We start from the raw sequence: 71118 nt of genomic DNA, 5'->3' as shown, positions 1-71118 counted from the left end.
TAGAAGTCAACATGTGTGCGAGGAGGTCTGCATCTGGCAAATGCTCAATCGGCCCTTTTAGATTTGCACATGAGCATGGGTAGTTTTAAATGACGTGGAAAACATCACGTGCTTCAGTAGAACGGCACAAATTGTGCTTTTTGTAAAGGGTGATTACAGGACATCTGCACGTCTAGACAGAATGATATGTTCTGGCTGTGACTTTGAAAAATGCCCTGACAACGGGGATGGATCCATTTCACTTTGGCCGGTCGTGCAAAGTCAAGGGTACGAGTCATGTCACTGAAACGTTATTTATCATTGTCAGACGGAGAAGATAACGTTTCCCATACTCTCACAACTCACACATGTTACTCTGCTTCGTTCTCCAATCAGTGTGCCTTGGAGTTTCTTTTCTCGTGAAAGCCGTTTTTGAAACGGAAGTCACAGGGTTATCTGTATCTCATGCTGATAATAATGTTTATCCCAACATGTACAAGGTTGTTCTGTACATGGACAAGGTTAGTAGAAATAAAAAAGACAGTAGCTCTGATTAGTTTATCTCTCTTTCTCCCTTTCTCCCTAGCTCTTTCTGTATCTGTATCCCACACAACTCACACATGTCACTATGCCTCGTTCTGCGAGGTGCTTTTTTTGTAAGAGTCGTTTTTGAAAACGAAAGTGACGGGATTATCGGTAACTCATGCTGATTATTCCTGCAAGGTTGATCTGTACATGGACAAGGTTAGATGAAGTAACAAAGGCAGTACTTCCCATGAGTTGATTTCTCTCACTCTCTTTCTCTGTCTCTTCATTTCTGTAAGAAGAGAGCGAACGCCGTTTTTGAAAGCGGAAGTCACAGGGTTATCTGTAACTGATGCTGATAAAAGTTTATCCCAACATGTACAAGGTTGTTCTGTACATGGACAAAGTTAGTAGAAAAGGCAGTAGCTCTAATTCTCTTTCTCCCTAGCTCTTTATGTATCTGTATCTCTCATAAACTCACACATGTTACCATGCCTCGTTCTCCGAGTTGATTTTTTTGTAAGAGTCGTTTTTGAAAACGGAAGTCACTGGATTATCGGTAACTCATGCTGATTATCCCTGCAAGGTTGATCTGTACATGGACAAGGTTAGATGAAGTAACAAAGGCAGTAGCTCCCATGGGTTGATTTCTCTCACTCTCTTTCCCTGTCTCTTCATTTCTGTAAAAAGAGAGCAAAAGCCGTTTTTGAAAATGGAAGTCATAGGGTTATCTGTAATTGATGCTGATACAAGTTTATCCCAACATGTACATGTACAAGGTTGTTCTGTACGTAATTCTCTTTCTCCCTAGCTCTTTCTGTATCTGTATCTCTCATAAACTCACACATGTCACTATGCCTCGTTCTCCGAGTTGCCTTTTTTGTAAGAGTCGTTTTTGAAAACAGAAGTCACGGGATTATCGGTAACTCAAGCTGATTATTCCTGCAAGGTTGCTTCGTACATGGACAAGGTTAGATGAAGTAACAAAGGCAGTAGTTCCAAAGAGTTGATCTTTTTTTTTCCCTGTCTCTTCATTTCTGTAAGAAGAGAGCGAACGTCGTTTTTGAAAGCGGAAGTCACAGGGTTATCTGTAACTGATGCTGATAAAAGTTTATCCCAAAATGTGCAAGGTTGTTCTGTACATGGACAAGGTTAGTAGAAATAAAAAAGACAGTAGCTCTGATTAGTTTATCTCTCTTTCTCCCTTTCTCCCTAGCTCTTTCTGTATCTGTATCTCTCACAACTCACACATGTCACTATGCCTCGTTCTCCGAGTTGATTTTTTTGTAAAAGTCGTTTTTGAAAACGGAAGTCACAGGATTATCTGTAACTCATGCTGATTATCCCTGCAAGGTTGCTTCGTACGTGGACAAGGTTAGTTGAAGTAACAAAGGCAGTAGTTCCCATGAGTTGATCTCTCTTTTTCCCTGTCTCTTCATTTCTGTAAGAAGAGAGCGAACGCCGTTTTTGAAAGCGGAAGTCACAGGTTTATCTGTAACTGATGCTGATAAAAGTTTATCCCAACATGTACAAGGTTGTTCTGTACATGGAAAAGGTTAGTAGAAGTAGTAGTTCTGATTAGTTGATATCTTTTTTTCTCTCTCCCTAGCTCTTTCTGTACATGTATCTGTATAGCCGGTATAACCGCCCTTCGGCATAGCACACCAGCTTCTGTATCTGTATAGCCGATATAACCGCCCTTCGGCATAACACACCAGCTTCTGTATCTGTATAGCCGGTATAACAACCCTTCGGCGTAACACAGCAGCTTCTGTATCTGTATAGCTGGTATAACCGCCCTTCGGCGTAACACACCAGCTTCTGTATCTGTATAGCCGGTATAACCGCCCTTGGGCGTAACACACCAGCTTCTGTATCTGTATAGCCGGTATAACCGCCCTTCGGCGTAACACACCAGCTTCTGTATCTGTATAGCCAGTATAACCACCCTTGGGCGTAACACACCAACTTCTGTATCTGTATAGCCGGTATAACCGCCCTTCGGCGTAACGCACTAGCTTCTTTCTCTCTTTGTCTCTGTCTCTCTCTTTGTCTCAAAAGAGAGTACATGAAGAAAATCACCCTTCATGAATTGCTGGAGCATACGCTATATATTCTGGATTTATCTTCAAGACCTGAACCGTGTCAACTGTACATATGCCAAAGACTTGTTCAAATTAGACAACATTTTCTTGGGACACAATAAAGCACCAGAGGTTCTTTTCCCGTGGCGTCATTTTACGTAACAGTTTCACAATCATATCACCCGGGGGGCATTCAACACCTGTTATAACGGACCACCCTCCTGTCTACCACGGCGTAAACGCCAATGAATCGTTTTACCACGGCTGGAGTATTATTACAGTCTCTCCGAGTCTCTATGTGTTTCTGTCTGCTGACCCTGGTGGTAAGTTGACAGCTCTGTGAATGCCATCTCCTCACTGACGCGCTAATGCCCGCCAGCCTAAATGTCAGTTCTATAACCCCGTCACGCTGTTCCATTGAGTGCAATATGAACAGCGATAAAGAGTCGTTTTAGGCAGTGGTATATTGACTTGGAAAGCGACTTCTCACATGGGAGCTGTCTACTAAAAGCTGGTGATATACTGGGTAAGTGACCAATGTCGTCTGGGGGAATAAATCAAGTGTGGAAGAAGATTGGTGGTGAAAAATCGCCTGTCAACGATATAGCTGCAGGAGGGTAGCGGGCAAAGGCAGCAGGACTACTCTCCAAGCAGAGGTTGTGGGGGAATGATCATTAGCTTTTTATATATGGCCGTTTATTGTAGGTACCTCCACCAACCTCTGTCGCAAGTTGCAGCCTCAGAGGACAAGGGGAGTAGAGAGAGAGAGAGAGAGAGAGAAAGTGAGAGAGAGAGAGAGAGAGATCAAAGCTGTGTCAAATGCGTTTTCCTACCACGGTTATCCCACAATGTCATTATGCTCTTTTGCAAACCTAGCCATTGTATCGTAAGATGAGGACAATAAAGCTAATGGAGCGTGGAATTATCAAAATGAAATATTTGAGGCTGTTAGACTCTAAGTGGGTGATAACGACGAAGCTTGTCTCAACATAACCATAAATAAATGTGGCACACCAATCTCTAAAGTCTAAAACAAAGCCGTGCGAAGTTCTCCAGTGATGCCAATGGTTAAACATATTGTTTTTGCTACGTTTCTTCTTCTTCTTCTCCAAACAGTGACCTCTGACCTCACTGAACCAGACTGTCTCTCACCTTGGTGACTGGTGTTGGGTTACATCATGTTGAAGTTTTATAGCAGGAGAGATTTAGACTCCTGTCATCATATATGTGAATGTGTTTGAGTAAGAATTGACAGAGCAGACCACATGCGATGGTAAACATTATGCATTTGCTTTGCAAATGTTACTTTTCTATTTTCAGTTTATTGGGATACTAATTTTCCATGGCTCCCACACCAATTGCATACAGGTACAGAAACAAACATTTACAATCACATTTATCAATAGAGATCGGAGTGGGGTGCTAGCTCTTGTACATGTAGAAGATGCGGCAGTGTAACCATTTATAAAGGAAAGTTAGCACGTACAGTTATTATCATGAAAGTTCATCTGTGTTGGTAGTTACATGTTTAAAGTCCAACACAAAAATTCTCTCATCTAGAGCTTTCGACCAGTCACTCTATCTGGTCTTCCTCGGTAGACTGACCCAGTGAAGCTTGTCACGTGGCTTCTTTGAAGTGTGACGTCAACACTGGGTCAAAGGTATCTGGTAGACGATGTCGGCCCCCGTCGCGGTTCAATGAAGGGTGATGGGCCCTGATGTATATGGCTTCCTTCACCCCTCTCAAGATCCATACGTACAGTTATTCATATGGACCTCTGGTACCTTGATAAGGTCGTCTACAAGATCCAGACGACGACTTTGTTTCCAGTTCTCTGATTTAACAGTCGCCTGTACTGGTATCGCGACTACATCAGATTATATGAGCGGACAAGAAAGACTTCACTGCTTAAATCATACAGCAGTTATACTTGCACATACTCCTATTGCCGGTGGCTATAGAATGAACGTGAACTTCATTGTGCCTATCCTTTACCCCTTATCGTTTGAGGGCGGGGCACAAAGCGGAAACTCATGTCTTAGAAGTGTTCTCGATACAGAAGAGTTGCTGATGGATTCGCTATCGGAAGAGATGATGAAACGATATCGGTGCAGCTTTCATGAGCCCTCGGCGTTTCATACGGGAGACGACCGGCAGGGGAATACAGATGATGCAGAAATCAGCGACCATAAACGTGTTTTCAACAAAAACAATCATCAAGTCTGTCAGCAGCAGCGTAGATACATAAAGATTACTGCACACAAATGCACCCATGTAGTAATCAGAACGGGACTGTTTTATTACACGCCATATCTCTTCTTGTTTGATCAGGCAGTGTGCCCGCTTGGTCTGTATAATTTGTGCACGGTTACGGTACGTGTGTGGGCGATACGCGCACTTGTTTCCGACCTGCCGGCGAGGTCGTGGCTGAGTTGAAGACCACGTGGCCTGAAGTTTTGACCATTCATCTTTCACAAAGTTTTAAGTGCAGCTAGCCAAAGAGGTGAGGGGAGGTGAGAGCCAGAGAGTGTTTTGAAGAAGTAAAAACAACATCTGAAAGCTAAGTTCCACTCTTCCTGACTACATGACGGCTTATTGAACTGGTTCATTTGTAGAATCTGATGCTCTCATTATGAGGATGAAAGAAACAGGCTTTACCAAAAACCTACCCAGATTTTCACGATCTAAAAGACATTTCTACTAAGATTGTAAAACCCACCTTTCAATATATAAATACAGCCACTGCCTCTAAAGAATAAATCAAACCACCTAGTAATGAAACATCAACTAGATGTGCAGACTAGGCATTGTTTCTCTTTGTTTTATGTTATCTTATATTTGTGTTCACTCGCAATTAGCCTTCAGGGCATGAGTTTGCAAGTACAGTTTGATTGAAGAAGAAGTCAAAACCCACAGACTTTTCTGATCTGTACAGGTATTGACTGTCTAACTTTCCTTCTACTTAATTAGGAAAGGTTCCTACCACAAACGAGAGACTGAAAGTGATCCCACATATCCTCCAACTAACATAACAAGGACCATTGAGGAGTCTTAGTAATTTCCGAAGGCTTTGTGATCAGACAAGCCCTGCACGCCGCACGCAGATTGAAGATAAGTGTCCGACGTTGGCGGATGGCGCGGTCTTCCTACTTTTCCCCGATCCTTTCAAAGCCCGGCGGTCGGTTTGTTTGCCGCCGGGGATGACGGTTGATCAAGGCCTGCACCAGGCATGCCAAACGTGTCATCGGGAAACGCTGTCTTTGATGAAAGGGATGAAAGCGGCGGGTTTTTATGCGTCTCTCTTATTAGGGACCTGAAAGGGCCCAATTGAACACCCGCGTTAAGAGGCTTTCCAATATACGTCTGAGTTATGACAGGCATGATATGAGCGCATTTGTACACCGGCAATGACTGGGGAAAGACAAGCACGCGGAAGCCGTATGGCAGGAATGTAATTTGTAGTTCACAATGCAGCTCATGCGGGCATTCCAGCAGTACTGTGGAACATACGAAAGTGAACAGTCATCATTTGAAGCCCTTAGAAACTTTCAAAAGTGATACTCACTTGCATCTTGATATTTTCTAACATCCTGTCACTGTAAATATGAACAGTCGTAGCTATTGGAAGCCTTTAGAAAATTTCAAAAGAAAACTCGCATCTTGATATTTTCTAAAATCCTGTCACTGTAAATATGAACAGTCGTTATTTGAAATCTTTAGAAACTTTCATAAGTAATACTCACTTGCGACTTGATTTGTCTGAAATCCTGTCACTGTTACTATGCACAGCCATTATTTGAAGCCTTTAGAAAATTTCAAAAGTAATACTCACTTGCCTCTTGATTTTTAAAAATCCTATCACTTTAAACATGGACAGTCGTTATTTGAAGCATTTAGAAACTTACAAAAGTACTTGCATCTTGTTTATTTTAATCCTTTCACTGTAAACATGAAGCCTTTAGATACTTTCAAAAGAAATACTCACTTGCGCAATTGCATCGTGATTTTTTTCTCTACATCCTGTATAGATCGTTACTGGCGGTTTGACCTGACCACGCCAAGTCCATGTCAGGCCTTAGTACCACAATATTCCCGCTAAACCGCCTATTTCGCCGCGGATATTGGATTCACACCCCTTGTAATAAGGGTCTGAGGCAGGATTGAAGGGCCTGATCCTTCAGCGACCGACAGGCGGCGGATACGTGCGGATATTTTGTAGAGCGTTGCTCGCGTCTTTTTCATCTAGTCTGACCGGCTAATTGAATGGTTGATTTAAGCAGTTACCAAGTTCAAAATTATCATTTTAAAGTCATTCTATACGTACAGCCAGAGAGTGGTTTCAAGACATAAAAACAACTGAAAGCCAAGTTCCACTCTTCCTGACTACATGATGGGTTATTGAACTGGTTCATTTGTAGATGCTCTCATTATGAGGATGGAAGAATCAGGCTTTACCAAAACCTACCCAAGCTTTCACGATCTTCCAAAGAGACTTCCAGAAACTGCATTTCTAATAAGATTGCAAAACCCGCTTTTCAATAGCCAACTGCCTCTAAAGGATAAATCAAATCCCCCAGTGATGAAGCATCAACTAGACCTACAGGATAGACATTGTTTCTCATTGTTTTCTGTTATCGTATAAGTGTATTCACTCGCAGTTAGCCGTATTTTAATGTCAAAGTGTTCCTTTATATATATTCCAACATTTCATGACTAGACATGGGGACAGCACACTCAAGCTATATCAACTCATTCTATGCCACCACAAACGCAGAGGACGAATACAGGACAAGACAATACTCATTTTCACTTGGCTTTAGTGAGGTAAGCCGTGTATAGTGCCTTTCCCAAGGGCACAAGATCGGTGTCATGTCAGGACTCGAAGTCTACTTAGAGGACCAATGACGGTCACATCTTAACGAATACACAGACTTGTTCAGCAGAAAAGTTTACCTCAACCCGTACCCATATATATTGGTTGAAATCATCGGAATTCCTCACTCTAGAATGAGTTGAATCCCCATAGACTGCAGCACGAGTTCATAATGTGCAGTTTATTGCTCCAGGGCTAATTACAATCAACAAGGAAGCGATGGAATGATGACAGATAATGCGTGCAGTGTGGTAAAACAATAACAGGTTTCCAGACGATGGCGGTGATGTTTGTTTAAAGTAATCCAATGCAATTTGTTTTCAGGGCGGCAAATATATTTTGGATGAGAAAATCTGTCTGATATTGATTTTATATCACACAGATTTTCCATTTTAAACACATCTTAGTTAATCATTGTTGAACATTGTTTGGAGCGTTTAAAATAGCCCCAAAACAAGCTAAAGGAGGAACATTAAACATGAAAGGGGCGCTAGTGTCAGGGTCGCTGGAAGACAGACGAAAAATGTCCAGACTATGCGTGATGTACAAAATGACTAACAAACTGGTGGACGTACCTACCGCTAAGTATCTGATACCAGCCCAGAAAAGAACAAGAACAGTCATGCCTTCAAAAATCAGAGTTATCAACCAAGAATTGAGGTGTTCAAAAACCAAGAACTATCGTAGAGTGGAACTCATTGCCACCAAGCACAGTTGGGGCATCATCCGATAGCTTGAAAGCTTTAAAGTAAACAATTATTGCAATCAAATGTGCAAATATTTGGTGTAACAAGTCGTTCAGTGTGATATAGCTAGTGCATTTGAAGCTGGACCAGGTGTATTACCATACCCCGGCTATACCGATACAGATACAGATACAGAAACTTAGAATCCTCACACGACCCCAAACGTTGAGCCTAAGGTCACTGCCCCCCTCCCCCCGAAGCTGCTGTCATGTCGGAGCTTCTCATCAGAGACGTGAAGACGGATGCCCGGTAACAGGAACCTCGCACGGCTTACTCAGCTTCATTACGGCGCTGACAGAGTTACTAACTGGCTTGTTTCTCCACAACCCAATAACGACTGCAAATGCGCTTTGCAATGATATCTCGCCAAAAACAGTTACTTATGATATTAAGCAACTGAATATGATTTTGGAAACGGTCAGACGTTTCAGAGAGCATCCACTGCCTTTCGTCGGTGACAATAGAAATCAAATCAAATTGATATCAATCAATAGTTCTTACTTATAAACCTGCCTTTCTCCTGCAAGTCTCTAGTGTCACTGACGAAAAAGGTAGTGGATTCTACCTGAAACGTCTGACCGTTTCCAAAATCATATTCAGTTGCTTGAGTAACTGTTTTTTGGCGTATCTTATTACCTGGATGTCTAACCTTCACCGACGTATCTCAAAGACAGTCTTCTTTCAACCGTGTATCATCCATAAGGCTAATTATAAGTATCTACAAGGGTCAACCCTTCAGACAGCCACGACTTCAAACAGACACGAAGAATATGGATGATATGCAAAATGACTAATAAACAGGTGGATGTACCAACCACTATGTATCTTATACCAGCCCTGAAAAGAATAAGAAACAGTCATGCCTTCAAATATCAGAGTTATCAACCAAGAATTGAGGTGTTCAAAAACTCGTATTTCCCAAAAACCGAAAAGAGTGGAACTCGTTGCCACTAAGCCCAGTTGGGGCATTATCACTGGAAAGCTTTAAACAACACCTGCAATTAAATGTGCAAAGATCGAGTGTAAAAAGTCGTTCTGTGTGATATAGCTAGCTGCCGCCGCGCCGCGTGCCTGCGAAGCTGGTGCGTTCTGACTCCACCTGTCAGAAGTGCGGAATACATTATCCCGGCGTTTGACACGATACGATTTAAGCTCAACTGGATATTATTAACTATCTGTGAGAGATTAGTATTTTCCATAATCAGACTAAGCAGGGGATTGAAGTTTTGGTTATCACGCCGAACGAATACAAATTTCTGACTGAATAATTGTTACAGTATTCTTCAAAGTGAAATAATTTGGTTCTAACTGCCATGTAGAACATATTGATTTTTGTAGAATCATCACAAGCAGGGACAAGCAAATTATAGCAAAAAAGCATTGAGACATTTAGATTTATGTGGCTTGCAGCTATTACATTTTCTCTTCCTCTCTTTGTATGTTTTTTAAGATTCTGCATCAGTTATAAACTATATTGAGATAAAGATTTAAATATATTTGCGGAGCATGTTATGCTGTGGTAGAAAATCATTTTCTGTTCACCATCATCAAGTTTATTAGGAAAATTCTACTTTATTAGGAAGTTTCTACTTTCCTGTTGTTTGAAAAAGAGGATTTTTTTAAAAAGTATCTTCAATTTGTTTGAAACATTGGCATTTGCTTCAAAATATCTTCAATCTGTTTTTTAAAAATTGACATTTGTTTCAAAAGTATCTTCCATTTGTTTGAAACATTGGCAATTGTTTCAAGATTGTCTTTACTTTGTTTGACAAATAGGCATTTATTCCGGAATTGCCTTCTGCCACCTCGCCACAGAGACACCCAGCAGTTCTAGACAATTGGTCCATGTTTTTTCCCGTGTGAACCCTTCTGTCTGTTTGGAGGAGACAGAGCGTATTCCAGTCACGGCGTCCCCACCCACCAGCCTGATAGAAGGATTATCCAAGATGAGAAAGAGTTGACGCCATCGCAGAGGATTTACACCTTTTTGCAAAGCTATTACGTTTACGTTTAGGTGGTAACTACCTACGCTGCTTGCGGTGGGGCTTTGTAGTCGACACTTACGTGTTGAAGGCGGAATTACCCCTTTTTGCCCGAAGGAAACGAACTGAGACTTGATTCACAAGTGTACGAATGAAGGCGCATAGTCCGTTATCTTGCAGGCAATATAGGCAATGGCTCGATGCATCACTGAGTCTGTTAAGCCATGGAGTAGCTCGGAATATACCCTCAGGGCATATGGTAAACAAGATGTGGCTTTAACATTCACACTAAGCACCTAAATGAAGGCAGTGAAATGTAGTGCTTGTCCCTCTTTTCGATCATATTACTGAAACCATACAAAGGTCTAGACTTCACGTCGCTGCTTATATCAAAATATGTTTCACTGATTGGATCTCATTTTTTTCCCATTTACCCGTTTAAACCTAACCAGACAAGCTTGCTGTACAACATGTTTTTATTTTCTCATATTTTCACATGAGATGTTGGACTAATATGTTCCTAGGAAAACCAAGTGTCACCATGGCGTCAGTCTGCACTTAAAAGTGTGTCGCATGGTGGCGCTGTCGGCATTTAAACCCACGAGGATATAACCGTACTCAAACACAGCCTGAACGGCAAACAAGACAACGTGACATTTGGAAATTAGCGAGACGTACACTGACCTTGAATGTTTGTTCACGGGGCGATACCAATTTTGCAGGGGTGGCCTTCGTGCGATTATCCTGCCGATTTTTTTTATGTGTAAGAATAATGAACCCGGAACTCTTAAATCTTAGTTTACGACTGTATCATCGGCACTAAACCTTTGGGAAGTCTGTGAAGGAAGTTGTTCTGTAGGTTCATATTGATTTTTGGACTACGTCAAGCGTCATCACGTCAGGGATTTCCATAACGCTGAGGAAAAGATCACGGCTACGGTGCGTCTAGCGGGATTTCTTTGTTCATTTGTCATCTAAGTGGTACATCTATCAAACTCGCTAAATGCAGCATTCGCAAGGCGAGAAATCTACCTGCTAAAAATAACCGGGTACTTGCAATTATTTTCAATGGAAAGTGCGATGATTTTCGGACTTTTTAGTCGAAAAAATCCTTGTGATTTCCGGAGTTTCTGATTTTAAAAAATCCTTATACAAGAGACAACTTACTGTTGGTTGTAGTTTTATAGCAATAGATTCCCAACGCTCTGGGGCAAGGATTAAGGAAAAAGCTGACCAAAATACCAGATCAGGAATAACGAGCAGGTATTCCTGGTAATGTGCTCACGACTGAATGGTGTAAACCTTTAGGGAGATATCGCACTATAAATTATCCACCCAAGGTATACAGTGAGTACCTTTCTCCCTTTCTGACATCTACGAATGAAGAGACTCGCATTAATAGAGATAAAAATGTTAATTAAGATACGGGAACCTAGTTCTGTGTTATGTCAAGACTAGGTCTTTATGTATGCTTTTATTGCTTGATTTTACATGTGATTTTGCAGGAAGTAATATACCGGCATTGAAATGCACCACCCTTTCAATTAAGTAGTGCCGTCCTTCATAGAAACTTGTCTTCTCAATCGGTTAGTTTGTAAATCTGTAGGTCCCCCCTCTTGAGTAATGGCAGCGCCCGACGCTGACGCCGAGTGTATGCTGATGTCCCGTTCCCAGTTCTCCCCCGCCGCTAGCCTGGAGAATCACGTACACCTGCTAGCCAAAACTGTATTCTCTCTACATACAGAAACCATAGGTGTCCACCCTGCAGAATCAGTAGTATCTTCCCTCTGTCGTTTATTGCAGATTCATGAGCTGCAGCTGTAGAGATGCCCGGCAGAAGCGCCCATGTAAATGAACCTATCACGACTGCAGGGGCCACCGTAGTGAGTACACAGTGAGTGCTGACAGCTCATTATCGTTAGGTGTGTACGGACGGGCAGGTACCGGGAGCAGGCATGCCGGATACAGCCGGGGAGAACAGGTACACTCCCGTTTGTACTATCCGTGTGCCACTGATGTAAGCACTGTGGTCAGTTTTACAGCGTAAGAGTGATGAAAGACATTCGATGCGAGGCCGTAACAATCCGGAACAATATTCCTCAACAACTAAGCATCGGCCTTGTCCCCCGTCCCACACACAGCACGGCGCGGTGGTGGGAAGGATTGATGGATTAGTTCGTCAGGACAGAAGACAGAAGATCCGGAGAGACGGGCGGGTGAACCACGGACCGGGGCGCACACGCATGCCTTCCCGCGGCAGGGAGAGACATGGCACCCGAAAGACTGATGCCCCCTCCCCGGTTCCTCCTCATCCTCCTCATCTCTACACTACCCGCCGACGGAGGCTTTCCAGACAAGATCATCCTAGGTACGTCAACGTCTTGTTTACGTCTCATTTCTAACCTAGGGCACGAGTTCATTCCGAAATGCACCTGCGTATAAAAAAAAGCGCATCTCAAGATGGCGTCCCGTAAGATCAGCCACTCACTGAATATGTAGCGTACCATGCTTTATCGAATCAGCGGATGTGTCTATCCGCAAGACAGTGATTCCCAGGTGTTCGGCACAACAGCTCCGGGCTTCCTCTGACGTCACCCAATTCTCTGAAGTATGTAAGGCATTCGCGGAAAAAGAGAGTCTCATTTTCTGCAGATATTGATCAGTGCCTGGGATCTCTTTGATCAGCTGTGCCTTACATCAACATTAGCACGGCCAGCAGATCCGGAAGCCGATTCTCAGGCCCTTCTATTCTTAGGCGGGAGAAATACGAGGACCTTAATGACTTGTAGCAAGGTTTCCAATCAGGACAGATGGTTGGCGAGGGAATAAAATTGTCCCATTAATGAAAGCACTAACTGCGTGTCCGTGTCACTTCATTTATGGAGTCGATTCTCGCGGAGCAGGATTGTTCTGTTCTGTCCTTGGTGCTGAAGTAATGACTGCTCTATGGCAGGCGGAATAACAAGTACATAGAAGAGTGGTTTCGGAAAACAAAGCAGCGGGCTAGCTCTTCTGAAAATGTACCGGAGTAGAGCTCCATCAATAACAGTATCCCTGATTACATGTTGCTGCCAATGATATCATAGGTAGAACACATGTCCGGCGGGACGTTTTTGGAACAACGAGTTAACACTATAGCCCGCAGTGTGTAATAAGTACACTGGATCCCGGAAGTAATTGTTTTTGAATTTTAAGTTTAGCATTTTAAAATTCAATGCATGAAAACACCATAAATGCCCTCTATCATTTTGGCTACATCCCTTCCAACCACTAGTCGAAGGCCTCCAAAGTACTAGTAATCAATGCAAAAAGAGTATTTAAATTAAGAGCTTAAAAATAAAAGAAAATAGGCACTATATGTAAACTTTAATGATAAACCTGTCAAAAATGTATATGTATTAACTCGGGTGCACGTATCTGTTCTGTTACATAAAGTCCATGTTTTTATTCACCATGATCATATATACCATAACTATGGTCTACCAGTTTTAATGTCAACCCGGGTGGCCGATTTTACTGGATGTACATGACTACGCGACAAGCCTCACTGGTAGATTCAAGTGCACTCTTGAGTGTGCATACGTACCGCCGTACTAGAAATTGTAAAGAAATCTGTAGATTTCTGTAGAAGATAGTTTGGGAATCGAAAATAGGACCCAATTAGTTCAGTTGAGGTGTTAAGAAAATGCATCACATTTTGGATAATCTACATAATGGTGAATTCATAGCAAATAAGATGCTGATCTTTCCTTTGTTTTCTACTTCGGTATCTTCCTGTAGGGCCGATCGTGTCCAAAGGTTCTTAGGAAGAGATGAGCTACAGATGTAGCTATATACTATTAATATGTCTTGCTGATCTCTACTCTGTTTCTTCCTCTGATATTTTAGCACGGGGCCGATCGTGCCCAAAGGTTCTGAGGAAGAGATGAGCTACGGATGTAGCAATATAACATGTCTTTCTGATCTGTTTTCTCCTCTCGCATCTTCCCACAGGGGCTATCGTGCCCAAAGGTTCTGAGGAAGAGATGAGCGCCTTCAAGTACGGTCTGGACAGCTTCAACGGGGAGAAGAACACGGGGATGAGCATCCGGCGCTTCTTCGTCCCCGACACGTACCCGGGCGCGCGGGGATGGCCGCCCTTCCGCCTGCAGGACAAAACCACGTTCGTGGACACGGCGGACAGCTTCCAGCTGGTCAAAGCAGGTCAGGGCCTTCTCATGTTCTCACGTTCAAGCTAGTTTTAGAGTTTTAGATAGACGATAAGAAACGTTAACATACCATATTCAAAACAGACTCACAGTAAAACAAGGAAATTTTCTATTTAACGCTAAATCTATATATCTTTGTATCATTATATCTTAGCTGGTTTTAGATAGACAACGAGAAAAAGATAACATACCATATTGAATCTTTATTCTGCATGTTCATGCCCATGGGGCTAAATGCATACATTGGACCTTTGTTTTTCAATGGTTTACTTGCATTTGTATCATCGGTGTCCCAAAGATGGCAGCCTAAAGGCTGAAATGATATCGGAACATTACGACAGGTTAACAACGTATTATAGCACAGCATAGTTAGCATAAAACGTTATTTTAGGCATTACAATCGTTAATATAACATTAGAAGGAATTTATCAACATACATGTAAAATCAGCAATCGTGACGTTCAAGCCAGTTTTAGATTGACAATGAGAAAAATTAGCATACCATATTGAATCTTTAATTTCATGTTCGTGCCCATGTTGCTATAAATGCATAAATTGGAGTATGATGTATTACATGTATATCATACTGAGTAACATAATACATAGGATGGAAGGATGAAAGAATAACGTAAAAGTCGTAGGAGCTACTAGAGAATACATTCTATCTAATCTAGGCCTTGAAGATTTCTTCTCTCTTTTTAAAGCAACTGGAGATGAATTCACATAATTTTTCTAATGTTTGTGTCAAAACAGACTTACAGTACAACAAGGAAATTTTCTATTTAACGCTAAACCGAATATATTTTTGTAGTCATTAACTATTTTAACATACATATGGTAATCTTCAACCTAAAATCGTTAAAGCGAGGAGAACTCTCGGCGTCTCTTAGGGGCACGTGAGAGATTGTCTGTGTTCGTGTCTGACTGTTTCGGGGTTTACAATCGATAGTTTGATCGGATGAATTATTGCTTCATTTGACCCCCCCCCCCCCTCCAGCCATTCGCAAACTGCTAGGTCAGATAAACTGGTGATGGTATACCTTATTTAGTAAGTAAAGCAACTATAGCAATTCTTCTGCAGTCTCTTAGTGTCACTGACGAAAGGTAGTGGATACTACCTGAAACGTCTGACCGTTTCCAAAATCATATCAAGTTGCTTGAGTAACTGTTTTTTGGCGTATCTTATTACCTGGATGTCTAACCTTCACCGCCGACATATTCAATGTAGCCAGGTCTCCATTAACACGCAAACAAAATTGGTGCAGCCAATAACCAAGTCAATTCCATGATTACAGTTCCAAGGACAATATTCTGGCACTGTATCTAAACTGGCATTGTTTTGGCAATCTATCAAACAAAAGTTGATTTACAGATAAGAATTCCATTTACATCAATCAACTTGTGTAACGCAACCTTTCCATTACTATGCACCATCTAGCGGTAGATGGCATATCTCAGTCATGTAAAACATTAACCACCATATATGGGCGTACATTACATAATTGAACATATCCGAAAATAAAGGTTGGTCAACAAATGAATAGCAAAGTTCTTTGATCACAGCCATTACTTTATATTATATATAGAAACACTTTACATTTGGAACCGCATATGTCCCTATGATGTAACATTGCCTAGTATGTATGTCACAATTACACTACGTTCCGAAATGCATTGTTAACAGTAAAAACTAGCTTAAGTGCACTGTGAACCATGTAACACATTTAGTGCACTATGCACTATGTAACATCTAGTGTCAGTGCACAGCAAACCAGTCAGAATTGCCCTGATGAAGATGACAGACGGTCATCGAAACGTCGGCTCGTGAAAAATAAATGGTTGTGATCAAAGAACTTTGCTATTCATAATGGAACATAGTTCTGCTCAGTTTTCCTTCTTGTTTTATCGCAAGGAAATAAATAGCATGACCGATTGTGGTGCTATAATTATGTCATGTATGCCCATATATGGTGGTTGCATGACATAATTATACCATCATCATCGGTCATGCTATTTACATCTTACTTACTTGCGATAATACAAGATGGAAGACTGAACAGAGCACCCAAACACAGCCGGTAACATGGAAGATCCCGATGTTATGCTGGGGTCACATTTCCAAAACGGGGCCCGGCCGGGCAGTCTTATGGAACGAAAAGTATTATATAAAAGACAACAAAGCACAAAAGTTGAAAAAGCTAATAATGGGTATTATCTGTGTATATTATTGATATCAATTGAAATTTTTTTCGTTAAGCTAAACAGCCCGGCCGGGCCCCGGTTGGGAAATGTGACCTCAACATTACACAGATCCCTGTCATACAGATCCAGACATTTGAGCACCGTTCACAAATAACCATCGAAAACCCTGAGGGACTTTATCCCTAACATATGCATCTGCCATTATTAGTTACTCTCCAAGCAGAGGTTGTGGGGGAATGATCGTTAGCTTTTTACATATGGCCTTTTTTTTTGTCGCAACCCCGTCGGTGGCCGCAGACCTTCTCTGGCTAATGGATACTGCCTGGCCAATTTGATGCTGTCTTTTTACCACCGAGAGGGATCTGCTTGGAGATTACTTATTAGTATGTACGGTTCACAAAAAATAACCATCCAAACCCTGAGGGACTTTATCCCTATAACATATGCATCTGCCATTATGAGTATGTATGTCAGTTTACAACCTGGGCGGGGCCGATCGCTTTCACCGGGGGAATACTCTGTTTAGCATGACGGACGACATCTCTAACACATCTAGGGCAGTCTCACTTGTTTAATTAAAGAATGCTCCCTGCTTGGACCGGCGTTTGGTCCCACTGGCAATGGTAGATTGATATCAGCTAAAACGAAGTGCGAATGACCTATAAAACAAATGATTTATATCTATGACGACATATTGAAACAATACACCTAATGCCAAGCGACAAGGTCAAAGCTTTGGATTTATTATGAGTTGACGGCTATTATTCAACATAGACAGAAAATAGCCATTAAACGTAATATGTATGTCACCTTTCTGACGAAGGCACTACCCGCTCTGTTTCACGCATTTGATGCTAAAAAAAAACAATTTCTTACCTTCACCAAGAAGGTAGCATCAAGGCTTACTTCTGTTTATTTAGAAAACCAATGCAAATTAGAGTTAGAAAACCAATGCAAATTTCCCGTGGTTACGTCACTATGTAAGGAAACTAAAAAGATTGCCATCCTCGTTTTACATTCGATGTTATTTGCATACGGAAAATAACAATATACCAAAGGTCACAACAGGGCATCTGCCCGAGGAGTTTGAAATCAAATAAAATCATACATCAAAGTAGTTTCCATCTTATACAAAATTCTTGCCTCCATGCCTTCAAGAGAGCCTCTATTATCTTTTGCATGTAGAATACCCTGTACATTAACGATCGTTCTCAATTACTGGGGCAGGCAGAAACATGGACCTTTCTGCTGTATTAGGTTTCCCCTCCCCAGAGGTGTTCTAATCTGGTTCGGATTGACCTTTCAAGCCCCGGTCTCCTAATGATATCCCATGGACATAACGTCTGATTGCCTCGGCAGGAATTTCCAGACCTGACCAGAAGCATTGTATTCATTAAAACCTGCTGAGCAATATGTATTTTGTGTACCTACTGCACATGCTACTGATAATTGATAATTAGATATAGAAATGTCCTGCAGGTCACTTTCGTGTTTGTGTTTTGATAGCGCTCTTAGATATATACCAATTCTCTGTCCACCATCTTGATTCAGAACCCATTGCTGGGCCTGCTTTTTAATATTAGATAAATGTTATTACATGTAATTTTTTCAGTTATCTACGATGTAAATTTGTCTACAAATGTCTCAAGAAGAGAGAAGATGCATGTAAATCGTAGGAATAGACAAATAAATAGTATAATTTCCCTCTTCCTGTTTTGTAGCTAACCTGGTTTGCAGCATTTAGCCCCAACGGGACATGGATACGCAAACATACTTCATTCTCTAATAAGAGCTTTTTACTGACAAAGACGTTCTTTGTGTTGTATGAGTGGCAGAAAACCATCCTAAATTACAGTTTGTCGTATATGCTAATTCATTAATACCGGTACCCATTTTGCACCACCAGTACCTCTTCAGTAATCTCCACCAGACTCCTTTGCACGCTGAATAAATTGTAAAAATCGGCCTAAAAAGGGGATGTCATTTGCCAGAGGATCCAATTGGCCGGGAAACTCCTCTGGCCAATTATATCCCCTTGTTAGGCCGATTTCTACTATTTATTCAGCCTTCAAAGGAGTCTGGTGGAGACTACCTCTTCAAAACACGGAAACTCCGTGTGGACCAGATACCCGACAAGGCGTGAAAGACATGTAAAAAGCATGGAGAGTTGCCACCACGCTGTGCACACGTATTTTATCCAGCTGGCACGAAGTTCCACTCATATACATCCGCCGCTACGTTCCAAAGCAATTTATCGCCAGGAAACATGCAACATAGTAAATGCTTACTTCAACCGAGTCGGAATGCGAAAGTAATTTGTCATGCCATCTAGTTGTAATGTTATAGGGATAATTGTATCAAATACCAATGTAGGTACATGATGAAGACTGTCCGTATCTATATTTGTATAGCCGGTATAACCGCCCTTCGACGGAACACACCAGCTTCGCAGGCACGCGGCGCGGCGGCAGCTGGCTATATCACACTGTCACGCCTAACCGTTACACAACTAACTCTTTGCGACAGCGTGTTCCACTCCGCACTTCCGCTCAATGCGAGCTTCTTGCGATATTTGCATACGCCAGGCGGCCGCTGTTTCATCAAAGTTTACATTATGCTTTCAGTTCGGCAACTATTGGTCGAGGCGAACTCACACCAGCGGCGAATTTTCCCCATATTTACGTCCACATGTAGAAATTGCTCATCGTTATCTTTCACAAGGTCGAGGATTACAGTCTGTTTTGTAACGTGTAGCGTCAGAAGTGGGCGTTTTAATGCCTTGTCTGTCAACCTTTATCAGACTACATGTACGTGCAACGTTAGAGATACGGAAATGAATCTGACGTGAGATTCGGGGTGCGGGGCAGAATACAATCATAGCGGTGGACGCTAATTGCGTCTACCATAGAAGCTAATCTCGCCTTGTCTACTCAAGTCCACGTAGCTAGTCTTCTAAAGATAGAATGATTTAGAATACGAATACGCAGAAGATAGATAATACATTTCGATTATATCAATGTGAGAATATATATATATTTATAACATTACAAGTGGGCATTGTAAGAAATATATATATATTTCTTACAATGCCCACTTGTAATGTTATAGGGACAATGCATTTCGATATATTAATGCGAGCATCTATATAAAAATATATATTTCTTACAATGCCCTCTTTTAGTATTGAGCAATTAATGCCTTCTTTTATTATTGAGCAACTGTGGTGTTGTTCCGTTCACAGACATGCATCTTTAATGTTCCTCTAGTTGGAGAAAATTACGGACATACATCATACTCAAACCGCCCTGTGTTAATGTTTTATTGTGACCAATTCATACCGTGCATAACATAGCATTATAAGCGCGGCGAGCTACAGGAGCCGTATAGTCATTACGTCGTCCATTTGATGCATGCAACTCAGCAAGACGGCTAAACAGTTCATCCTTTATTGACCCAGCCGCCTTCCAGAGGCGGGGGTTTGGGGAACGCTGGAGAATTCCGTCATTATAAACAGAGGAACCACCCGCGGAGGCGGAACCCATGGCGTTACATTCGGCGTGGCAAGGAAGCTGCGCTAACTAGCTATCTCCACACACCATATGGCGCCTCTTACTGCAGCCGCTGCCGGCAATTGTCTCCTTATTACAGTTACCTAGGAGGTCGGCGGAGCTGCCAGCTACTCTTAGCTACGTGACATCACCAAATAACATATATTAACCCGCACTCTGGGACAGATATCATCAAACTTTCCTCTCCAAATCTCTGGCATGTAATCTTGTTGCTGTTGTTATGTGTCTGATTTGTTGCCGGGTCGGTTAATATGGGCACTCCCAGTGGGGATCGCGGAGCAATTTTCTTTATTAATAAGATTGCGCCCACCGCCGCCGTTGTTCAATCGACCGTTGTAGGTGCCGGGATTTGGGAAACACATGATGCAATGATGCCACACACGGGGAACACTGGCGCGGCCGGCGCTGGAATATTAATCCGGGAACACAGCACGACAGACAAGGCGACAGGGGTGATTAGGAAGAGGGATGCGAGATTCCCCAGCTTTCTACCTTATTACCAACAAATCAAGAGAGGATTGCGGGACAGCATGATTGATCTGCATGAATAACGCCGTTTCCGATGGCAGAGTCTCTTTTCGATCAGCGGGGGATGCTTTTTAGTTTTCTATCTCTGATTGCCTGGCGGTGAAACATATATTCTCTTCTCTCATGCTGATGCTTATCTTCCTCGATAAAAGTCTAATAACGTGTTGAACATGGCCTGTTGCCGGGAAGATAATCTGTATGTTATGAGTATTCACACAATATATATTCACCACTTATCAGTGAGACAATGCACGCAGACATGTCACGGCTCTGTAGTTTGTTTTGATCACGATGTTCTTACATGTGCCTTGAGCTATGAGAACCATATAGCAAAGTGTGGTCAACGTAGCTTACGTAGACTGCGCTTTAGACATTTTCTACCCTTTCTGTCTTATAACAAATCCTGCAATCAAATGTGCAAAGATTGAGTGTAACAAGCCGTTCGGTGTGATATAGGTAGCTGCCGCCGCGCCGCGTGCCTGCGAAGCTGGTGTGTTACGCCGAAGGGTGGTTATACCGGCTATATAGATACAGATACAGAAACAAATCGCAAGACAAGATCAAAACCCCTGGAGTAATACTGCTTGCCGACCGATACAATATTAGTTGTGGAAGATCTAAGGTTATGTAAGCGTCGTGGGCTAATTATGATATGCTCTGATAGTAAGGGATTAACATAAAAAAACATCACAGATACGTGAAGGCTTTTGATGTTCTTTATCTCGAGCGCAAGTGATATTTCGCCTCCATATAAAGCTTGACATTTCGCTAAGTGTATCGAATATCGATAATGAGAGATGCGTCCAAGGGCGATCCGTGCACTCATTAAGCGCCTTTAGACTTGCATATAACCACCTTCGTAACAATTGCATGGATAATAGAAGGTAGCATTTGGCATTCTGCGGACGTGAGTTACAGTCTGTGCTGCGCAGGTTCTGCTATAAGTCTGAGTTAGAACGTAATGAATCAACATTTTTGGCATTTTACATAACAGGTAAAATCTGGCAGCCCATTAGAAGGCTCCCAGTAGTAGTTGAATGATGAATGGATAACGAAGCGCTAAGGTGTACAAATGCGCGGCACACGCGGCGGAAACGCTGACGAAAGAGTTATCTGTGCGCCGTCAGTCGCCGGTATCTGCCTACCATCTCCTCTCTGGGCGAGGAAATGAAATATCGACAGCCCCGGGAGAGTTACCTCGCCGTTACCCCGCACTCAATGATGCGGTATGCTGCGGCTGGTGTCATTAATCCAACAACTTCTTCTCCACACATGTAGTGGGGATCACCTTGGGAAGGGGGAGGGGCAGATATGGATGGGTATAGGGGCGTACTTAACACACCATCTCTGGCGTATTACATCTATGTCTGTTGCCGAGAAATAACCATTGTACGGATGACAGCGCGGGTGTATTAACGGACAATGATTCCCGACCTTCTCGTCACCAGGAGCACAATCATCGGCCGATCTCGCTATTACTGCCGAGGCTGTTCATACATCTTACACGTCGGAATTTGTGGTGGAATAAAGCCTGCAAAGCCAGATTCAAGGTTGCAGCTGCAAGCTTTGCTTGCTCATTGACCTTCAATTCCGCAGCATATGACGTACTGGTGCCCGTCCGTGCGTGCGTTGTTTTGGTTGAACCACGTAACAACCGTAAATCGTCCTGACAGCTTTGCAGCTCATAGCGACGATTGCATCATCTGCCGGCATGGCTATTAAGATATGAAGGCCAACGCGAGGCTGCTAAAGAGCGTCTGGCAAATTACGACCCTTTAAGACATCTTAGTAACGTTAATAGCACCATTACAGAAGGAGTCATAAAATATAAGTCCATGGCTCGTTATCTCACCATAGGGGAATAATAGCCCGAGCTTCTCGTTATGGCTTTCTGGGCAGGGAAATGTATTGCTCAGCTGATGGTTTTTCTGCCAGAATGTGAAATAAAGGATGCGGCCGGTTCGTTGTGTCACGTCCAATGTTTCCCAAGTCGCTTCGTCCGCAGGCTTGAAAAGATCGTACCAAAGACAGGCAACGCTGGGTTTAATTGGACTCCCCAACGTTCTGAGGTATCCCGTCAAAGTAATAATACTGATAGAATAGGTACCTTAACCGCGACGGGGGCGGACATGGTCTACAGATACCTTTGATCCAGTGTTGACGTCACACTTCAAAGAAGCCACGTGACAGGCCTCACTGGGTCAGTCTACTAAAGAAGACCAGAGTGATAGAACTTTTCGTGTTGGATCAAACGTTTTAACTTTAAACATGATAGAATAGGTATTCGGCCACGGCACCAAGTACACATCAACTAATTATAATGATAGGCTCCTGAAAATCACACGTATGCATCTTCTCACTGCATCTCACTACACTCTACATTGATATATATCTTGCCGTAACTTAACTAGTTGCCTCCGGGACGGGAGATATGTTTTTACGGCCTCTCATCATTGTCAAGTCACCCCCTGCTGCTTGCATGTACACATCCATGAATCGGACAGTAGATTCGGTAGAGAGTTTAACGTTTACAACTCATTGAACCCTGACAAATCCAGCCCTCAGAATGCTCGCAAAAGTTTGATCCACCTTTCAGGAACTCGAGAGTACGTGGAGAAGCTCGAGAAAGTCCAAGAATGATCTTTACCTCACATTTTACGCAGATTACATGAGTTCTGCCTGAAGAATATGACTTTTTTGACACACAGCATTTTGACATATAGCAGGGTGAATAGTTGGAACGGGAAAATTATGGCACTGGGAAATGGTGTGTTAATGGAGGCATGGATGTAATTTTGTCTTGGGAGAAATTGTCCGCCTCGCAAGGATTCACAAGTGAGGGGTCTTTAATCACATTTGTAAATGGGTCGTTGATCTCACCAACACATTGTTGGAGGAAATTCGTACGTACGCTGCTGAAGTAGATCACAGTTGGAATGGAAGCAAAAGTCGTTTACAGACTATGAGGAGAGGTCCGTAACAATATGTTCGCGTTACTATATATTGCTATATGAAGAGATTATGTCCAATATCCAATATTTAAGGCTTTGCTAAACGCTCAAATTGGTCGTTAAATGTGGATCATAAAGCTGCAATTGGTCAGCCCGGATACACGAATAGTGTCGTTACTGGCACCGAGCCCAGAGTAGAGAGAGTTTCCGGCGTACATCAAAGTGAACTGCTCTGCCTGAGGCGGAAGCACATGTCCTTTTTGCCTAGTTTTGTCTCAGTATCTACCAAAGCTCCGTTGCCGGTACGCAAGATCCTTCTTCGTCTTATGTTTAGCCACACGGGGTGCTCTGAAAAATGTACCTGTCTCTCCAGCTCACATCTCCCAGTGATTCTTTATCAGAGCCGTGCAACGTTCCCGGATATCGCGGTCCCACCAGGAGCCTGTACCTTAATGGGTCTTCCTCAGCCACTCGCTTACCGGATTTGGGATGGATTTCCAGCCCGTGAGGTTCTCGCTCTTCCTTACAGGGCCCCACTTAATTACCGTTTTCTTACACCTCTGGGAATTTGAAGATTTATACATATGTGTTCTATACTTCTGGCTATTTCCCCTGGATTTTCCTGGCTTCCGCCTCCGTCTTGTTTTTCGCTATCTGCACGTAATGTGTGGATGACAGGTAGACTTTTGAATTCCCTGGCTCCTGGATAAGTTTGCTTTACAAATGACAACACTGTAGGAATGTGGCAATTACAGGTAAAGAGGTAGATCAAGGAATTCGGAATAGAGGAACAGGATGATGGGAACTTCTTTCAGTTAAGAAATAGCGCTCAGATTTTAGAATACGATTCCTGTTGCTTGAAATTCTGGTACAAGTAGCTTCACAAAATAATGTTCGTTTGAACATTTCATGTTTCTGGTCATGTAAGTTTATTTGTATGTAACGGGAGGAGGGGGTGTTCAGGAATTTTGTTTAACAAGTAGGACATCCTTGAGCACTTGAGACCATGAGGATTTCCTCTGGACCGATTCTGAGTGCTTTTCAGCTGATGGTCGTAACCCTACAGACCCCACTACCTACTTTTGTGGTGACAACCAGGTGTTCAGGAATTTTTTTTAACAAGTAGGACATTCATGGATTTTCTCTGGACCGATTCTGAGTGCTTTTCAGCTGATGGTCGTAACCCTACAGACCCCACCGCCTACTATTGTGACCACAATCAGGCTACGGTGCTCTCTCACGACCTCCTGACCCGAAATGGTGTTACTGACCACTGAAGCACCGCAAGTGCCTATTGTCCGACCTGGCCGCTCGCCAGAGTCCGGGATATCCCCGGCAGTGTGAGCTTGATGAGGAATTCACCGAACGACACGGATCGATGTACCGTGTCCATGTAGTGTACAGCTCTACTGGCCGCAATGGTCAATATATCACCACGTTCTGCATAGTCAACAGCCGCTATCGTGTGCAGGCATGTACCTATACGCGTGTTCGGCTGTGATATTGGCCGTCATTATTCGAGTTACTATCTCAGGAAATCTTTCAAACCACATTCTATTAATCACCATAACAGTAACTGTTGTATTTCATGGTGTGATTATTCTTTTTCCCCTATATGCATAAATCGTGGTCTGGAAATCAATGCATAAACAGAATCAAAGACAGAATTAGAAGGTAGATCCTCTCTAAAATATGAAAACATACTAAAGAACGTGAAAATCGTATCTAGTGTGCTTAGAACAAATTTAAAGTAGATCCTTTTTAACAATGTTGAAACATACTAGAGAAACTTAAAATCTCTATTGTGCTTACAACAAACATACAACACACAAGATGAATGTTTAAAAACTCATAGTTCAACCCATTGTCTGAATTACGGGACCCAGGGGGCAGAGGGTAGAAGTGTAAATCACACTTGACCTACAAGGCGATGGCAGGCCTCTCTATCTTCCAGCTAGGTTCTGGCCGCTGTAATGATTTAATTCCCAGGTTGGAAAAGCACCAGGTGTCCTTTCGCCTGGACCACCCTGTGTTCAATTACTGCCTGACCTGGAAACACTATCGCGGTCCGAGCATAGATGAGAGAACCTCCCGACCACTAGCCGAACGCCCACCAACCATGGTTAGGTTGGAGCAAAGTCGGCTGAGTTGGCTGGTGTTCGACGATTTTGCTAATATTTCGCTTCACTATCTAGGCGAATATTTCAAAATGCTTGAAATTAGATAGAGCCGGCTTATATATTAATTACGATGTAAAACAAGGAACTGTTTTCTGTCTGCCACGTAGTATTTTTGCTACTTCCTACATTATTATTTTAAACTTAAAAAAAAAAACATACCATGGTACTGGAAAGCTGACTTTAAAAATCCAGTTTTGCTGCTTGAAATTGCATTGGATGCCTTTGATAATTGACACAATACTATTTGCCTTCGTCAGAAGGCTATGAAATCATTTTGTTATAGCGTGGTAGACTATGCGACATAGGTCTTGAAGACATGGTCCGATCCGATGTCCATGATTTTTGGCAGGCAGGTTACCGTTGCGAAGACCTAGGACAAGTTTAAAAATGGGCCTCGTGGGGGTCCCTACATCACTTCTGTTTGTTGTTTTTCTTGCTGCTCATGGATTTTTAAAACTTCTTGTCCCTCCAGTGTGCTCGAGTTTCGGCAGAGGCGGTGACGGAGTGTACGCCATTTTCGGCATGAACGACGTGTCCTGCATGAACACGATGCAGTCCTACTGCACCAGCCTGAGGGTGAGTCATCATTCAGATTTATCATGTTTGGAAGACATGTTGTTTTTGCACAGTTTCCTCTTCTTCATTCGTTCCTTTGACCTGGTCAACCAGACTGTCTCTCACCATGGTAACTGGTGTTGGGTTACATAATGTTGCAATTTTATAGTAGGAGGGATTTAGACTAGCCTGGAATCCATCCGTGAACGCTGTGTCTCCGCTCCGTTCCTCCACTCTGTAAAGGCAAAAGTATGCGAAGGTAAACAATGTGCAATGTTACCTTTCTAGTACATAATAACGGGTTCATATAGAGCAAATTACACAGAAATAGCAATGCATCTGTAAAACATATTTAAATGCAGTTGAAACAGGTCGGCGCATATATCCCACAGGTACCCTACGTGACCACCAGCTACCCGGCCCTGCCCAACACCACCGGCTTCGTCCTCAGCATCAGGCCCAACATCGTTCCCGCCGTCTATGACGTCATCCGCAAACGATACAAGTGGAGGATGTTCACATACCTGTACGACGACGCCGAAGGTAGGTCATATTGACAGAGCGATGTTTTTTTTTCAACTTTATTCTCTTAGACAGCTAAGAGCTTTACAATCAAGTAACATACAGGAACATGAACTAAATGTGTTAATAGGTCTCCAGCTCACACAGCATGATAATTATAAGTTTCAAATAGATTCATAAAATTTTGAAATACATCATCTTCTGTTAGCTTTCTGTTGTGGTCTTTCCATTTCAACCTTGATGTACACATTGCTGTATATTGCATGACAGAACGATGTTAACTGTACATGTAGTCGCATGAAATGAGGATATACATGTAACGTCCTTGCCTCAAGTAAAGGCATAGACATGCCATACATATGCAAAGGAACATAATATGGTACTGAAAATTATTCATACATAACGTTACATACATACATACATAAATACACGCACACATACGTACATAATACAAGGATACGAATTTGGTGCCCAGAGTTTATTACGATAGTGTCCGGAGTTTGTAATGTTTGGTTGGTTGTACAGTCCAGTGGTTGTCTTCCTTTGCGAAACTCGTGCGTATAGAATCGTTAGCACCATATTTGCGATGCACACTTTCTTTCCACATTGCAAACGGGCCAACACCCTGTCGTCCTAGTATGATTTGATTAATGGCATTGATCGTAGCAAGATATCCATTTCACTGGATCAGGACATCGATAAATCCAGCTAACTCTGCTAAATCCGCGACGACCAGGACAGTTCTATACAAGTGCACTTCTTTATTCTCCATGGTAAACCTTTAAAACCACATTAACCACGCGGGTCAGTCAGGTAATCCTACTGCACCACATTACACAGCCCAGAGCTATAGATTTCGCCCCAACTTTCCGACCTAAACGTTAACATGCAAGCTAATTTGTTTCCCGACCTTCCAAAATTACCCTGTATGATACCCAAAAGGACATGGCTTGATCTGTCTTCTGAAATGGCGCCTAATGGTCTGAGATGAGAAGATACCTCGTTAATAGCTTTTTCTCCGAATTACACAGAGGAATCCTACACCGTAATGGAAACGTAACCTCGGGGAGGGAGAGAAGCCGTACTTCCAGCAAAACGTCGCGCTGGTGATTTGTTGGGATCAGCAGCTTGCTGCAATTTGAAACACTCCATCGCACCCCGAAATTTCCTTATAGACTTGTCAGGGCAAAGGCCGAGCTCATGCAGCCGAGAGTAGATTGACTTCCCGCACTTAGCCAATACTGATGTTACTCGCCTTAATCCTTAAAGTCGAACTCCCAATGATGAAGCACTTAGCAAGAAGTATCTTTTTGATCTTAAGCCTTCATACCTCACTCGCCCTTTGAGCAGCGTAAAGCGATGTCTTTGTTATTCGACCTCACGGACCTGAGCCATATCTTTGCTAAAAAGTCGTTTCACGCTAATGTCAGGCACACACTGAGCGCACATTTTGTGTAACTGTAGTACTTTTCAAACGGGCAGATGATTGCCTTTTGGACATACCTTTAAAGCTTTATGCCGCAAAGTAAGGTCGGTTATGTGGTCAACCTCATACCTGCATTATCTAGTACGTTTTAGAATTGCTGCCAGTGGTTCAAGGTCTATCCATTAGATGCCTTTGGTCAGATATTGCTGAAGAGTTAATTGCAAGTGGTCTGCAGACTTGCACACCATAAAAGTATACTTTGCTCATTGTCGCCCATACTACTTAAGTAACGAGTTAACATTGCACTTCAAAACTTTAAAGTATTCTAGATGTACTGTGGCCCATGAACAATCGCTGGCTGATTTATGTTTGTAATCTTCTTATAGTGTTCTGGGAAATTCCTCTCGACCTAATTCCTAACGACATGATGTCAGTAAGGAGGTTTACGATTGGAGAATAGCTGTCGGCGGGGAGTCTTTCTTTTTGAAATGGCGCCTTAGGATATTATCTAAAAGGATTTAAACATGGACAAGTTAGATGCGTTTGACGAAAGTTACCCTAAGTTTTCCACTAAGTCAATTTAAATCGAAGATTACTTTTTCGACCACCTCCCAGTAGTTGTGACCTACTTCAGATGGCCTGCAGGGGACGACATCACATTGTACCGTGCGATAACCGTAAGAGGCAGAGCCCGGGGTTGCAGTAAATTACCTGCCATATGGTTAAGAGATAAGGGATGTATAGGGATGGCTTAGAGTTTATTAAAAGATACTGCTTACTGGGACATGTTCCTCGAGACTATCCATCAACCTTCAGGGCTGGCATTCTCCCGACTCCTATCACTAACTTCTTCGCGTATAGATGTGTATTTTCTGCGGTAATGAAATTTGCTGTCAGAGTCTCAGCCGAAAATGAGTGCAACAGGTCTGCGTTTGGGAAAGAAATATTTAAGAAAGTGCTGAAGCTGTCTCGGTTGGCTGCTGCACAGGCAGATGCGAGTTCCTCAATTTCTCCCTGTTGCTAGAAGAGATCTGTTTTATTAGTGAAAGAAACTAAACTGTCTAGACATATATATGTTGAGATATATGATGAGTGGTACCACGGCTTCTTTGCTTTTGACTTGCTTTGGGATAGGTCTACCTATAGTTTGAGTACCTTTTGGGTACAAGTGTGGTAAAAACTACATAAATACTGCACTGCACTTAATTACCACCAGACGGCCAAACATGAATTCTTTAAAGTGCCAATTGGGAAGAAGATCATATTCCCTAGGGCCAGTTGAGATATTATCTGCAAATGCAGATAAATAAATCTATCTAGTTGTATGTGTCCTGCTATGCTTCCCTTCTCTTCTCTTCTCTTCTCTTTTCTTCTGGGATGGGATGGGAGGTTTGACTCATGCTATCCATAGTTTTTTAAACGTCTTGTAAACGCCTTTTTTCCATTGTAAAAGTGGCTGCGAGAATATGAGTTGTACCTAACTTGAGTTCGCAGTCACTTAGTCCATATCTTTTTATTTGTATTCATCACTGTGTTTCTGAATTAAAAAAATCCATCCTTTCCTATTGGCACACAGTAGGCGTTTACCTGGACACACGGTCCGGCGTGTCTTTGACCTAGAGTAAGATGGAGCAGCTGGATCCTCTAAATGAAATAACGCGGTTCATCTCCAGGGAAGGCAGAGGGCATTCTTGCTTTGGACCTTTAATGAAGTTACCGGACACCACATGTTACCGGAAGATCTAATAGTATGCACGGTCGGTGGTATTGCCGCAAAATTGGGAACCGATCCAGCCAGCTGCCTGTAAACGCCTGAATTGCATTGAAAAGTTTTAAAAGCTTTTATATATGGCGATGTATTTACCACTTATAATGTTTCACGCGCTGTTGTAGACATTGTGCTTACCTAGTTGAACCCATTCGCCTGACAAGACACTGGTCCAGCCAGCTGCCTGTAAACGCCTGTGTTGCACTGAAAAGTTTACCTAGGATACCTACCTAAGCTTTAGATAGATGATCATTTTAATATGTTGCACCTCTGAAGAACTTGCCATACATTGTACCTGTGACAATTGTTGTGAAAAAAACAACTTTGATTTGATTTTGTCTGAATTCAGACTGTGACGTATAACCCCTTCCCTCAAAGAAAAGTCGTAGCCGATCGTTTTCAGTTGTCGCTGCTATCTCATCAGTAACGAAGAAATATATATTCTGTATATTGTTTCAAAGTTGTTTCAAACATTCCAATTGTTTTCAAATTCCGTAGCGCCATCTGTGCATTTTCTGGAGGAGCGAAGACGTTCCATTAACCATGGCGGACATCATTATAATTACATTTCCCCATTAAACCCACTCTGCACCCTACGATAGATCATTCACGGACTGTGATTACCTGTGAGCTTAGCGCCCAAATTTGATTAACTTTGAGTCGCTTGGCGGAGCAGAAGACGGGGGAAGCGGCGCGAGGCATGGCAATAGCTGTAGCATGACGTATTGTGAACGTCGCCGGGATGGCGTCATTCCCTCTTCTGGTGTTCGTCAGTGGATGTGACAGATCAGGGGAGAGACTTATATAAGTGAGAACTTCATGCACTTGTGTCATTAGCCTCTGTGCACTTGAAGAAGCCACACAGGCGAAACTGATCGTATGACAGGCTGAATAAAAGTTCTAAACGGGAACTATGTGGCTCCAGATGTCTTACTGAGGGACGACTGTGTGTGCGAGATGTCAGTTAGCTTAAGGAATGAATCCCTTCTACTATATAGACAGGGGAGAGACTTGATCGTCCTATAGCAAGGCATCTTTTGCGTGGATAACTCGATCGAATTTAGCTCAATGAATATCCACTCTTCCACTGTTTGTGACAGAGACTCCTATGCACAGTGTATTTACAGGTCCACTGTACCAGAGAAAATACCCTAGCTGTCTTCGACAAGTACAATGAAGAGGCCTTTTCCAGTAGCGTGTATGTTGGATGAGTGGCAACAGTCAGGATTCGAACTCCAAACCTCTTGGTTCAGAGGCAGGATCGCTGAAACATAAATGGGTGCCTCAATGACGCATTGCGTCAAATATCAGTCAGAAGCCTTTGCCTGCGATGTTCTGGGTTTTGATGGTGACAATTTGATTGAATACCTGGATAAACCGTTGTCTCATAACTCAAAACAAACCGTTACTTCATGTTACGGGACGAGTATTACTGATGATACGACAATTTGTCAATGCACGAATGCACCACACTCTGCTGCGATCATTTTCTGCTGAAGCGTGAAAACCAGATAATCTGCCCCAAACTATATGTTTTAAGTGAAACGACAAAAACGGCCACAGTTGTATTGATAATCGTTGCTACAGTCTGCAACCATCCGTAGCGATCACCCAGTTGCAGGCCACACATCTGTATTCACGACCACGCGTCTACAGCTGTCTACTTCACTAAACCTTAAGAAAGAAAATGTTTCACATGGAGAATCATATTCGCTTCGTTAGCTTACACTGAGCACTTACTGCTATTACATCTACATCGACTGACTTGCGTAACTATCGTGTGCATCGATCACATGGTTGATGTAATTTGTTTCTGACGACTTAACAAAAAGTAGTTTAGGTAATGACATCGATGTTCGGATCGATCAAGCTACAAGAGAATGGGCTTCGGAAAATTACAGCTTGAAAACAAATTATAACAGACAAAATGATTATCTAAAATGAGTATGATTTTTGCCTATGTGTATGTGCTTGCCTACCAGATTGTCATCAAAATCTTCATTCATTTTCGAAAGGCTCCTTTAACATTTAATTTCTGTATCTGTATCTGTATCTGTATAGCCGGTATAACCGCCCTTCGGCGTAACACACCAGCTTCACAGGCACGCGGCGCGGCGGCAACTAGCTATATCACACAGAGCGACTCGTTACACACAATCTTCGTACATTTAATTTGTTTTTTTCATCGAAACTATATTTAGCACACAGGAAGTAGTTATTACGTTGCTATAATATGCTATATTAGATATTATATAATGCTAGATTTTCAGTACCATATCTTGCACATCTGTGACAAAACGAAGAAGGCTTTAATACGGGCATACGGCAGCATAAGGGCGTGCACATATGGGGTAAATTAGCCGTTTGTAGTACGGTGAGTGACAAGATCAGGAACATTTACCTTCCCTCCCTCCCCATCAGGCCTGGCGTCTCTCCAACAGATGCTGAACTACGCCAGAGCAGAGAAGGTAAAGGTGAAAGTCAGGAAGTTGGGAGGACCGAACAACACGGTGGCCACGCTCACGGACATGAACAACTCAACGGGAGAGAGGAACATCATCATAGATCTCGACAGACCATCTACAGAGGCTGTTTTAAAAATGGTAAACATCTAGTTGATAGAATATTCTTTAATCAGTGACTGTTTTTGAAAGGTAGAAACACGTACCTCCAAATTTTTCGACTGTACATCTTGATCACGGAGTGACCTAGTCTCGCGAGAACACGTGATCAAGATGTACAGTCGACATAGAAAATTTGGAGGTACGTGTTTCTACCTTTTAAAATAGTTACTGATTGAAGAATATTCTACTAACTGTTGATTTTACGTGACTGATGAAACCCCTTCAACGGTAAATATCTAGTATTTACTGTTGAGTAAGAAAGTAAAGTAAAGAAAAGAACATGAAAAGAAATCACGGCAGACAACCAATGACGTACGTTGCTTGACTTCCGTAATGATGATGATGATGATGACATTTCCTCGCTTGGTATGTTACAGCGTTTGGCATTCTAAAAATGCCACAAGTATTGTCATCTGACATTTTTGTAATGTCCTTAACATTTGCGTTTTGGAAGAATTCTTTACAATAACACCTTTCCCCAGCTGAACAAATGGAGCGATGCACAGCGGACACTACATTTTATTACTGACTAAACGCCGCCAAAATATCTGATCACACATCTTTCTGTTTCTGAAAATGCCAACCTTAATGTATGACCACTCATCGCATATGGTGCACTCCCTTATCGTAAATAGATCTCCCCAAATGCTTTTTATCCTACGCTTCACGAATATTTTGTAGGGTTTTTACTCCGTGGGGAAACTGAAGATTATAGTACGAAAGCGTCTGTTTCGTGTTATCTATCAGTGATAAGATTAGTCAAAAGTGAGTCATCGTTGAGGCGTTTTACGTAATCTCATTTATATTGTCATTCGATGGTTCAGGAAACTGGGACCTGTCAAAATTCAAACCAGCGTCACATTCCTGGTCAGCACATTCACCTCAACAACTGTAAAACTCAGAAGAATATCTCTCCGTTACAAAGAAAGAAAAGAAAGGTCTCCCTTGCCCTTATGCAGAGCGTAGGGTGGTGCCCATATCCATTTCCGTAGCCCTTGGGCGACACACAGTTTTGCAATGCACTACAGCAGGGGGCTGGTCCGCTGGTAGTGGTGTGTGTTTGACCTTCCCACACTCTTTCTCATATGTGCTGAGTGCTAAGCAGAGAAAGAAGTGTGTACCATTTTTAAAGTCTTTGGTATGACCCGGCCGGGGTTTGAACTCACGACCTCCCGGTTACAAAGGGAGAGTTATTGCACCGGTATATCGTTACACCTAATCGATTATATGCGTTACAAACATATTTGCGTTTACTACAATTCTAACAATTCTATATCTGTGTTTATTTTCAGATCACATTTCAGCAGATGTTGACGTCACCATGGCATTACGTCATCATGAATCCGGTATGTCCGATCTGTATCAAATATGGCTGAAGTTGGCTGAGTTCTTTTGACGTTATTGATTCACAATACAGCAATATCCGTAGTTCCTGTCTATCAGTTACGATTTCATAAATGCATATATGTGTGGCCTTGGTAAACGTTGAACCCTATTGATAAAACTTCCCTGTCTTTCGGGAACAGAAACTCAAAGATATTTATCATGAATGTAGCACTACATAGTTAATACTGTTCACAAGAATTGTTCTGTACAATATGACGAATACATCTTTCACGCAATATATAGCTCTCCTTAAGAAAACACAATAGATTAGCGTTAGTATCATTATGGACTAGCTCCGTTAGAATTATATTTTAGTATTAGTTCATGTATCTACTCGTGTTGTTTGTTCCTAGCCATGCATCGTACCAGTTACAGCTGTTGACCAATAAAGTTGATTTGATTTAATTTTATTTTATTTTATATAGGACTTCTCAATCATGAACCGTGACATCCTGTCCTACGGACAAGCGAACATCACCAGTTTCCAGCTCGTGGACCCGTCCAACGGCACGGTGCGGGACGTCCTGGCGAGCTGGCAGGGTCTGGACCCCAACACGTACCCGGGGGCCGGCAAGGAGATGATGGGAGTAAGTTCATTCTTTTATTTTTATTTTTTTATATTCCAATGGCACACTCAAGTTTTTTCAACTTATATTAATGCCGCCACCAACACAGGGGACAATACAATACTCATTTTCAAATGAGCGAAGTGAGGAAAATCGTGCAAAGTGCCTTTCCCAAGGGCACAAGATCGGTGGCATGTCAGGACTCGAACCCGTGACCTTTTGGTTCCGAGTCGAGCACTATGACGCAACGCCACACGCCCCCACGTGTTTCATTTTTCTGTAATTATGTTGTGATATATTGTGCTTTGATGCCTATTTAATATAGTTAACAGCACAGAAGCTGCTTTAGAGCCGTCTCCAAGATGTTTATTGTAATAGTAGCGCATAGTTCACATCGCGGAGTGATACACAGTGTTACACAGAGATGCTACAGAGAGGAACTATCAAAAATATATTCATGTTGGTCTACCACCAGCCAACTTGAATATATTACATATATCATAAAATTTCATGGACAAGGAAACATGAAATATTTTTACGAAGTCGGTTATAGCCATAAAACACTAGTATTTCCCGAGAGCATGAAAACTATCCTCTCTGAAGCATAAGACATCAATAATGATGAAGATAAAAGAATCTTCCCGTGTATCGCCGGTGGCGATATCAAATGAAACACGGCAGTGAAGATGACTACGGGGGTTGCAAACATTCCACGACGTTTTAGAGGCACATGCCATAAAGTAAACCCCTTAATTTTTACATTTTTAATGAAGAGATTTGAACGAAAATAAACAGTCAGCAAACTACCTGCAACCTTATTCTTTAAATCATAGAAGTATTTATTGGAATGGCAGATTATGTACGCGAGTGCTGCGGATCCTAGCACCTGGCCACATGCACGTATAAGGAGGCTGTGATTCAGTTTCTATTGTGTTTACCATTTGCGGCATCACATTTAGCCGTTTCAAACCCAACAGTTGACCCAAAACTGTACGATTTCCCCTCAGACATACAACCAATAGCTATAGGCTCCTGGACTAGATATTAATATCGCAAAATCGTAATTTCTGCCTAAAGTCTGTGTATCAGTATGAACATCCATAGGATCAGCATCCGAAATGACATTTGCTTCCCAACATTTGAAGCCTTACTTGATTTAATACTACCTTGACCTGAGGCCAGTCTGTCAATCCATGGATGTCATCTGTCCGAAATAAATGGGTAGATATCAATACCCACCATCTTCGTATGGATTTTCCTGTCAGAAAGACAAATGCCTCACGATCCACTTTATCCCAAGTCGTGTTGGTATCTGTTTTCTACTGACCAGTGGGGAGTGGTCTAGTTTTAAGTGCACTTAGTAAGGAGGTACGTAGATTCTATACGGTCTTTGGATAGACCTGCTCACAACATCAAATATGTATCCAGTAACATAATCTCAACATCTTTAATCTTTGTGGGGTCACCATTTCTGTCTTCAAACATAAAAATTAATGTTCGCTCTGGGCATCAATTCATTTATATAATCCATCATGGCATGGCTACATCTAGCCATCCTTGTAAAGCACGTAGGTTTACCGACTAAGCTTTGGGCTTGTCTAAAATCTGTCCAAACCATACATAAAAAAGTTCGGTGATGTCACTTGAGCCAGAAGCGTCTGTTGGTGTGTGCTTCCACCATACTGCATCGATCCTCAAGTAGGCGATATAACCTGTAATTACTTTTAGAGCTTTGTCTGCTTGTGAGGCACCCTGGCCATAACGATCTAGTGTACGTGTGCTGTTCATGAGTATTTACAGATGAGAATGTCTTCTCTTTTAGTGAGTACCTGCTTCCCTCAGTGTGCCAGTTATGCACCTGTCCTACAGCTCATATACTGTTATACTTGGGTACTGGGGTACAATCTCATGCTTTCCAGAAAGATTTTCATCGGTGATGTAACAAAATCCATATGACCTACTTTTCCATCCTCATTATGGCCATCACCATCGATTGCAAATGACAGCTATGTGAATTATCTTGTCGTTTTCTCTGAAGTTTATGTAATAACCTTTAGAGCGTGTGATGTAGCCTCAAGTTAACGTGAGGGAAACTGCCGCATGAGAGCAAAAATGCTTCACAAACATCATTACACAGATTCCGCTATCTACGATTGAATAATAATACGATTCACGTGGTTGACCTTTAAATTATTTGCATTTAATCCTATTGATCTTATAAGAAGAACTTTATTGCACGACAGTTGACAAGGTACAATGTATAGCAACAACTATAGAACATAGTACAAAAATGAATTTCATATGTCAGCTCGTTTGATCTGCCATCATGACCCAGTACCGTCTGACTGAAGTTACTTTCACAAGAGAGTGAGTGAGTGAGTGAGTGAGTGAGTGAGTGAGTGAGTGAGTGAGTGAGTGAGTGAGTGAGTGAGTGAGTGAATGTTATTCCCTGCAGCATATCTCATACCTGTACATTGTACAATGTACAATATATGACAACAGCTACTGAACATAGTCCAGAAAGGTATGAATTCTATATACCGGCACGGTTGGGCCAGTGTAATCTGCCTGGAAGTGCCGTCTGTCTGAAGTTTCTTTCACAACGAGATAATGAGTGAGTGGATGTTATTCCCTGCAGCATATCTCATACCTGTACATTGTACAATGTACAATATACGGCAACAGCTACTGAACATAGTCCAAAAAGGTATGAATTCTATATATCGGCACGGTTGGGCCATTGTAATCTGCCTGGAAGTGCCGTCTGTCTGAAGTTTCTTTCACAACGAGCGAGTGAGTGAGTGAATGTTATTCCCTGCAGCACATCTCATACCTGTACATTGCACAATGTACAATATACGGCAACAGCTACTGAACATAGTCCAAAAAGGTATAAATGCCATATATATCGGCACGGTTGGGCCAGTGTAATCTGCCTGGAAGTGCCGTCTGTCTGAAGTTTCTTTCATAACGAGCGAGTGAGTGAGTGAGTGAATGTTATTCCCTGCAGCACATCTCATACCTGTACATCAGCAGCGTGAATCTGCAGCTAATATCCCTCCCGTGAAGTCCCGGGTGACACAACAGTGTCACATCAGCGCGGCATGAGATCCGCTCTGGCTGCAGATGAGTGGAATCTCGTGACATCCTGTAATTGAAGGCACTTCAACAGCGCCGTCCAATTAATAAGACAACATTTGGCGGTCACATCTAATTAACCACGAACCTTACAGCACACTTAGAGCCCGGTGGAACTACTCACAACTTTAGGACTGCACCGTATTTGCATGGTGAATAATAAGCATAAAACCATGAAATATATATTATACAAAAGAAGAAGGAAGAAGGTCTTCCCTGCTCTTATGCAGAGCGTAGGGTGGTGCCCATCTTCATTTCTGTATCACTTGGGAGACACACAGTTGTGCAAGGCACTACAGCAGGGGGCTAATCCGCTGGTAGTGCTGTGTGTTTGACCTTCCCACACTCTTTCTCATGTGCTGAGTGCTAAGCAGAGAAAGAAGTGTGTACCATTTTTAAAGTCTTTGGTCTGCCCCGGCCGGGGTTTGAACTCACGACCTCCCGGTTACAAAGCGAGCACTCTACCAATTGAGCTATTGCACCGGTTTATTACAAAGGGCGTACACGAATTAGGAATCGACTTTGATCGCAATTTGGATTTGATGGACATGGCTTAGTACACTTATTTGCAACTTTACAATGGTTATATTTAGCTCGCTATAATGTCTTACTCTTTGATCAAATTCTAAAACTAGAACCTTAATTTTCAACCAACTTAACTTAATCCCAGCAAAGAGGCAATCTCACGAGGCCGAAAGCGCGCAGTGAACCTATGTGATCCCTACGGCTTCAAAAACATTAAATAAGAATCCGTTTTAATGAAGGAAACGTCGGATGCTGTGATTGAACTGTGTCGGGATCTGACAATCTCTAGAATACCAATGGCGTTTTTGATCCTGCCCACCTGCCTATATATGCACAGGCCGGGTACTGGCCGCTTGCTCCCCTCCGTCAGGTTGTTCCAGCCAGCTCTATCAAGGGCAATAGTCTCTGCTTCCCTTAGGGTAAGCCCTTTGTCACTCTGAATCTGGTCTTTCCACCTCTTGGGTGGTCTTCTCCGGGGTCTAGGGTTTTGGAAGTCCTGGTGGTATGCCTTATAAACTAAGGTGTTTGCTGGTCTTCTCGTCATGGTTTTTGATCATCAAATTACAAAAAGAACTTCGGAAGAACACATCATCACCATCACGCGTACGAAAGCCATCACGGGAAGTTTGCCTGCCTATGTGCTAAGTTCCTGGTTGTCCCTTTGCTCCCCTCTATGAATTTTGACTTCAGTTGTATTTCCCACACGACGTGCTGTCACATAAAACCTAATGCCGCCAGACTACAAAGTTCATTAGTGCACTCGTTGTTGCACAGCTTACATGTAAAACCGGGGACTTACAGAAATCCTTTAGAAATGATTCTGATTGATTTTCAACCTGATTGCTATGCACTGTGAGCGCAACACTTTCACAAAGTTTCCTCAACGTTTTTGTGAAACATAAAACAAGGGTCGCAGGCCCTCGCCATGTTTCTCTGTCGCTTATAGAGTTCTCATGGGACGGCAAAAGCAGTTACTGGAGGTTGGCGCTGTTGATAGGGCAAATGCATCTGATCCATCACTGTTTTCACTGATGCATTTTTCTTACCTAGAGCACTACATAAGGGTCAGGTACACTGTAATAAGCGACTAATGGTGGGAATATTCCCGTGATTGTAACTGTGAAATATATCGTCATGCCACTGAAGAGCTAATAGCGTGATCTTTCCTTTGTCTGTAGGTGCTTAATGTTTAAATCAGTGCATGTCATGATATATGGTTTCCAGTTATATCATCCTATTCTGGAATATTCTCAAATGTGTCATTTTACGTTGATAGAATGTTAGTTAAACTTGACAAATATATTAGATAGGTAGGAACTGGGGAAAAAATCCATTGTATTATGAGAAAGAAAATACCCACTTCTACTCTACTAAACGTATAATTGACCAGGAAAAAACTAGCAATTAGTGTGGTCTATTTGGAGCCAATGCTTTGATCTAGAATTATTAAACATATAGTAATATACGATGTTTTGCATTCTTAGCTTGAGTGTGGTTTTAACAAAATCCATGTCCTCTTACAGTACAAGGCATCTCTCGTCTTCGATGCAGTCCGAGTTATTTCCAACGCCTTTTGGAAGATGCAGTACTCGGGCGAGGACTTAAGTCTGAAAAACTCACCTACATGCGACAACTTCAGACCATCAAACTATGGTGCACAGATCAGGAAATATCTATCACAGGTAACCTGTACCCGGAATAGTACTACCATTCATTCATAATGTGATACATTAGACACAAAATTCAGCCAATACAATATGGTTCTTCCATGAATAGTTTCATTATGTTAATTGGTAAGACACTGAGTAAAGGGACTCTTTTTACACAACCAAGTCTTTTATTCAGCCGACGTTTCACGCATATGTGTAGGTTTTATGTAAATATTGTACATTTGGGAATGCATCTGTAGCAACGACACCTGTGCTGCAGTGCAATGCAATGTGAACCAGTCAGAATTGCCCGGAGAAAGGTGTGACAGACGGTCACTGAAACTTCGGCAGAATAAAAGACTTCAAAGTTGGTTGTGTAAAAAGAGTCTCTTTACTCAATACGGTTCTTAGAATTGTGAAGTTAATTTTTTCTAAGATGCTATTGTGATTTGATAATTGTAGGTAAACATACAAAGTGGCTTGACGGGTAACATACAGTTTGACGGCTTTGGGCGGCGTATCAACTACTCCATCCAAGTCATGGAACTGCGGAGACCAGGGGGTTATCTTACTAAGGTATGTCATTGCGATCCAGTTAATATATATAGTGTCTGTCTGATAATAATAAACCAGAGACAATTGACCTTTGGCCAGCTGTGATACGGCCTTTAAGGGTGCATTTGAGACCCTCATAATTGTTTTCATAAAATTCAGTGCATTTTTAGCATCACGGTAAAATCAGTGTTGCCTTATAAAATTACTGAGGGAAACTATGAAATTTTGTTAAGGGTAAGAGCGTGTATTTTAGATCAACGTCTTGTGCCGTAAAGGCCACGAAGCGCATTCACCAATCGACATCAAATGACAATAAAATCGTGTTGTGAGAAATATTGACTGACGTGTGAGATGTACCGGTTGATCGAATTTGGATGATTTTGTTACAAAAGGTGGCCGAGTGGAGAAAGATAACCTTGAGCGACATCGGCCGCCCTTCAGTCAAGGTCAACCGGAGCGAAGGCCTGGTCAGAGTCACGTCGATATTGGTAAGTCAGCAAAAAAAAAACAACTCCCTCTCTCTCACTAGTAATCTTAATCATTTATTTGTTTGTGTATGTACCCCTGTTGTTTCTTTGCCATACATTGTACCAGCTACTGTTGTTGAGCAATAAAGTTGATTTGATTTGATTTTGTTTACCTTGAAAGAAAGAAAACATTTTCTGCTCTGTAGAGATATCTCATTTTTCTATCAGCTGATTGATTTTTATGTGGCCCATAACGAAGAAATATATGTATATAAACATTATCACATTATGTTAAGTGTAGTTAATATGTACTAGTAGATGCCATACTTTGTACCCTGTACAATTGTTGTGCAATAAATTCATATGTAAACCCTTCCAATTGAAATTGATGTTGCACAGGAGCCGCCGTTTCTGATGAAAAAAAGCTTAGAAGATTTAGAAAAAGAGAAGTGTGATCCCGAAAAGGACAACAACTGCCAGTACGAGGGATACTGCGTGGACATGTTGAACAAGGTGGCAGGCATTGTCGGCTTCAACTTCACAATACACCAGGTGGCGGACAAGAAGTACGGAGCGCCGGACGAGAACGGCACGTGGAATGGCATGGTTGGTGAGCTGATATCCGGGGTAAGAACACCAGATTCACAAGACCAGAAGAAGCTTATATACGGCTTTCATGATGTAAAGACAATCCCCTGTATCCCTCTCTTTCTCCCCTTCTCTCTCTCCCTCTCTCTCCCCTTCTCTCTCTCTCCTCTCTCTCTCTCTCTCTCCCTCTCTCTCCCTCTCTTTTTCCCTCTCTCTCTTGTACTCTTAATTTTGTTTACCTTCGCAGAAAGAAAACATTTTGTTTTTGTTCTGTATCTTCTTCTTCTGCAAACACAAAAAGTCAATGACCTGAACCAGACGTCTGTCGCCATGGTAACTGGTGCTGTATCAGACAGCCTGTACGTGGTGTTGGGTTACATTATGTTTCAGGAGTTCGAGAGGACGGTCACCACATATGAATGTGTTTAAGTAAGAATAAACAGAACAGTTACTGTAGTTTGTTAGGCTAGACCATGTGAATGCATTTACTTTGCAACGGTTACCTTCTAGTCTATATTCATATGTCAGCTTTCTTGCATGTTTTGTATGATTTACTTGAAGTAAATTAAGCGTCTTTCTGTATTTTATTACAGAAAGCCGATCTCGCTGTGGCCCCACTCACAATCACTTTGTTGCGAGAACAAGTCATCGAATTTTCGAAACCCTACATGAGTGTTGGCATCAGCATCATGATCAAGAAGCCACAAAAATCCAAGCCTGGGGTCTTTTCCTTTCTAGATCCGCTGGCGTACGAAATCTGGATGTGTATTTTGTTTGCCTACATAGGCGTTAGCGTAGTTCTATTTCTCGTGAGTCGATTCAGTCCATATGAATGGCATACAGCAGACTCCGCTGGGGGTGGATCCATGGAAGAGGAGCAGACCAACGATTTCGGCATATGGAACAGCCTGTGGTTCTCACTGGGCGCCTTCATGCAGCAAGGCTGCGATATCTCGCCAAGGTTGGTACTGTAGTTCATGTGTTTATAGTGACCATTCATCGCTTCAGTACACTTAATTCTTGTAATTGTACAAATCAGTGCAATTGTGCTTGTTGTACATGTACCTCGTACTGCGAGGCTGATTTTCTTACTAAAACTGTCGACTGTATTTTTGTCTGCTATCATTTTTTTAGATCAGTCTCCGGAAGAATCGTGGGCGGCGCCTGGTGGTTTTTCACCCTGATCATAATCTCCTCTTACACCGCCAACCTGGCCGCGTTCCTGACGGTGGAACGTATGGTCACCCCCATCGAGTCTGCTGATGACCTCGCCAAACAGACTGAAATCGCGTACGGAACCGTCAGATCCGGGTCAACCGAGTCCTTCTTTAAAGTAAGCATTCTTCTCCTTGAATAGTTTCATCAGGTCGAGTAAAGTAACTGAGTAAAGAGACTCTTTTTGCACAGCCAATTGTTTTATTCACAGGCGACGTTTCAGTGACCGTCTGTCACCTTCCTCAGGGCAATTCTCACTGGTTCACATTGCACTACAGCACACGTGTCACTGATATAGATGCTTTCGCTGCTGGTTATGTAAAAAGAGTCTTTTTACTCAAGTATTCTACTCTCCAAGCAGAGGCTGTTGGGTAAGATCAAGACAATAGACGAATCAACTTGTTGCTACTTGTTCTAAGGTCTAAATAGTCTTTGATATATTTACCTATTTGTACACAGTAAGGGTTATTACCTTCTAGAATGAAATTTAATTTAATCTATAGCATGAAATGTAACAAACACTAACCTCTGACCTGGCCAATGGCCTCTTTTGTTGACGTCTGTCACCATAGTAACTGGTGTTGGGTTACATCATGTTGCAATTTCAGAGAAGGCATTTAGGCTCCTGTCACCATTGATATACATGTATGTGAATGTGTTTGAGTAAGAATTAACAGGGCAGACCATATCCGAAGGTAAACATTATGCATTTGCTTTGCAAATGTTACTTTTCTAGGCCGCGACAATCCCAGTGTACATGAAAATGTGGACCTACATGAGTAACGCAAACCCCAGTCCAATGGTGGACTCCAATAGCGAAGGCATCGCCAAGGTGCGCAGCTCCAAGGGAAAGTACGCTTTCATGCTGGAGTCGGCGCAGAATGAGTACGTCGAACAGCGCAAACCCTGTGACACCATGAAAGCCGGATCAAACCTGGATTCTAAAGGCTACGGCATCGGCATGCCGAAGAACTCATCAAGAAGGTAAAAATTCTCTGTCGTTTGCTTCCCTGTCAGCTTATTTTAGTCAGTGCGGTAGTGGCTCTGAAAACAATTAAATACATATATGATGTAGAATTGAAGTAATACCGTCCATCTATCCATCCGTCTATTTGTCTGACTATTCATTTATCCACTTTTACATCCATCCATACATTCATCCGTCCATTCATCCATCCATTCGTACGTTCGTCCATCCATCAATCCGTCCGTCCACCTATTCGTCCGTCTGTCCGTTCGTCCATTCGTCCGTCTGTCTGTCTCGCCACCATTCATACACCTTTACATCCGTCTGTCCATCCGTCCGTCCGTCCATCCATCCGTCCGTCAATCCGTCCATCCATCCGTCCGTCCGTCCATTCATCCATTCATCCATCCATACATGTCCGTCTGACTAATCATTTATCCGTCCATACATTCGTATGTCTGACTATTCATTTATCCACTTTTACATTCATCCATTCATTCATCCGTCCGTCCATACATCCGTACGTCCATCCATCCGTCCGTTCGTCCGTCGGTCGGTCCATCTGTCCGTTCATCTGTCCGTCTGTCTGACCACCATTCATACACCTTTACATCCTACTGTCCGTCCGTCCATCCATCCATCCGTCCATCCGTCCGTCTGTCCGTCCATCCGTCCATCCATCCATCCATCCATCCGTCCATCCGTCTGTCTGTCCGTCCATCAATCCATCCGTCCATCCACAGTCTCCGACATGTGATCGTCCAGCTTCCCAACCAGCCACGCAGAAAAGGTGTATCCGGGTAAATCTAACAGCTCATCAACTATGAGCTGCTGCCCGGTGTATATTTACCTATTTTTAGTCTAGAATGTCTTAATTCTACTTATTTTTAGACCAGAATGTCTTAATTTAGCTCACAAACTGTCTTTCTCACCCATAGTCTATACCTCAGTAGCTATCTGTAACCAGCGCCTGTCAAGAGGTGTTAATGTCGGGTCGATACGAGGCGAGGTCGTCTTTTATTAGAGTAGATAAAGCTTGTTTTCTTGTCAGCAGCGGTCTATATATTCACGCCGTGTGCCCACGACATTACGAGAGGCATGTCACAGACGGTAGGTTGCCTGCAGTAAAACGCTCTCAACCGATACTGCCTTTAAAAGCACCATAAATTCCCCGAAACACAATTGTATTACATTTTCTCCTGCAGCCTCTTAGTGTCACTGGTGAATGGTAGTGGATGCTACCTGAAACGTCTGACCGTTTCCAAAATCATATCCAGTTGCTTGAGTAACTTTTTTTTATGGGGTAAAATTGTATTGGTTCATCTGTCCAACTGTAACGGTTTCAGAGTGCAGCTGAACAATTGTATACAAGAGCGTCATCCCAATGTTATTAATCTCCATACAGGCAAGACATCACCCTTGCTGTATTGAAGCTGAGGGAAGACGGCATCTTACAGGCGCTGGAGACTAAATGGTGGTATGATAAAGGAGAGTGCGGGCCCGCTGAGAGCAGCAGCAAAGTTAGTGCCAGCTTGTTTGTTTGTCTCGCATAACCGGTAAACACACACACACACACACACACACACACACACACACACACACACACACACACACACACACACACACACAGGCAAACACACCTGTCCTTGGTGCTGAACACCATTCACACACAAAGGTAAACACACCTGTCCTTGGTGCTGAACACCTTCCACACACAAAGGCAAACACACCTGTCCTTGGTGCTGAACAGACGTTTGTGGTTGGAATGTTTACATGTTCCTAATGTAGTTTTATGTCTGGCCTCCCTGTAATCTAGTCTTTTTACTTGTGTAGTTGCTGAGATTTTATCTGATGTGTACTCATGTTCCACAAGCAAAGGGTTTAACCAAGGCTCTTCACTATCTTACAGGGGGAGACAAGTGCTCTCAGTCTCAGCAACGTGGCCGGTGTTTTCTACATTCTGGTGGGAGGTCTGGGCCTGGCCATGATGGCGGCCCTGTTGGAGTTCTGCTACAAGTCCAAAGTAGAAGCCAAGAAAACAAAGGTTGCGCCTTTTATTACAACATGCCTGTGCACGCTACATCTGCTAAAGAAATGACATACCGGAATCAAAAGCGAATCTTGAGATCACTTTTGTTTGAACATATCTACGTGTAAAATGCTGTTGAGGGCCGCTCGTTGTAAAAGTTGTATATTAGGCTCACTTTATCCAATATTCAAAGTACAATTTATCGATTAAAATCTATTTGATCTCGCCCAATTATGCGAGTGAGGACAGTGATGCAGTAACAATCCATTATTTGCTCGTGTATTGTCGAGTATATTATTATTATACTGTGTTTCAATGAAAGTTTGTTTCTCAACGATGGCAAACTATTGGCACGAAATGTACGCTGCATTACATGCCATGTAGAGCGTAGCCTTACATGTCCTGTCTCTTTTTGTGTATGTGTGTCGTGTTGTATTTACTTAAATCTGTCCCAATGTTGTCTTCTTGAATGGAATTCTAGTAAACAAATGCTGCTTTAATGGTCTACAGTCTCATGTTGCGTGTGCGATACTGAGATGGTTTCGATTGTGTCGAAGATTGATTCGTCATTCGCATGGCCGTTTGTAGCTCCTTTACTTCTTTCATTAAAATAACGACACGTCTGCATTTTTGTAACAAACATTTTGATGACCTGCATAACAAACTTACTTCCCTATGCAGAATTTCCTGAAAACAAGTCAGTAAACTACTCTCACGTGGACCATAAATGACTACAATTAGCCACGACCTATTTATTCAACCTGTCACCCCTGAATAACATTTCAGCCTTACATGGATTTTTCCTTGTAAAAATGGCCATTCAGGCTCATTACGTCTGACCCAGTTCCTTAATATCTATTGTATTGCAGAAATTGCGAGTAACGTCTCATTACCGAAAGCTAGTTTTGAAAAAAAAATCAATTAGGCAACGGTGAGCAGAATATCTAGTATACAGAAGGTTATACAGAAACCTGCTTTCCTGACAACTCTCCAGTGTCACTGGCGAAAGGTAGTGGATGCTACCTGAAACGTCTGACAGTTTTCAAAATCATATGCAGTTTCTTGAGTAACTGAATATGATTTTGGAAACGGTCAGACGTTTCAGGTAGACGTTTCTGACAATATTCCAGTGTCACCGACGAAAGGTAGTGGATGCTACCTGAAACGTCTGGCCGTTTCCAAAACCACATCCAGTTGCTTGAGTAACTGTTTTTGGCGTATGATATATTACCTGGATGTCTAACCTTCAAGGACATATACAAAAGGTTTGTTCATGATAAGCGTTGAGTGAGGATGCAGATAATTCAGAGGGTTTGTTCACATGTTCATCACATTTGTGTTACTTGACCATATATACATATATTCTACATCTGCGTGTGCACTGTATGTTGTTGTTGTTTCTGTTTTCTGCACGCGCACAGACGTCTTTCTCTGCCGCCATGAAGGTAAAAGCACGGATGTCCATCAAGGGAGAAAACGGAAGAGTGCCCTCGCCGACCGACCCGTTCCCGAAGTCCATGTCATCCGTACCCATCACCAGACCGAGCGGAGTAAGTCTCTATGAAATGACCTATACATAACTGCAGATAGAAAAAACTTTGGTATATGACGTCCCCTGGGTCTTTATAGTGTGGGAGGACGTTGATGTATGTATTGAACCAAAGTTGGCGAGAACAAGCTGGAATGCGTTCTCTGAAAATGACATTCAAGGTCCTGAGATGTTTTGTAGACCTCATATGACACAGAAACTCAAGCAGAGATGCGATGCAATACGGTATGAGGCATTGGACATGAAAATTACATTTGTATACATGTAATATGTAAATCGGTGGACATTAGCATTCTAATGTCAATCATTCCAACCAGATTTTTGGTGATTGGTGTGTATCATTAACGAAAAGGCTCGAAGTGACCAAAATTCATTGTATTACAAATACAGCATTTTGCCTTTATCGTTTATTTTTCATAGCTTAGTCTTTAGAATAGCGAAACTTTGTAGCAGCTTCCTTTGAACGAAATCAAAATCAATATTGTGCCATGGAAAGCCTACTAGTTTTCTTTAAGCTGCTTTGTATTTTTCCCGTGTGGCTCGTTTCTTCTGTGTTTCAACTAGGTCGTTTGAACTATGCTCTGATTTAGATGGGCGATGGTGTTCTGTTTCTGTGAGCCACCTACACAGTGACGTGACGTGGAACGTAATTCACATCAGAGTAGTTTGATATATTCTTCACTTACGCCACAATGCTAACATGTCCTGTGTGTATTCTACATGACGACATTGTCGTGTGTAACATAGAGGAATTGCACACCTTTAAGATTTCACAGGAATTTCGTCCCATTCACATGCAGTACGTGGTTGCTGAAGAAATACTTGTCTATATTTCTTAGATGCCGATGGTAAATACGATGGATACTATGGATACATTGGAGAGCTTCGAGCTGTATAAGACTAACTCACAAACACAAGTGTAGTGGGGCCAAAGGAGGGCATTTCGTACAATTCTGTACAACACTAGCGATGAAGCGCCGGACGGAATGGTGGTTGGATTGCCATGGGGCGTGCATAGGATGGTGGAGCTGCAATATCTACAGACTGAAGACCTTTATAATTAGATCCCATATCACATAGTTCAGACGTCACGTTCATTCTGGTGTTTTTGTCATACTCACGAAGTAAATCATCAACGTCAAGAAAATAAATAAAAAGAAAAGATATCGATACCCATTGCATTACCACTCTTACAAAGTGGCCGTAGAATACGTTGTGTTGGTATCTACGCTTTCCAACTGTGGCAACTAGAAGAGACTGTGTTTCACGTTCACGCATTTGTACACTTTGAACCATCGTCATTTTTCAACATCTATTTTAATAAATGGAATATTTCTGTAGAGTGTTTTACACGAATGTATCTGCCGTTTTTCCTTGTGTGACTGTGGTCTTCACTCTTTATTGGTTAGTTTATTTGTATCAACAACAGCATAACTCGCTGTCGTGACAGGGCTGAATTCCGATGCTTGTTTATAACATAAATTATAAATCATTAATAGTAGGGTTATTAATACAAATTACAATCACGTCTGAATCGACAGATTAAACACTTCGGCTCAATGAGTTTGAATATTTGCAATAATACCTTGTATCACTCAAGGCCATTAAGTTAAACATAGAAGTACAGTAATCATAAGTAAATATATCATCATAAATCAGTCAGTTCCTGGGTTACACGGAAGTAGCGGTCAGTCAAACCTGCGGTGCTTTCACATTTTTGTGCTGTTTAGAAGAGACACTCGTCTGAAGAGAGGTCGTCTGAAAGCGACGAATGTATGTAAAGGCGCGGTCACATTTCCCAACCTGGAGCCCGGCCGGGCAGTTGTATGGAACGAAAATTATGATATAAGACAGCAAAACACGGAAAAAGCTTTAGAAAATCAAAACAATGAGCACTACTTGTGTATACTCTTCATACAAATTGCTTATTTTTCGTTCACGCAAACAACCCGGACGGGCCCTAAAGCTTAGGTCACATTTCCACACCGGGGCCCGGCCGGGCTGCTTGTATGAACGAAAAACTAACAATTCATATCAAGAATATACAGAAATAGTGCCCATGATTGTTACTAAGAACTTTTCTGCGTTTTATTGCCTTTCATATCGTATTTTTCGTTCCAAAAAGCTGCCCGGCCGGGCCCCGGCTTGGAAATGTGACCGTGCCCTAAGACAACAACATGAGGAATGAATACATTACGTGTCTGACAGTTGGAGTTTGCTGGAGGCGGTGTATGACAAACTGTGCTGCTGCGGTTAGCTTCACACACTCAGACAGACCGTGAATTGTGTGAAGGCACGTAGCATACATCACACTACAGCCAGGTAAATGGTTTCGCCATATTCATATCGCGCAGGGAAGGCCGAATGTAATATTCATCCCAAAAAGGTGGATCAGGAAACCGAACATTGCTTCCCGTGAATGTTAACATTGCCCACATGTACCTAAGGCCACAGCAAGTAAATTCTATGGATGACGTCCTCCGTAAACTGCAAATCTAATGCTATAGGGCGAAAAAAAACAAGGCGGACCAAAAAAAATTTCCGACATTTTCAAATTTTGACATCGTAAACCTTGTTAAACAAGAAATTGTACATACATGTATATTGTGCTACGTTTGCTGCTACATATTACAATATCCATTTGTGACTGAAAAATAAAAGTTTTCAATCATTGTACAAATGGTTTTGATTCGGTGAAGATCACATATAAAAGAAATGAAAATACATCACTGCATCAAAGTAAAAGTCAAAACAAAAAATCGGAGTATTGCCTTGTCTCCTCTCTTCATATTTATCTGCCATCCACGTTCCGGCATGGCAACAGACATATTTGCAAATTATCGGCATGTTGACGACTGTCAGAGGGCAAGAAAATTTCTTCTTTTTTTTTCAAAATTATCATCCATAAAAATTAATTGCTGTGGCCTTATTTCAACGGCATCTGAGATTTAGCCGGCATAGGTTTGTAGCCTTGTCTCTTCATGATCAGTCGGACCAGATTCTGATATGATGTCAACATTTCAAAATGTAGGATTTTTTGGCCCGCCTTGTTTTTGAGTCCTATCGCATTAGATTTGGAGTCTGCGGAGAAAATTGTCATCCATAAAATTTACTAGCTGTGGCCTTATATCACCGGCATCTGAGATTTAGCTAGTATAGATTTGTGACCTTGTCTCTTCATGATCAGTCGGACCAGATTCTGGAGAACCTCCTCAGCAAGCCTGAGGGCCAGGGCGGTGCATGGCAACAGACATTCGAATTCTTGCAAATTTTCGGCATATTGACGACTGTCAGAGGGCAACAAAATTTCTTGTTTTTTTTTTTTCAAAATTATCATCCATAAAAATTACTTGCTGTGGCCTTATATCAACGGCATCTGACATTTAGCTGGCATAGGTTTGTGTAACCTTGTCTCTCCATGATCAGTCGGACCAGATTCTAGAGAACCTCCTCAGCAAGCCTGAGGGCCCGGGCGGTGCACCAGACCTTTCGTCTGTGCTTCATACATCAGGAATACATCCATTACGTCAGGGGGTGAGATTACGTCTACGGTTTCAGCAAACTGCCGCTGGAAGTGACTTGATAATGGCAGAACGACGGGAACGCTTGAAGCACCTATAACAATATATTATCCCATATGTCATTTTTGATTCAGAAAGCCAATTTCCCTTCAGCAAGCAAAACCTCGGGTGCCCCGAATCTTACGTTATTACAAGATGATACACGGCTGGGTAAACGAGCTCAATTTCCTCTGAAACATAGTATAGCAATCCCCAACATAACCGTATTCACAAATTCAAAATTCATTCATCATCATCATAAAGAACCTTATACAATTGAGAAAGTGCAAAGTCTAACATTTGTGCTTAAGGCTTCCTCACTGGCTAATTTGGCATTTTAACCTTCCATCGTTTTGTCACAAAGAAATTTAGAAAGAACAATAGTTGTACTGAATATTGATACCTGGATGCAAAAGGGTTGTGAAAATGACTTTATGGACCATATGGATGACGTCATCATATTTTATTGCCCCCAAAGAGACAACCCATTAACATGGCAGTTTTGGCTTTAAGTGTTCCAGGACAACTTCGTAAAAATGCATGTAAATTTTATCAATCAAAATCATGCCGATTTGATTGACAGAGATTATTACGAGTATACTGATAACACATCACCATTCCCCACTGAACATCACACATAAAATAATAAAGAGAGCAATTCCCTCTACACTGATAGTCACAGCTTCTTCTCGTATAATATCCACATGTTAAAATTACTATCGTAAAGGTATCGTAAAGTGCAATATTGTATTCCAGTGAAGTGCGTTACATATAAAAAGGAATCATTTTTAAAAGTTTAACAACGTGTTAAAATTACTAGTCACAGCTTCTTCTCATATTATGTCCACATATTAAAATTGTCTTAAAGTGCGAAATTGTATTCGAGTGTAGTGTGTAACGTTTAAAAGTAATCATTTGTAAATTTTAACAACTCATGCGCATGCATGCACCCCTTCGGCATATCCACACATTAAAATTACTAAAGTTATCGTAAGGTGCGATATCGTATTCGAGTGTAGTGCGTTACTTATAAAAAGGAATCATTTGTAAATTTTAACAACCCTTTGCTCATACATGCACCCCTTCGGCATATCATATTGTATTCGAGCGTAGACTGTAGTGTGTTACATATAAAAGTAATAATTCTAAAAAGTTTAACAACATGTTGAAATTACTAAAGGTGTCGTAAAGTGCGACGTTGTATTCTATTGCAGTGCGTTACACATAAAAGTAATAATTTTAAAAAGTTTACGACACCTTCAGTAATTTTAACACGTTATTAAAGTGCGATATCGTATTCGAGTGTAGTGCGTTACACATAAAAGTAATAATTTTAAAAAGTTTGCGACACCTTCAGTAATTTTAACACGTTCTTAAAGTGCGATATTGTATTCGAGTGTAGTGCGTTACACATAAAAGTAATAATTTTAAAAAGTTTAACAACTCTTGGCGCATACATACACAAAAACTAATAATTTTATAACGCTTAACAACGTGTTAAAATTACTAAAGGTGTAGTAAAGTGCGATACTGTATTCGGGTGTAGTGCGTTACACATAAAAGTAATAATTTTAAAAAGTTTGCGACACCTTCAGTAATTTTAACACGTTCTTAAAGTGCGATATTGTATTCGAGTGTAGTGCGTTACACATAAAAAGTAATAATTTAAAAAAGTTTAACAACATACACGCACCCATTCGGCATGACCAGCGGGTGAGCATCACAGTATTAAATCTCGTCACAATCTCCACATGATAAAATCTGCCCCGGGACCAGCGGCTGTCTCCGTCGTGATGGAAACATACCGGCAGCCCGGGCTGTTTATGACCTCCTCCGGGTAGGCTTGCCGCTGCGGACCCGCTAGTAAGATGGATAAGGAGATACAGGAACAGACGACGTGCAGACATGGGGCTGACTCTATTTCCGGTTGTTGATTTTGATTTTTATCACGAAAGTTCATCTGTGTTGGTAATAATAATAGTAAAACGTTGAACTTACGTTTTGAAGTGATTGGTCATTAATTATCCTGATGAAGGCGACAGTGGTCGCTGAAAATTTGATCTTTGTATAATCTGTCTGTTGGAATGAAGTTCAGCGTTTTACTATGATTTTATTTTTTTTTTTCAAATTCAGGCCTAGCTAGTCGTCAATTACGAAGGAATACCAAGACAAGAGTACCTCTACATTGCCCGTTTTTTGTCCTCCCTCCTCTAGAAATAGAGGGCATATGAAAAAAGGTCACAATTCTTCCCAACCTCTGCTTGGAGAGTAGCCCTTGTCTCGGTGGTCATTCGTAATAGTAGGTAGAAGAGTAGATGTCCGTTTTTTTCAGAGGAGGGAGACAAAAAAGGTTGCTGTCTATTTTCCTCTGCTTGGAGAGTAACTCTAGCTACTCTCCGAACCTCAAACATTTCAGTATGAATACCACCGTTCTCTGGCGCCGCTCACACATTCACGTAGGGTTTCCACAGAACGAATAAAACCGTACAGATGATGTATGTACACCTGGAGCATGACCCTGCCTGTGCCAGGGGCCACAGTGATGAATGACAGAATGCCGTCCTCTCCACGCCTGAAGGAGACAACCCAAACCTGTAGCCTCCATAGCATGCCCAAAACTGTGGGTTTTGGGGGTCTTCATGGTCTTTGGGAGCTTTTATGTGCTAATCCCTGATTGCATATAGACAACATAGCCGGCCTGGGTGAATTAGCCCCATCAGAAAACAGCCGAAGACAACCAAACCCCCAATTCTATAAGCCTGCTACGGAGGCTACCAAATCCATACATGGCGGTCCTGACATCACACGTAATTCCTACTGACACTGGGAACCTCCCAGAAATTAGACGTAAGCACATCTAACGAACGACACAAAAGGTGAATGATGAGCACATATGACTCTGATGTAGCTTCTTTTATTTCTGGGCACGAAGACATGATCACGGTGGGTCGATGGTAAACTTTATTGCCGACAGATACAGGAGGATTTGCGTGGGCGGAATAGAAGCATAACCAACCACATCAAAAACATAAAGTTCATGCTTTCTGCACAGTACTAAAACCTTCAGGAGTCGTTTGTCAGTTCTTGTGCATTCGCCTGTACTGCCTCCACTGTGAGCACACAAAACAAGGCCACACCGCTTTAATTTTATGGATAACATCCGCGCGCGCACTGATTTTTGCCTGTTCTAAAAAAAAATCACGTCCACTGAGGCTCTGGCCTGGCTCTAGGCCTGTCGCTAACATGGTAGTTAGCGACAATACGAAGCTGGGCACCCAGGCTACTGAAGCTCCACGACTCAAGAACTCAGTACGTACAGTGCCGATTCATAAATTACGCAAAAAGCCAGCATGTGCCGGCTTGTTGTATACGTCGCTATGTACTGCCGCAAATTCACAATACCAACTTTGTATTCCTGTGGTTTAGTAGCATTTTTATTTTTGGTCGGATTTTTTATTCGCCCGCGCGCACTAGTTTGGGGTCTTTAGAGGATGTCATCCATAAAATTAAGTCGGCGTGGCCCAACTCAGCACAGTCACAGAGAATCACGGGTGATGTGATGTATGCATCAGGTCAGGGACAGCTCTTAATAAAAGTCCGTGTTTGATAATTGTATCGATTCGCTCGCAGCGTTATTCACTTAAATCGTGTTTCAATTTGTGGTCATTCTCTGCGGGATTACGGCTGAATAACCGCCACACGCTATAATGAACAGTGGTCGCCCCTCTATTCTCCTGTGGTTGTCGGAAGTGATGCAAAATTACTCTCAATGAGTTATCATAACGCTATTATATTGTGTGAAGCAGTCCCGACAGTTCGTTGTTAAATACATTCTTATGTTGCAGCAAGCACCAAATGTGGATAGAAGATGTTCAATGTCTCCCAATCCTATAGTATGAACACAGGAAAAATATAATGACCTCCGTTAAATTTGCTCCCTTTTTCTAATTATAGTATAATGGTTTTAATCGGGTAGGTGTAACTTGAGTGTAGATGCAGTGATGTATCTAATGATTTACAGGATAAGCTAATATTCCAGAGTTTCTTGATAGCCTACAGCTTGCTTCACCAGTGTGCATCTTGTGCATCTATGGTACTCTCCAAGCAGAGGTTTGGAATTTGGCTTATTTTTGGGGTGTTTTTATGCTTTTTTTTAATCGGGATTTCTTTTTTGGACTGGAATCTTTTTACGTCGGGTTGGCGAAAAAAAACTTCCAGTACAAAATGAAAGAAACCCTGATAAATAAGCTTAAAAATACGCCAAAAATAAGTCAAAACCCAAACCTCTACTTAGAGATTACATCTATGGGCGGTAAGGTTACCCAGCACTAGTATTACTCCCCCTTGTCTTAGAGATGGGTCAATCGATGCGACAATGTGCTCTAAATAATGACATCTGAAAATAACATCTACATCCGAGTCAGCAGCCGGGATTTCCGCGGAGTGAAACAGGTTAAAGGGCCATTAATAATGGAAACGTATTGATACGGTTTGGAGACAGAAACCGCAGATGAATCGACCCTTTGGTCTGACTGAGATAGCCTTTGATCTGTAGATTTAAGAGGAGGGTAAGGTTCGGGATGAAGATGTCACTTTTGGCAATATTGAAACGTTTGGGTTTTTTTTAAGATAAGGCCACACCGATTTAATTTGTTGGTTCTCGGATTCGCCTGTTCATTTTTTTCTGGTTTGCAAAAAAATCTTGTTCTGAATCAACTCAAATATGCTCATATTTTCTTCCTAGTTGTTACAGTTTTTCCATCTATCAATGCAGTGGTTTGGTTAAAAGTTCAAAATTCATTGTTTGAATATCAACCCAGCCTTTTGTGTTGACTTTTTTTCTGGAAAAATCCGACAACCAATAAATTAAATTGGTGTGGCCTAAGGCTTAGATTTAAAACCTGTCTTTAATGATCAAGTCGAGTAGGAGTCAGCAAATGGTAACAAGTCTGTGGGAAATGCTTTTCAGGGCAGCGACTATGTAGGTTTTGATGCATGTCAACGTAGAAATAATGTCTATATCTTAGCACTAACAGTCCGACAGGCGTATTGTAACTGCTTTATGGTTTCCTTTGAAATGTCACAGTCACTATACAAGAAAGCTTTTGTCCATAACGTATTATTCACTTATCCATTTGTGTTTAGTTCATTAGAATGCATCAGAAATAAAACATAATTACAAGATGAACTCCCAAAATACGAAAACATTACAGTACACGATTCACAAAAGCAAAGAAATGAATCATGATTCAAAACCGTGCTACTACTAATGTGGTCTTAGGAACCGCATTCACAACAGGTGGGCACAGGGAGTCTTTCCATTAGCCCTGGGTGTGTGTGAGTAGAATGGAATCATTACTCAACCGAACGACATCTTCTGCACAGCAATCATTCCTCGGTAAGACATCTGGGGCCACGTTCTTGCTTCTGCACAACCTGCATTTCTGCACAAGTTCTGTAGTGTCACTGACCGTTTCCAAAATCATATCCAGTTGCTTGAGTAACTGTTTTTTGGCGTATCTTATTACCTGGATGTCTAACCTTCACCGACGTTACAATTACCTGGATGTCTAACCTTCACCGACGTTCCAAACTGTAATCATGCGTATGAAGATGTCTTACTGAAGGATGATTGCGATGCAAAGGATATTGGTCTGCTGAGGAATAATTCTCTTAATATATACATTAACCCAGGGCGTATTCATCTGGAAAGAGTATTTCAGTAATCTTCTCAGTAGGACGTCGAAAACACGGCCTGATCGGCAGACACTGATACCGCCCAGCTAGAGTCTTACTTCTTACGTCTTTCCTCCCAGAATAAGTCTATCTCCCCACGCCAGCTTCGCGCGCTGAGTCTTCTCCAAAGTTTCTGACATGCTGTTAGAAAAACTCACGTCGCGTCGGAATATTGTTTCACGCCTTCTGTATTAGAACGGCTTTGAAGAGGTATTATGTACTTATGTGCCACCCGTGGTCACGCCGTTTTTGCTATTTTCAACACTATGATAAGTGCTGAAGAAAGTGCTCCTCTGTGTATTCAGAACAGCGCGTCGTGAATTTGTACGGATTTGTCTAGCATCATTTAAAGCCGGTTGGATTCTCGTAGGACATTATTACCAGGAGTCGATGGACAGGGCCCTTATTATCCACCACAGAGTAATCTTTTCCATTTCAGAGGAAAGTCCAAATTGTTTTGACCGTAGAGTACGTTTACCCTGCTAGATAATGAAATAATTTGTACAGATTTGTTTAGCATCGTTTAAAGCCAGTTGGATTCTCGTAGGACATTATTACCAGGATTCGATGGACAGGGCCCTTATTATCCACCACAGAGTAATCTTTTCCATTTCAGAGGAAAGTCCAAATTGTTTTGACCGTAGAGTACGTTTACCCTACTACATAATGAAATAATTTGTAGATTTGTCTGGCATCATTTAAAGCCAGGTGAATTCTCGTAGGACATTATTACCAGGATTCTATGGACAGGGTCCTCAGTACCCACTACACAGTAATGTTTTCCATTTCAGAGGAAAGTCCAAATTGTTTTGACCGTATAGTACGTTCACCCCTCCGGGTGATGAAATAATGCCACAAAATATTGCCTGGATAAATACACCGAGACGTTCTATATCCATCCATAAAATTAGACTAAATTGTGTCCGTGTTAAGCGGGGAAGGTAGACCGAACTACCCGAAGCGTGTATTTTTTAGAGTTGCAATAACGAACTGATTAATGTTACAGTAATCACAAATTGTCCTCGCCGTTTCCAAGTACGTTGCAGACAATTCCCACAGAGAATACGTAGCCAGTTAGTTGAACATCCAACATGTTCTTATTCTCTTCTATCTGATAGTTTTGGACAAGGCCGGTCGGACGTACGTTATTTGGGTGTGGCATCGCGTCCGCGCCTCTAGCAGAGTGTTACATCAGCGAGCTGCTGAACACAGAATTTCATAATCTTTGCTCAATTTTTCAAGACAAGTGAAAGACATAACACTTTCATTCTTCGCGTCAAAGGAGCTGCAGTTAGCTGGATTTCATTCCATCTACTCGTCGCCGCCGTAATCCTATTAAGTAGAGGGAAAGTAGCAGGGATGATAGATTGAATGATGCAGCCATTGAATCTGCTTACACAGGCAGTACGATTGCCTGTGGGGTTCTGATGAATCACGTCACCCATGGTGCGCTGTACTGGAACCGACACATCACAGCGAGACTGTATATGAGGATGCACAATGGAGTGGGCGACAGGCGGGAGCTTAGAATAAAGCCTATTTTCTTTTCGACACGGCTGGTTGCTGTTTTACTGTACTTCACGCATTGTTCCCCATCTGCCGGTGATACGGATTAAATCCTAGACCTGTGTGTGTGTTGAAAACTGGGCAGCTTTCCGGGAATTTCAGGACCTGCAGACTTACTGTTAAATCTGACATGTCTGGAATCCGAATTGATAAAAGAAAAATAACATACATCTATAATTACGGTGACATCGACAAATCCATATTTCTGAAGTATAATCACAAATCGATACCTATTTTCCACTAATGTTTCCTTCATGCTAATCAAATCAGATTCTTCACATTATAAAATCAACGTTTTAACATCGGATACATCGATTAACCGAAAGTAAAAAGAAATTATTCTGAAAAGCCTTAAATCTTGTAGATGGCTGTCTCCTTTTCTGACTTGCGTGCAGTGCATTTTATACTGCGTAGGATGGTTACAAACACGACATCGCCTGACAATGAGGATAATACATTCGCGTAGGGCATTGAGTTACTCTTCCATTTATTAAAATAGATAGGTCAAACAAAGATATAATATACACATGGTGACCCCATAATTCACGACTCACAAAACAGTCCTTATTTAGCTATATATATATATAATTTATATATATATATTTATATATCAAACATCTAAGACAATTTTTGAATATAGATACAACATGAACACTTCTGACCATTGGATTGTGAGAATTTGGTAAAGTCAGGCGTTTCACATTATTAACTCTTGGTTTCTAACAATTTCGAGTGCAAAGTTATTACATCTGAACACTCACGTCAAGTTGACTATAATTTGTGATACCATACATACGCGTACACTGTACAAGGGCTATCATGAATTCGCCTTACAGCAAGCAGCTATATATTGCTTTACTAGAGCTTTTGGGCAGCAGAAATTAGTTTGGAGATGGGGGAATTCAGGAGGCCGCGAATTGCATGCTTCATTTCCCGGGAGTCTAGAATCTCTGATTCCTTGTTCTTGTGTTTCTGGAGTATGTATACATTGACATTGCGAGAACACATGCAGAACTGAACACATAACGATGCCACATTTCTACACCAGTTGATATACAGTATATATTGTCAGCATGCAACGTGCTCATAGATGATTATTTTTGAATTGAACATTATTACAGGGTTCTTAATTGAAATCCAAACAACATGTACGAAATCACACACATTGACGTCTTGACTTAGATGCCAAGCATGTTGTTAACGCCAAGCATGTTGCTCTCTTACACGTTTTTTGAGTGCTAGTCTCATTTTACCTACTGGTCACTGACACGTCTAGTACTAAAGGATGCTACGTTGACTAATCAAGTTTTGGTCACAACACTTGCTTATGTAGTAAGAATCATCCTAATAGCCGTGCCATGGATTAAAGCCTATCTTCGGGCTGCAGTAGACGTGGAAATCTCCTCTACGGTCTGTTGGTAACACAATCTTAAGCTGCGGATGTTAACTTCTATCTAAGTGTTGCCTAGTACGTGACTGATCGTCATTCAAAGCCTTCACCTCTCCTCGTATAGCTTACAAATTACATTTGTTGTATCCTGCAAAAGTTTCCTTTTTTTAGCCACTCTATCAACACTGTCCTTCCGTGATGTCTGTGATGTTGATGATGTTCCCGTTGCCTGTCTAAGTGTAGGTCATTTCGTACAGACTCACACCGCTGGGCCTGGTGATGGGCACAGACGACATGGACTTCGGGAACGGGTCAGTCGGAGAGGGAACTCGTCCGTTCTCACCTTTGACCGACATCCGGGCTTTTACCTTGGAGAAGACAGACGCAGACATTTAAGTGAGATGTGCAGGATATGAGAGTTGCTGTACCCTGTAATGGTCTTAGGACACAATTCATACAAGGGCCCGGCCAGGAAGCTTTTGGGAACAAAAATTACGATATAAAAGACAACAAAACACAGAAAAGTTTTTAATGATAATCATGGCTACTATTTCTGTATATTCTTGACATGAATTGTTAAGTTTTCGTTCATACAAACCACCGGCCGGGCCCCGGTTTGGAAATGTGACTTCAGCATAACAGGTCATCATCCCAAATAGGGCTCTAGTTCCATTTGGGATATCCCAAACAGGTCTTCAGCATAACCTGTGTTTACGTGCATGATTGTGTAGAGCGCACTTTGGAATAAACGACGCTCTAACCAAAATGGGTCCTATTTGGAACATCCCAGATGGGATTCATAACCAACTTGTTATAATTTTTTTGATACAAGAAGAGCCACTAAAACGCGCAAAGCAAGATGGTGCGTGAAAAAGAGGATGAATAAACGACTTTGACAAACAAAATGGGAAACAGTCTCTTTGAGCCTAAATAAGCCGCATCTTTAACAGCCATGAATCATCATGTACTTTGACAATCGATTACCGCAAAATTGGGTCAATCCTACAAACTACCAATCTTCGTCTATAAATAGCCAGCAGCTATTTCTGACACTGGTTGTAATGCCATTCTGCCATTATACCAGTCATTTCCACCGCCTTAGTTGCCCATATGCATACTCAAGGTAGTATACATTTAGAGCAGGCATGGTGCAAAGATACAGTTGTTTTATCATCGTCTTGACCAGATGAATGGCTGCGATTGTGGCATTAGAAGGGTAATCTGGGTTTGGATGTGGTGCCGTGACATCGTTTGTCATGATTTCCTCGGTAAAAAATAGCAGGAGCCATCCGTGAAACGTTTGAATACAACCCATCCTTTCAGTGCACTCTCTTGGAACAAATGGCAATCAGACATTTAGACAATTTTCTAATTGGCTGACAGTTGGTTAGTGGTCACTCTACCAAAAAGGAAATGTGAACTCAAATTAGCAGAGCTAAAGCAAGGCATCTATTTGCCGAGAGACTGTTATGCACAGGAGAATGCTTAAATTAGTCATGAGATAACCGTTCAGAAATATGTCAACGTTAAGTAAGAAGACCAAACAGTAAGCAGGGCAGATTTGCAGAATACAATGTGCCGGTAAAATGTGTAACCTTTGATTTGTTGGCTTCTACTTTGGACTTGTAGCAGAACTCCAACAGGGCCGCCATCATGGCCAGGCCCAGACCTCCCACCAGAATGTAGAAAACACCGGCCACGTTGCTGAGACTGAGAGCACTTGTCTCCCCCTGTAAGATAGGGAAGAGCCCTTCGTTGAACCCTTTGCTTGTGGAACATGAGTACACATCAGATAAAATCTCAGCAACTACACAAGTAAAAAGACTAGATTACAGGGAGGCCAGACATAAAACTACATTAGGAACATGTAAACATTCCAACCACAAACATCTGTTCAGCACCAAGGACAGAACGATGTGTTTGCCTGTGTGTGGATGGTGTTCAGCACCAAGGACAGCTGTGGTTGCCTGTGTGTGTGTGGATGGTGTTCAGCACCAAGGACAGGTGCCTGTGTGTGGATGGTGTTCAGCACCAAGGACAGGTGCCTGTGTGTGTGGATGGTGTTCAGCACCAAGGACAGGTATGTTTGTGTGCGGAAGAGTCAGTCATTAACAACAAGAGTAATGAAGTGGTATTACATTTCATAAAGCCAAAATATGATATGAGGCTGATTTGTGCAATTTTGTTCTGATATAATTGGCAAATGAAAAATGAAGAGCTGCAAAATTGCAAGGCAATTATCCATCCACAAATGACTCATTTTAACTACATTACAGCACAATGTTAATGGGTTGCGTTTATCATTTTTAGGCATCATTTTGGTGAACATTATATGGGGAAATGTATGCTGATGCACCCCAAGAGGCACATTGTTCTGTTATCTCTGTAGAATTTCATTTGCTAGTGCCTCCACTTCGAATTTCCTCAGCAAGGACAAATTTTGCCAATTCCACTGAAGCAAATCACCCTTTCTTCCTCCATACACCACCTCTTAGGAGGAAGTTCCACGCTGAAAGCTTCTTTCCTAGAACAACATCAATATAGAACAAGCCACATGATTGTTTCCAAGTATGGGTATAACAATCCCAGTATGGGTATAACCTTAAATTGTTTATATATAAGTCAAAGGTCAAGAAACAGTCACTCAAGCAACTGGATATGATTTTGAAAACGTCAGACGTTCCAGCTGACTTTTGTTCCTTTTTCGACTTCCAAAAAAAAAAATTTTGTCTTCACTTTATCAATCAATAGGTTGTGCTTATAAACCTGCATTTCCTCTCTGGTCTCTCAGTCACTGACGAAAGCTAGTGGATACTAGCTGAAACGTCTGACGTTTTCAAAATCATATCCAGTTGCTTGAGTAACTACTTTTGGCGATGACGTACTTTCTTTGTGCTTTCCACGGGGCCGCACTGCCCTTTGTCGTACCACCACGTATTCTCCAGATTTTGCAGTACGCCGTCCTCCCTTAACTTCAGTACGGCAAGGGTTATCTTGTGTCTGATAAAGTGGAGAGCAAATATCGTTGAAGAGATTCATCAGTCACGTATAGTACAAGTTCAGTAAGATAATTCTTTCAATCAGTGACTATTAAATCCTAAGGTACATACCTCCGAATTTTCGACGACTAGTCAGTTCGTCTTGGTCACGGAATAATCCTAGTCTCGCAAGGAGGCAGAGGGGGGCAGAAGATCCACGCAAGTCTCGTCCTAGTCTCGCGTTATCTTGCGAGACTAGGATTATTCCGTGACCAAGACGAACTGACTAGTCGTCGAAAATTCGGAGGTATGTACCTTAGGATTTAATAGTCACTGATTGAAAGAATTATCTTACTGAAGGAGAGCAAATAGTTTAGAAATCGTATGCTATGTTACACAACATGATACCAACGAATTGCGAAGGGCCATGGAAGACCAAGTGCTGTGGAGGAGGACTTTCTGAATTGGCTCAAACTAAGTAAGTAAATAAGTGTACACAACTCTATAGAATGTAAGATTTTAACATTATTTTTCAACATCCCAATGACAAGAGATTACACAAGGTTACAATTGATTAGGTAGAATGAAGCAAAGTCAATCTAAGGCTACGTTTCGTTTGGCAAAGAAAATATATAAAAAGTTATAATATATGCTAGAACCTAACAAGAACTAAAACATTGTGAATCACATGTGTCAGACTTCCGGAACGTATGTTGGGTTTTCCTGTGGTTGATGTTTTGACCTCTTTTCATTCTGCCTGTCAATCTTCCCCAATCATGTGTATCAACCTACTCTGTCTGGACAAGCATACACACAAGCCCACAGACATCCCCCCTCCCAAAAAAATACAATACTTCCATACCGGCAGAGGTAATAAATACAATAGCCTAACACTAAATTACCTGGGGTCGTGTGGAGCAATGGCAGCGTGAACGACTCCGAATCAAGAGGTCTGGGTTCGAGTCCTGACATGCCACCGGTTTTGTGCCCTTGGGAAAGGTACTTTACACGGCTTTCCCCACTTGACTAAAGTGAAAATGAGTATTGGCTGTCCAGTATCCATTTCTATGTGTGGAACACAACACCAGCAACAGCTTAACCTCTAGTCTCTTCCGCGTGTATTGTATTGTTGCAATTTCAATAAAATACACAAAAAATAAATAAATTACCTGTATGGTGACTCTTTAGGCATGCCGATGCCATAACCCTTGGAGTCCAGGTTCGATCCAGCCTTGATGGTGTCACAAGGCTTGCGCTGTGCGATGTAGTCGTTCATCGCCGACTCGAGCAGAAAGGCGTACTTTCCCTTGGACTCACGCACATGCGTGATCCCCTTGGTGTTACTGTCCATCAGCGGGCTCGGTTCTGCCTTACTCATGAAGTTCCACATCTTTTGGTATACGGGAATGGTCGAAGACTGTAACAAGTAGTATTTGCATTGCAGACTGAGTAAAGAGACTCCTTTTAATATACAACCAAGTGTTTTATTCACATCCAACGTTTTGGTGGCCGTCTGTCACCTTCCTCATCTATAGCAGTGAAACCTGTGCTGCAGTGCGATGTGAACCAGTCAGAATTGCCCTGAGGAATCAGGTGACAGTTGGCTGTGAATAAAACACTTGGTTACTTTAGGCCACACCAATTTAATTTGTTGGTTCTCGGATTCGCCTCTTCATTTTTTTCCAATTTGCAAAAAAAAAAAAAAAATCTGGTTCTGAATCAGCTAAAAATGCTGAGGAAAGTTAAGGAAAGGCCATTCCTTCCTCCTAGTTGTTACAGTTTTTCCATCAATCAATGCAGTGGTTTGATAAAAAGTTCAAAATTTATTGTTTAAATATTAACACAGCCCTTTATGTTGACTTCAAGGCTCCTATTGTAGCATTTTGGGCTATAATTGGATGCCTAGACCTGTTTTTATTTTTTTATTTTTTTGCCCTGTCGCTTCATATTTTTTCTGAAAAAATCCGAGAACCAACAAATTAAATTGGTATGGCCTTACTCAAAAACTTACCACCCTGATGAGACTACTCATTTGCCACACAGTTTTTCTATGCACTTAATCCATGGTTTAACCACTGTACGCCCTCTACGTGCCCTCTCATGGCAGACGCAGGCGAGGCCGACAGCCTACCTCCTACTTCAAGTATGTCCAGCAACTACTGGGAGATGAGCACAACCAGCTAACTGAGAAGCAGATCGCCAACCTTGCTAGCGACAAGGGGCAGTGGAGGGACCTTGCAGTCGCCTGCGCAGCAGCCGACCGATGATGATGAACCACACAGTTCTGCTAGTCAAGACAAACTCGGGATTATAGTAGCTGTGACACACAGTTTTTTTTTTTAATGGTTTTTCATTGTCCAAACAGTACCCGTGCAGTCGCTGAGCCTTTATACGGCTGAATTGATGCAGGGTATCACATAATAATCAATACAAATCACAACAATTACAACATTCAAATAATACAAATGATACACATATTTGTTCCACAATTATTTGTGGAACTGTCGCAAGGGTCTGTGCGGCTGCCATTCGGCACCACAAGGTGACCTCAATATGACTTTCCCCAACCGAAGTTAGGTACCCATTCACACCTGGGTGGAGTGGGGAAATTCGTGTAAAGTGCCTTTCCCAAGGGCACAACGTCGGGGCGCATGTTCAGACATGTCCCGGGTGCGACTCGGAATCGAACCCAGGTCTCCCGGTTCACAGTCTATTGCTCTAACCACTACACCACCCGACGCCACAGACATAACAGACATAACAGTAAAACAACCTCAAACTTCAACAAAATAAGAACAAGCAATAATGATACTCAAAGCATGAGTCTCACGCACTGATATATCTGACTTAGCAAGAGACCAACGAAGATGGATTGAACTGTGCAGAGACATACGCTGATTTGGTCAATTGTAGTTTAGAGTTTGTCTACTGCTAATTTACAGTCAATAACAGTTATTATCATTACTATCATTAAAGACACCTACCTTGAAAAACGCCTCCGTCGATCCAGCCTTCACTGTCCCATATCGGATCTCAGTCTGTTTGGCGAGGTCATCAGCAGACTCGATGGGGGTGACCATACGTTCCACCGTCAGGAACGCGGCCAGGTTGGCGGTGTAGGAGGAGATTATGATCAGGGTGAAAAACCACCAAACTCCTCCCACTATCCTTCCGGAAATTGATCTGAAATAAATGTGTAAGTCGGAATATATTATAGATGCGTCATCATTTTGTATTCCATTGTTTTGGGGAAAAATTTGAAAGCTTGGAAAGATGAAATCTTCAAGTTGTTTTAAACACGAATATTGATAAACCTCATTAAGAGCTTAAAGAGGAACATGAGAGATTTTCAGGACACTTTTTTTTAATATTACAGACAAAACAGAACAGCTCTATACCAGCTGGGGTTCAGTATATGTTGAAATCATGAATTTAGTTCAGGTAAGATGGCGGCTAGTAGGACTTGGCCAGGCAGTCACTGAGTTCAAGCCACCGTCAGAAATGAAAATTACAAATGTACATGAATGATTATGGGCCAGGGGAATGATGGAGAAAATTTGGTCTATTCTGTCTATTGTCTAAGTGTCCTGGAGATCTCTGGTGTTCAAAATGAGAACACCAACCTTGGCGAGATATCGCAGCCTTGCTGCATGAAGGCGCCCAGTGAGAACCACAGGCTGTTCCATATGCCGAAATCGTTGGTCTGCTCCTCTTCCGCAGACCCAACCCCGCACGATTCGGCAGGGTGCCACTCATATGGACTGAATCGACTCACGAGGAATAGAACTACGCTAACGCCTATGTAGGCAAACAAAATACACATCCAGATTTCGTACGCCAGCGGATCTAGAAAGGAAAAGACCCCAGGCTTGGATTTTTGTGGCTTCTTGATCATGATGCTGATGCCTGTGCTCATGTACGGTTTGGAGAAGTCGATCACACGTTCTCGAACCAAGGTGATGGTCAGCGGAGCAATGGCGAGATCCGCTTTCTACAGGACGACAAAAAAACGTCTCAAGAAATCAGGATAAAGAAGACGCACAAACAATTTTCAACTTAAAGCAATTTTTGTCTAGTGATCATTGTAAGAGTTATTTCCAGATATTTCCCACTAAGTAATGTGTGCAACTATGACTACAGAGGTCCTAAAAGGGGGCCCACATGCCCTATTCTGTAGAGTGTAATGGGCCATTTTAATTCTATGTAGAGCGTCGACGGACCACTCAAATTCAATGTAGAGCGTATTCACCGTTTTAATTCTTTGTAATGCATTGTAGCCACTTGGAATTAATCGAGAGGTTTCCGAATTCAGCGTTGAACATTGTCGGGATCCCCCCATGAAATCCCCCTGTAAAATGCAAAAACAGAATGTCACAAATGTCTTACCCCTTCAATCAGCTCGCCAACCATCCCATTCCACTTGCCAGTTGTTTCATTTTCTGAACCGTACTTTCCATCTGCGACGATGTGGATTTTGTAAGTGAAGTTGACAATAGCTGCGATTTTTTCCAGCATGTCTACAGCATACCCCTCATATTGACAGGTGGATCGGCCAGGCGGGCATTTGGCAATTTCCTCGTCACTTTTGTTCATCAAGTACGGCGATTCCTGTTTGGTAAAAAAATAAGTATCAAAATGTGGCTCTCCCTCGAATGGTAACAGTAAGTAGTTGTAGTAGTAGTAGTAGAGCATTTGAAGCTGGTAACAAAGAATACTAAAAGTAACAGATACCGTGCTAACACTACAAGATAGCTAGCACTCTATTTCTTTATTTCTTCTTTATTTCTTTATTTGAATTTACCACATGCAAAAACAAGTGGAAGGGAGGACAAAACAGGTGTATCAACGCCTTTACAAGTTGTCCTCCCAAAGTCCACTCCTGTCCCTGGTACTGAACACTAACACTACGGAATAGCTAGCAATCCTGTCTGGTTGTAAAGCTGTTAATGTTTCATTGAAATTACCCTACATTATTACTGGATTATTTGACAGACAATGTGGTAAGAATGACTCACAAAGATGGTCGTGACACGTAAGACTCTGTCTCCCAGAGCAGGAGGTTTGGTCGACGGCCTCGGTATGTTTACTTCCACCTTCGTCAGTTTGGAATTCCTCCATCTCCAAACCTAATAAAGACAGATGCAAGTTAGGGCATTAGAAGGCCTTGTGCTGTATAATGGGCAATGTGTGGAAAAGTTTTTAGATAGTACATCTTTCTCTACAATAGAAAAAGAATATATGAAATTTACTTGTGGTACCTTTGATATTAATCAATATCATATAGCCACAGCTACAGTCATATCTACCTGATGTCATAAAACTAACCAATATAGACCAGAGTGATTCATCAAATATGCCTACAAAATAAAACAATCATCTTTGACACAGTAATTGCCTGAGACAAATTGGCCTTGGCACTGTCCTCGGTGCTGAAACTTCTGTAGATAAGCTAGTGTGTTACGCCGAAGGGCGGTTATACCGGCTATACCGATAGAGATACAGACACTAACAATGAAAATTTCCCACCTCAATCTGTTCTTCAATACTAGTACATTACAGAGATTACCCACTGGGACCCACAGGAGAAAGTCACAAGGGAAAGTCTTAAAGTAAGTCATATGAGATCTAGAAAAAAGTGTTCCAGCTTGCAGCACCCAAAACTGTACTCTCTAGCGGACAAACTCCCCCGGCATGTTATCTCTCTCTATTTGGACAATTTCTATTCTTCCAGCCGCCTCCCGAAGCCTGGTAGAGGCTAATTATTACTAGATATCTGGTTATCCTATGCAAAGGGCAGTGTTTTAGATAAAATACAGCCCTAACCACGTACCGGGACCATGAGGCGGCGCTGTAGCTCCAGACTGTGCACCGTGTAGTTCTCACGCTGACCAAACCGGTCAAACTGGATCCAGCCGGTCACTCCCATGGTCTTAACCTGCAACAATCAAGCATCAAACAACGTGAAGACATCACACAAAATGTCACTCAACCGCAATGGGGGACAACATCGTCTACCAGATACCTTTGACCCAGTGTTGTCGGCACACTTCAAAGAAGCCACGTGACAAGCCTCACTGGGTCAGTCTACTGAGGAAGACCAGAGTGACTGGTCAAAAGCTCCAAGGTGAGAGAACTTTATTGTATTGGATCTAAAGTTATAACTTTAATCAAGTGACTACCAACACAGATAAGCTTTGATCACACAAAATGATCAACACCTTGAACGAAAAGCATTAATATTGCAATTATAATAGTGTGTGTAACTCCTACAGTTGCTATTGCCTGAACTTGACTGATTGAAATGTGCTTTGAAATTCTTTCACATGTAATTGACTGTCCATTTTAAATTTGTCCTGACTATTCATTATCATAAAACATTCTTTTAGTTTAGAAGCTAGAAGACAAACATGTACATGTAATTCTAAAATTGATGGGTAAAGAAAGTACAGATATGTTTGGTTTCATCATCACTGAGGTCTATACTCTAATGTACTCTACACAAACCAGATGGGAAAGAGCAAAATGAAGAGAAGACAATGAAACTTTGTTGCTATGTGCATGTGGATCACCTTCTGCAGACTGCTTCTGATTCTATCCCCAAACCTCCAGATGTTGTCTCCTTTCTCACACGCGGGAGAAGTGTCGTCCGACAGGTTGATGTCAGTTCTGTCCTGCTTCAGACTGTTAAAGGCGCTCGAGATGATCCCAGCAGCATCGTAACTTAGAGCTGCTTTGAACTGCAAAAAAAATAATCATACCGATGTGCTATGGTCAGTATATCAAGAAACAGCTACATGTACACCATATATTTAGGAGTATACTATTTAGGACTAAATTTGATAGTGACAAAGAATTCTTGGCTCATATAGGACTGATGAGAGATGATCCCAACAGCATCATAACTTAAAGCTGCTTTGAACTGAAAAAAAAATAACAATGTTCTATGATCAGTATATTAAGAAACAGCTACATATTCACCATATATTTAGGAGTATACTATTTAGGACTAAATTTGATAGTGACAAAGAATTCTTGGCTCATATGGGACTGATGAGAGATGATCCCAACAGCATCATAACTTAAAGCTGCTTTGAACTGAAAAAACAATAACAAATGAATGTGTTATGGTCAGTATGTTACCGGTAAGAAACAACTACATGTACACCATCTATTTAGGTGTATACTACTTAGGACTGAATTCGATAGTGACAAAGAATTTTTGGCTCATATGGGACTGATAAGAGATGATCCCAACAGCATCATAACTTAAAGCTGCTTTGAACTGAAAAAAAAAAATAACAATGTTCTATGATCAGTATATTAAGAAACAGCTACATGTACATCATCTATTTAGGAGTATACTATTTAGGACTAATTTGCATTGCCAAAAGAATTCTTGGCTCATATAGGACTGATTTTTATTGTGATAAAGATCCCAGAGCTCTTAAAAGTAGTTTTGGGGAAAAAAATGTTTATCTCGCGTTAGAAGTGTATGGCCACAAGCTCTCAGGAGGACCAAGCAGTCCAATTAGTGGGATCCTGCTGTGTAACTACAAAGTGCTTGACTCAGAATCAATAGCTCCCAATTTCAAATCCTGGCGTACCACTAATCTTGTGCTCTTGTTTAAGGCACTTAACACGCATTTCCTCACTTTACTCAGGTGAAACACGAATTTCCTCACTTTACTCAGGTGAAAAATGAGCATGTCTCTTGTCCGTTCATGAGAATAAGCTGAAAAAACTTGAGTGTGACGTCGCCATGTCTTGGAATAAATGTTGGAATAGAATAAAATCAGTCTGTTATTTTTAATATTCCGTTATTTTTAATATGTATATATATATGTACTTAATTAGAATGATATAGGTTAAGTCTTTATGATTGTTCTCGTATTTCACACTGTACTTGAAATTATGTGCTATATGTGTTTTGTCCTTATATGTTGACTCTCTAATATCAGCTTTGCTGCCTTGAGAGACAGTGTAATGTCTTGTTGCTTTTTTCAATAAATAAATATTATTAGATAAAAATCAGTCCCTATCAGTGAGGGATTGTCTAACACAGGCTAAGGTTGACCATGGCGTCTCACCCCGATGTTCTTGCCGATCTTCTGGAAGTCTTTGCCGTCACCTCTCAGCGGGTCAACAATCTGGAAGCTGGTGACTTTGGCTTGCCCGTACGTCAGGTTTGCTTTGTTCAACAGATGGAAATCCTGCAAGGCAATTATAGTAAAATGTTGAACTTCATTCCAACACAAGAGTTACACAGAGATCAAATTTTCAACGTCCCTGGCACTTTTGATCAATTGCTTATGTCAAGTATCCATAAAGTCTCATGTGAATAAGATCACATGTATGTAACTGTAACTCTCGCGAGATTACGTTTTGAAGTGATTGGTCATTAATTATTCTGATGAAGGCGACAGTGGTCGTTGAGGATTCGATCTCTGTGTAATTATGTGTTGGAATAAAGTTTAACATTTTACTAATGTTATTACCAACACAGATGAACTTTCATGATAACTGCAAGACAA

General features: G+C 41.8%; 3 protein-coding genes across 3 annotated transcripts in view; 2 read left to right on the top strand and 1 right to left on the bottom strand.

The window, feature by feature from the left end:
* Nucleotides 1-11897: 11897 nt before the first annotated feature.
* Nucleotides 11898-27106, top strand: LOC109470731 (glutamate receptor 3-like). Its single transcript, XM_019769795.1, has 5 exons — nucleotides 11898-12171; nucleotides 12332-12558; nucleotides 14184-14393; nucleotides 26301-26404; nucleotides 26776-27106. Exons 2-5 carry the CDS (start codon nucleotides 12459-12461, stop codon nucleotides 26938-26940), a joined length of 579 nt encoding a protein of 192 aa, XP_019625354.1. The 5' UTR covers nucleotides 11898-12171; nucleotides 12332-12458; the 3' UTR covers nucleotides 26941-27106.
* A 5418-nt stretch (nucleotides 27107-32524) lies between these two features.
* Nucleotides 32525-48648, top strand: LOC109470730 (glutamate receptor 4-like). The gene is made up of 14 exons (XM_019769794.1): nucleotides 32525-32702; nucleotides 34016-34069; nucleotides 34535-34696; nucleotides 39862-40020; nucleotides 40450-40563; nucleotides 40935-41030; nucleotides 41409-41636; nucleotides 42191-42558; nucleotides 42732-42930; nucleotides 43549-43796; nucleotides 45185-45299; nucleotides 45689-45823; nucleotides 47254-47358; nucleotides 48197-48648. Exons 1-14 carry the CDS (start codon nucleotides 32541-32543, stop codon nucleotides 48278-48280), a joined length of 2229 nt encoding a protein of 742 aa, XP_019625353.1. The 5' UTR covers nucleotides 32525-32540; the 3' UTR covers nucleotides 48281-48648.
* A 10205-nt stretch (nucleotides 48649-58853) lies between these two features.
* LOC109470728 (glutamate receptor 4-like) overlaps nucleotides 58854-71118 on the bottom strand; it is a 25177-nt gene continuing 12912 nt past the window's right edge. Inside the window, exons 7-17 of the mRNA XM_019769793.1 lie at nucleotides 70675-70797; nucleotides 69157-69324; nucleotides 68418-68522; nucleotides 67603-67713; nucleotides 66974-67195; nucleotides 66211-66578; nucleotides 65572-65770; nucleotides 63757-64004; nucleotides 62495-62609; nucleotides 61205-61339; nucleotides 58854-59977 (exon numbers count right to left, since the gene is read on the bottom strand). Coding sequence (XP_019625352.1) covers nucleotides 59843-59977; nucleotides 61205-61339; nucleotides 62495-62609; nucleotides 63757-64004; nucleotides 65572-65770; nucleotides 66211-66578; nucleotides 66974-67195; nucleotides 67603-67713; nucleotides 68418-68522; nucleotides 69157-69324; nucleotides 70675-70797 — 1929 coding nt within the window. The 3' untranslated portion in view covers nucleotides 58854-59842. The remainder of the gene's footprint in view (nucleotides 59978-61204; nucleotides 61340-62494; nucleotides 62610-63756; nucleotides 64005-65571; nucleotides 65771-66210; nucleotides 66579-66973; nucleotides 67196-67602; nucleotides 67714-68417; nucleotides 68523-69156; nucleotides 69325-70674; nucleotides 70798-71118) is intronic.

The sequence above is a fragment of the Branchiostoma belcheri genome, unplaced genomic scaffold (genome assembly GCF_001625305.1).
Source record: "Branchiostoma belcheri isolate BF01 breed outbred unplaced genomic scaffold, Haploidv18h27 scaffold23, whole genome shotgun sequence".
Lineage (NCBI taxonomy): Eukaryota > Metazoa > Chordata > Leptocardii > Amphioxiformes > Branchiostomatidae > Branchiostoma > Branchiostoma belcheri.
Note: the sequence above shows the minus strand (reverse complement) of the source record. Positions and strands in the feature narration are given on the sequence as shown.

Excerpts from the sequence above, each read along its gene's own strand:
- LOC109470730 (XM_019769794.1), top strand. The coding sequence starts at position 32,541 with ATGCTGAACTACGCCAGAGCAGAGAAGGTAAAGGTGAAAGTCAGGAAG. Across the intron at positions 42,559-42,731 it reads GGCTGCGATATCTCGCCAAG|ATCAGTCTCCGGAAGAATCG; the intron begins GTTGGTACTGTA and ends TCATTTTTTTAG. Across the intron at positions 42,931-43,548 it reads CAACCGAGTCCTTCTTTAAA|GCCGCGACAATCCCAGTGTA; the intron begins GTAAGCATTCTT and ends TTACTTTTCTAG.
- LOC109470731 (XM_019769795.1), top strand. The coding sequence starts at position 12,459 with ATGGCACCCGAAAGACTGATGCCCCCTCCCCGGTTCCTCCTCATCCTC. Across the intron at positions 14,394-26,300 it reads CTTCCAGCTGGTCAAAGCAG|TGTGCTCGAGTTTCGGCAGA; the intron begins GTCAGGGCCTTC and ends TTGTCCCTCCAG. Across the intron at positions 26,405-26,775 it reads CCTACTGCACCAGCCTGAGG|GTACCCTACGTGACCACCAG; the intron begins GTGAGTCATCAT and ends TATATCCCACAG.